Source organism: Oreochromis aureus, linkage group 3 (genome assembly GCF_013358895.1).
Source record: "Oreochromis aureus strain Israel breed Guangdong linkage group 3, ZZ_aureus, whole genome shotgun sequence".
NCBI classification, from domain to species: Eukaryota; Metazoa; Chordata; class Actinopteri; order Cichliformes; family Cichlidae; genus Oreochromis; species Oreochromis aureus.
This window is the reverse complement of record NC_052944.1, coordinates 133,997,228-134,069,316: the sequence shown is the minus strand read 5'-3', so window position 1 is coordinate 134,069,316 and position 72,089 is coordinate 133,997,228. Positions and strand designations below refer to the sequence as shown.

General features: G+C 42.1%; 2 protein-coding genes and 1 long non-coding RNA gene across 3 annotated transcripts; all 3 read left to right on the top strand.

The window, feature by feature from the left end:
- The first annotated feature begins 29,643 nt into the window (after nt 1-29,643).
- On the top strand, nt 29,644-42,972 carry LOC120438114 (E3 ubiquitin-protein ligase TRIM21-like). The gene is made up of 2 exons (XM_039608554.1): nt 29,644-29,771; nt 41,064-42,972. The coding sequence occupies exon 2, from the start codon at nt 41,073-41,075 to the stop codon at nt 42,729-42,731; it is 1,659 nt and encodes a 552-aa protein (XP_039464488.1). The 5' UTR covers nt 29,644-29,771; nt 41,064-41,072; the 3' UTR covers nt 42,732-42,972.
- Nucleotides 42,973-50,059: 7,087 nt separating this feature from the next.
- On the top strand, nt 50,060-53,403 carry LOC120435350. Its single transcript, XM_039604785.1, has 4 exons — nt 50,060-50,826; nt 51,552-51,673; nt 53,149-53,251; nt 53,337-53,403. Exons 1-4 carry the CDS (start codon nt 50,060-50,062, stop codon nt 53,401-53,403), a joined length of 1,059 nt encoding a protein of 352 aa, XP_039460719.1.
- Nucleotides 53,404-67,651: 14,248 nt separating this feature from the next.
- Nucleotides 67,652-68,728, top strand: LOC120438134. Its single transcript, XR_005611688.1, has 3 exons — nt 67,652-67,716; nt 67,801-67,902; nt 68,670-68,728. It is a non-coding gene; the product is annotated as an uncharacterized LOC120438134 (long non-coding RNA).
- Nucleotides 68,729-72,089: the final 3,361 nt, after the last annotated feature.

Here is a 72,089-nt window from a genome sequence, read left to right as displayed (position 1 = left end):
CAGTTTGGTGAGTTTCACCACTTGCTCGAGGAGCTGCGCCTGGATGACGGCCGATTTCAGCGATATCACCGTCTTTCACTCGCCCAGTTTGAGGACCTGCTGTCCCGCGTCGGTCCCAGAATCGCCCGCCTAGACACCAACTACAGGCGCTCAATCCCACCTGCAGAGCGCCTGTCCATCTGCCTGAGGTTAGTAAAAGTGTTTAATACGGTAGTCCTTTATTGATACCTGTGCTAATATATGCTAAACTATCGTTTATACACTGCTAACATGGCTGTGGTATGCTAACAGTGAATGCCGTCGGTGTTTACTGATAGCAAACTGTGGTATGGAGACGACTGTTTATAATATTTCTAGTGATACTCGAAAGGTCTCATCAAGTCCCGATTTAATTCGATTTATGCTGTTATCAGTGTTAGCAATGATAGCATGGCTGTGGTGTCTATCAGTGTATGCTCTCAGTGTTTGCTGATATCAAACTGTGGTATGAGGACTACTGTGGGTTAATCTTTGTAGTGATACTCCTTTTTTTTTTATTTAGACCTGGTTTAATTCTGGTATAGTTGAATATTTCTATATAAACCTCGCAGCTGTCAGACTCTATAACAGGGGTCAGCAGCCTTTCTTAAAACTGAGACTTAGATAAAATTGTGAACAGTTTGGTTCATCTTTAGTTATATGGTTCTATCTAGCATATTCTATCTTGATAAGCTGTCTTATCACAGGTTAATTTTTCAAAAATATTAACAATGATTTAAGCAAGGAAAGGGCTACATGTCAACATACAACTCTTTATTTCTATTAATGTCTTACTTCATTCCTACCTGACTGACATGTCTTGGAATTATGAGTGATTGGCTCACTGTAGTGGTAAAAGTTGTTACCAATCAAATTATGATATGGTAAAGTTAAAACAAAACACAACTGACTGTTTTATATTATATCTAATATATATTATGTAATTATCCTTATAATTACAAAATGTTTTATGTAAGATTTATGTTTTGTAATTTAAATCTGACATCACAAAAGTATTTTGGAATTTGAATAATGTATTTTGTAACTGCAGTACACATAATACTAATTTTGAACAATTTTGTCCAGGTTCCTTGCCACCGGGACTCCTTCAGGACCATCGCGTTCAGTTTCAGAGTCGGTGTGTCCACGGTGTGCCAGATCACCCCCAGGCAGCGACGGCCATCTGGGACTGTCTAGTGGGCGACTTCATGGCTGTGCCTTCACCTGGAGACTGGCGGTCCATCACAGAGGGATTCCAGGAACGCTGGAACTTCCTCTCTCTGCTGTGGAGCTCTGGATGGGAAGCACGTCCAGACAAAGGCACCCCATATATCACATAGGAGACACACACATTGATATACACGAAATATTTATTCCATTTCTTTTTTGTGGTGCCCAAATTTATGCACCTGCTTGATTTTGTTTAAACAATTATTGCACACTTTTTGTAAATCCAGTAAACTTCTTTTCACTTCTCAAATATCACTGTGTGTGTCTCCTGTATGATATATTTAACTGACATTTTTATTGTAACAACCAACGATTTATACAGGAAAATAATGGCTATTAACAAGGTTGCCCAAACTTTTGCATCCCACTGTATTAGTATATTCTGTCATTAGTATAATATGAAATAAATTAAATGGTATTGCCAACATTTGTTGTGTAGTAGAACTGAGACATTAGTCATTATAAAAATGTATTTGAAATAATATTAAAATTCTCAAACAGAAAAACATTAAACATAAATATATAAAATATAAGTATTTACAGAGAGACAGGAATAAAAAGGACCCAGCTGCTCTCCAGAGCAGGAACAAGGCTGAGGAGGAAATGCTCCATTGGAGACTGGCGTGGCCTCTTCAGGGACACCAGGATGGCCAGCTCCACCACCGATGGACCGTCCTGGGACCAGTCCCTCATCTGCCTCGGACCTGTCCTCCTCTCTGGGCCTGGAAAACAGCACAAAACACAAAGAAATGAGAAGGCTGCTACTAGATTTTAATTTCAACATTGAAAAACAACAACAGGATATAATCAGATTGGTTGTAGATATTTAGTAAAGGTGATCACAAGGGAATCCCACCGAGTAAAAAGTTATCAGTGCTTGCTGTACACCTGATGCTACAATTGCATACCTGTGGGTGCAGCAGCAGGAGCTGAGGGACTGGGGAGCAAGGAGAAGCAACAGGGGATGCTCTGCTGCAGAATCAGCTGGTTCTATCAAGACAATATTAAATGTTAACAGGTTTTAAACAATAATCATAGCGAAAGTATATACAGTGGTCCCTCATTTATTGCAGCAGGGGTTGTCAGAATAACTAGCCCCTCGCCACGCACTTTATACACTTTTTCCCCCCACACACATGAACATTAGTCACAGTTCTCACAAGTTGATTCTCAAAGTACAAACCTTTGTAGATTGCAAAACGTGAAAGTATTATGCCATGTTTTGTCTTCGTCTGCCTGCCACTTTTGTGCACCTTTTTCCCTCACGGTGCAGGTGTCTATTTCCGAATGAAGGTCATAGTTATGGGTGTTTTTGTGCTGTTTTATCTATTGGACGTGATGGTTATCAAAACCAAACATGATAGATTTGGCAAGTGCAGCACACACCACGGAGGAGATTTGTCAATCAGGCTGCAGAATGCAATGCTGTGCGGCGCAATAAAAAATCAGCGAAAAAGCGAGGCAGTGACGGATGAGCGGGACCACTGTTTGCTGTTTATTAATAAACAAAATATATTCCTATATGACAACATGCATAAAAGCAGAACGGTATTTGTACATCAGTGGGAAAATAGCGGTGGCTTGCTAGCTTTTGTGCGGCTTCCTGGGGTCAGTGAAAAATGTAAAAAGAGAAATGAATGAACTCACCAGGTTGCCCGATCTCTTCACATTTCTTCCTTCAAGCTCGGTCCTTTATATTCCTGTCTCGGTACACAAAGCAGCTGGTGTCGTACAGCTCTGCGTTGTTTGCTACGGCGTTGATTAGCCTTCCCTCCATTGAAGAATGAAGGGCTTTGGCTGGATCTGCCACAGCCACGTCACCAGGCTCCTGATTGGTTGTCGCGGCGCGATTTGACGCTGGAGTTCAGATTTTTCCAACTCGAGCGGTAGAGGCGAAACACGCGTATGCACAAAATGCAACACATAAACTGACGCGCGTGGGTTTTTTTTTCGCGAGTCAAACGCGCCAGACCTGGTAAACTGACGCGCGTTTCACGGGTTTTGGCGATTTCGCAACGCAAATCTGCTTCCAAATTTTCGCCGGACGCGCAATCGCGTGTCATCGAGCTTTTCCATTGACTTTACATGTAAACCTGACGCTCTGGCCGCCTCTATCGCGTTTGGTGTGAACACACCGTAACATCCAGGCATCCATGAACACAGAGTTTATTAAATTTAACGGAGTTACAAGTTAACAGGAAGTTAGCTCGCTAGCTTCCACCTAAACATGACATACCATGTTCTGACTGAGAGATTTTTGAAACTAATTAAAACGTAGAGATGGTCATGATACAGCTGGTCTCATGACCATCAACATAAAACATTTGCTGCAGATGTTAAAGTGTGTTCTCCATGTGCTGCTGATCATGTATGTTAGTACCTGTAGGATCGATGAAAAGCTCTGATTCAGTTCACTAACCAGGCTCAGGGGAATAACTGGGATATTTCCCAACAGAGACGTCCTGCTGGGATCGTTTTCCTGCTCTACACTCTGGTGTTTCTGCTCAAAAAACAACAAAATGAATTTTCATGAGCCTACAGATCGTGGACTTCTTTAAGAAACTTAAAGAAGACGCTTTTCTTTCCAAGCTGCTTAGATTGAACTTGAACAAAGGATTTGAGGAGCAGAAAAGTTTTTAAAGATAAATTAAACATATTAATACATATTCTGTTTATTTTATGTTATTTAGGTGTTTAGGTTATTTTTCTGTTTTCTGTAGCACGTCTGCTCTCGTGTCGTACGTTATCAACAGTGTATCAATGCATTCCTATGGGTGGAGACAGAAACACCCACCCAAAAAGAGCTCAGAGCAAGAATAACAGAGGAGACAGGATCAGAGTGGGACAGTGGAGCTTGTTGTTTGTGTCTCTGTGTGAAGAAACTGTAAGTTTGCTTTGTTTCCTCCTTTAACAGTTTGTTTCTGTGATGTTGGGACCTGATGTTCTCCATCACACCGACACTCTCTCTCCCTCTGTTCCATAGGGAGAGAGTCTCTCACTCAGAGAACCAAGGTTACAATGTAACCCCACGTTCAGCTCTTGTGTTTGAAATCCTCATGATTATAGATTATTGATTGGCTGGAATCAAACAGTTTGAAGAACATTTCTTCATGTGGCAGTTTCAGCTGCTGCTCACAAAAATGATAACAGGAACAAGTTAGTTGACGAGGAAGACGTTTGTCTGGGCGCGTTGGCCTCGTCGATCATGTGACCGTGTTACTGTTTGGGCTCAAACTGATACGAGTGGTTTAGCTGCAGGGCAGGTGTGACAGGACGATGCTGCACAGCCTCATTGTTCAGGTGTGAGTCAGACTCTGAGTCTTTATACAGTCCTGTTTAACATGTTCCTGTTGATGCATCACAGAGATCAGCTGTGCTAAACTCTGCTGCATGCAGTTACTAGTTTCTCTAGTTTGGTGATGGAAACATTGATGAGACCGTTTCCATCACCAAACATCATGAGGAACCCCTCTGACTCCGATTCTGACTCTGTGCATAAAAACACAAATATCCCTTCATGTCTGTTCATCTGATTCTGTAATGTGAGAAACTTTGATGTCTGAATTTTGTTCTATCATTAAAGTCCAGACTCGTAATTCTTAGAGGTTGGAGTCAGCAGACACTCCATAACACAATAGCATCACAATCCTTCACTTATGATTTCATATGATTGCAATTTTGAACATTGTTGAGTATTACAGTGATATGTTTTCATGCTGTTACAGGTCTGAGTGTCAGTGAAACCTGTCAGTTAGAACAAAGATCTTGCACCTTCATTTCTCTCAGTGCAATTCAAAACGCTAGTGTCATGGTTGCTAGGCAACCTGACTCTTTCTGATTTACATGTGCTCACTTCCTGTGTTGTGCCAAGTTAATTATCCTGAGAGCGCACTGGGCAGGGAGACTCCGCCTCCATTAAAACCAACTAGACGTGGAAGTAGTGACATTTTAGTTTAGTGCAGACATGAGTGATGAGTGTCGTTACATTACTGTTCAGTTTGTGTTACAGCGTTTATTGTTCTCACGTGTTATCAGACAGGATTATTTCAACGATCTCATGTTTATTTGTATCCTCCTGTAACTTTATGAAGAGCTAAACTTGTCACAGTCTGGCTGGGGCAGACTGTATGTGTTTGCAAGAGAGGACTCAAACGCAGACCAAAAACTGAACGTGACGTGGATTTAACAAAAAACAAGCTGTTTATTGAGGCTAGGAAACAAGCTACAAACAAAGGCCATTGGTGAAACTAAACAATAACCTAAACTGGGTAAACTAAAACTAAACATGAAAAACCGTAAACATGGTGACCTGACATGGATACCTGAAGTTGTGATGTGGATGAGCAGACAACCTGACAAGGACTGACTGAAAGCACACAGACTAAATACACACAGGAGGATAATGAGGGAAGTGGGAACACATGGAGAAACAGCTGACACACATGAACATAACGACGTCACAAGGAGAGAGTAAAACTAAAAACATTGAACATAGGAACACAGGACCCCTTCAAAATAAAACGGGAAATATAATGAGACGCAGACATGACAACATAAGACACACAGACATGAAACACATGAAGGGCAAGGGAGACTTCACAGGGGTTGAAAACACAAGGGGGAACTAATAAGCAAATGAACATAGGAGACCTAATAAGCTTAAACATACACTATAAATATCAAAAGAACTGACACTCAAAACACTGGGTCATAAGACCCAGGATCGTGACAAAACTTTAATTAGTCCTTATAAGAACTGTTTGTGAGCTAAGAATCAACAATGACAAAGACTCTGAGTCCTCAGAATTAGGCTAATTTTTAAGTTTTGTGTCAATCAAAGCTAGAAGCTGGTGTAGCGTTGAGCTTTATTGTTAATTAAATAAAAAATATATATATATGTAAAAAAAAAAAGGACTAGATGTGTTTTCTGTCTTTAGAAAAAGGTAACATTGATTATATTTTGTTGGGCTAATTCTGACCAATCATGGCAGTCCAGAACTTTTCCCTGCTGCTGTATCCTTTAACGATCGGTGTTGGGACTAACGTGTTACTAAATAACGCGTTGGTCCCAACACTGGTAACACTGGCATGATGTGAGTCTGGAGGTTTTGGTTACAGTGAACCTGCCTCATGTTGGTTATGTTTAACCACCAGAAGCTTCAGAATAAAGGAAATAATAAATATAGAAATAAATAAAATAAAAATGTCATCTGACAGTAAAACGTGTTCAGAAACAGACGACCTGTAATTAGTAAATGTGTTTTTTTACAGTACTAATATCGTCTTTATGGCAGTGTGATGATGATGTCACAAGCTCACACATGACAGCTTCATCAACATGGAGCTCTGAGTGTTCATTAAAGGATCATTGGACGCTCTGAAACAGCTGACTGCAGCCTTTAGTTGTGAGCACACAGTGTCTCACATTTACATTCACTTGACTGTCAAACACAGTCACTTTAAACAGCTGCTGTTATCAAGTGAAAATAGCAAAGCTTTCAGGGCTGAGCCCCCAGTGTTTCAGGATAATGGCCCAAGAGACCACAGTCAGATATGTGGGGAAGTATTTTAAGTTTAAAACTTCCTTTAAGCACTAACAGCAGAAACGCACAAAGTCGCAGACAGGGAACAAAGTATTTTAGGTTTGTAAGGTCAGATTATTTTATCATTATACTGAACAAATATCTGAAAAACTAAAAACCTCTATTTCATGAGGTTATCACTACATTCACATGTCACTGATGTGTTATTTCACACAGATCAGTTTTGGATGTGTGTGGCCCATACACTAAAACCATGACACAAATTCATATGATGTGACACTGCGTTCACTGTTTCTAAAATCATCTTCTCATGTTTTTATAGACAGATGATGGAAGAACCTAAAGAACAGCCAGTCAAAGCAGCTCCATCAGCAGGTAGGAGATCAGTGCTTTGTATGATGCGATGTATGGATGTATAGACTTCAGGCAGATTCTTTTTTTTTTTTTGTAATTGTGATAAGTACATAAAATTCATTAGTCCTAACATGCCCTAATCTTTGCCCTAATCTTTCTGTGGGACATTTGTATAACATGAGAACTTCCAGTCTAAGGAGTTTGGCAGAGAAACAATGGGACTTTTTTGTACTTCAAACCCACATATGAGGTTAAAACGATGCCACCTTAAAATGAAACTGAAAAATATTGAAACTGAAACAAATGTATTGAAAGTGAAAAAATGATAGTGAAAAAACATAAATATAGAAATTTAAATACAAAACTCACTCACTACCATGTTTTCACACTTACATCGATTTTTTCCACGTACAGTTATTTTTTCAGCTTCAATTAGCTGGCACTGTTTTGGCATCTAAGGGCGCGCTTGAGGGGCGGGGCTTGAGAGCCACATATATATGCGCACATTATATTGCTGAACAGTGACTGTAGAAAACATGGACGACCTAACATCTGCAGCAGCCGCAGTCATGAAGAAACTTGCGTATCTCTGAACGGCACATTGAGCGGGGACGCTGACAGGAGGTCCAGCGTTTACCGACTGTTTCAAACTGACAGACTCAGGTGTTCTTCAGTATCTACCTGACAGAAGGACCTGAGAGCCGCCACAATATTTTTGGTAAGTGAAAGGTGTTTGTAAGCTAATCTGTAGTTAACATCCATAGCTAGCTAGCTAAGATGAGCACTCGGCTGTCGGGAAAACTTGTTTTGTAAAGTTTGTTTAGCTAACCCGTGCAGGTGAATGAAATTAACAGAAACGCATCATGAGTAATACACTGTAAGAGCTGTTAAATATGGGTTCTTTCTTTTGAGGTCGGGTACAAAAACGCAGTTCACAAAAGGGTTTAGTCAAAACAATGATTTTAATGAAACACACGCGTGGGGAGGTTTACACTGCACACACCAGCTGTAAATCTCACCCCAAAAACTACACAGCCAAGGTCTTATAATCATCAGGGAGTATTTACTGACGCCCCTTCCACGTCAAAATCAGTACAATACATGGAGAAGTATCAAAACCACAAATGTTCTGTTTACAACCGTTGACACAGTTAGAAAAGAACATTTTCTTCGCCTCCAAGCCAGGTGCTTCCTGCTGCTGCCGAACTCTAACTTATCGTCCGGAACATCAGCGCACGTCCTACAACAAACTTGTCACCTACGCACAATTTAGCAGTCACAAGCAAAATATGATTAAACTTTCACCTAGACTATAAGTCTACCTACTGTGTGTGTGCGTGGGTGTGCATATATGTGTCAACCTTAAATGCACTCCATTTCACCTCTCACCTTGCCTGCTAAGGCGCACAACCAGACAAACAGAGGCCGTTCTCAAATGTGTAATAATCTGACTAAACTATGTATGTGATATATTGAATAAATGTTTTAATCAAATGCCACTACTAGAAGCTTAATTAAAAGGATATAGGTTGATAAAAGATAATAAAAAATAACATGATAAATGCAATGTGTATAAAAATGATTACACCTGCAATGAAAGATTATTATATGATTATACTAACACCTGTAAATAAAAGGTTAATATGAGATTATGACAATACCTGTAATACAAGTTGTAAAATAATGTCAACCGCTTCAATAAATGCTTTAATAAAATTATGAGTAATTCAATGATTAATGATGCTGGTTATAAATGGTAACAGTAAACAGTAAAATAATTGTTTAAATTCCTGGACTCTGCCTCTGCTCCTGTGCAGAGCTGATTATTAAATATGTTCAAACAACAGCATGTTTTCACTCTTTTGCCACATCTGTAAGGATATTAACACATATTTTAAAAAAGGCTTGCACTTTAGTAATCCCTCATTAATCATCAATTACGGATTAAATAGCAAAGCCTAATATTTATGTACTCAAACCAAATACCAAATACTTCTGCTTGGCGGAGGAGCACCTTCTACAGAGACACCATTGAGAGTATCCTCACCAGCTGCATCACTGTGTGGCAGGGGTGCTCAATCCCAGTCCTCGAGAGCTACTGTCCTGCAGCTTTTAGATGCATCCCTACTTCAACACAGGTGAATCAAATAGTTGGATTACCAATTCGGCATGCCATCAAGTCTGGCAAAGGCCTGATAACGAGCCATTCATTTGATTCAGGTGTGCTGGAACAAGGACGCATCTAAAAGCTGCAGGGCAGTAGCTCTCGAGGACTGGGATTGGGCACCCCTGCTGTGTGGTATGACTCCTGCACTAGGTCCTTCAGGAAGGAAATGACAACGGGTAGTGAGAGCAATGGAGAGGATTGTGGGGACCTCTCTTGCCTCCCTCCCCAGGAGATCTACTGTGCCTGCCTCATCCGGAAGGTCCTCTCCATTACAGGTGACTCCACTCATCCCTTCAACAGCTTCTTCAGTTTGCTGCCATCAGGAAGGATACTGAAGAGCCTCCGGGCCAGAACCCGCAGACTGAGAGACAGCTTCGTCCATCAGGCTGTCAGGATGCTGACCATCTCTGAATCGAGAAGGGGGGCCCAAGGGTACATCTTTCGCCATTTTACAATGCTGTGATTGCAGCCATTCCCCACTTTCTGTGAATGGTACTCATGGCCATTTGAAAATCTGTGTATTTGATTAGGAGTCGTGATCAATGGTCATAAGAATTTCCATGCTAACAATCATGGAACTAACCCCCCAGCACATTGTTCATTCAGTGGTGCTAGTTTCCTTCGCTGTGCAAATGTACTGTTTATAAGATTGGGGAAACCTGCAGTCAGCTGAGACTGAAGAAGTCACTTGGATGAGTGATGAAACGTTTCTCCCACTGAAAATGTCCAGATGAACAGAATCAATCTTTTGGAATTTACTTACCTGGATGATTGAGCACGCATCATTACTTTATTAATATTTTTGAAATGATAGCAGCACAAACGAAAATTTTTGCTGCACAAACCAGCACAAACGTAGCAGAAATGTTTGACATCATTTTTCTTTGATTTGGGCAATGTGGGGGGATATATGTGCATTTGTTCATAGTATACCTGCCCGTCTGCAGGTATATCTGAGTAAGTTTTTGGGAAAAAAAGTACTTTTAAAGTACCTTTTTTGCATGATACTTTTTACTTTTACTTGAGTACATTTATGAAGAAGAAACTGTACTTTTACTCCGCTACATTTTCAAAATTTGACTCGTTACTTGAAAAAAAAAAAAAATTAGTTTAACACATTAGATAACAGGCCGTCAGTGGAGTTTCCGGTAACTTTTTTACCAATGAGATGTGTCCATGCAGTCACATGACCAGTTTGAAACTGTGGCGGGCGGAGCGGCCCAAGCGTTTCAAAGTAGCGGACACACGGAAAGAAGAAATATGATGGCAGAGTCTACGCTAGAGCTAAAGAGGATGAACAGCCTTTTCCTCACATACAAAGAATGTTTTGCTTCAAAGCAGTACAAAAGAACAGCTATGTCTGCAGTGTCGGTGTCTTCAGCGAGAGCCACAACAAACCAACTTTTCAGTGTGAAACAACTCAACTCTGAGGAACGATAAATTTTCTCTAAATATCTTTTTAGCTGTGGTTAGCTGGATGTCAGTCTTATGTTACAGCAGCTGTGTCGAGCTCGAGCTGCGAGTCATATTTTTGGCGCTACGTTGTAGTGAGATAAGTTTGTGGGTGTTTTGTGCAGCTTCAGCTGTCTTTTTAACCCTTTAAAGCTGGTCAGAGCGGGCACGCTCCGTTTTGCGAAACTATTTTTAAATCCCGGTAGCACTGCAACCACGTAAGCTAGCGCAATAATTTTTTTGCATATGAAACTGGAGGAGTTGTACTTACATCTTATGCCATCAGCTTGACCCTAGGTCACAGTTTCCTTCCACATAGCTTTGCAAAAAGTGTAGGGGGGGCGTGTTTGCGGTCACGTCCAGCGGGTGTGTGGGCGGGAGCGTTACACAGTCGCTCCACCTCAAGTCACTACTGCGCAGACTCTGGCTCCAAATTTGCAAGATGGCAGCCTCCACAAGCGGGATATTTTGGCTTCATTTTTGCACAATGGCAGGAGGCGGTGTCGCGTCGTCCATGTTTTCTACAGTCAATGGTCGTGCTGCTCTGGTTGCCTAGCAACCATGATACTAACCGCGAGAAACGTTACATACAGCTTTGTTTGACAGAAATGAAGGAGAAAAAATGTTTTGTTGGTCATTCATTTTTGTCATGACATCACTTTGATTAGTTGAGTATCTGAGGCTGAGACCACAGGACTGTAAAACATGATTGTTGGGCTTCATTTCTGTATTGAACAGTCATTTCAAGATATATATCCACACACACACACACACACACACACACACACATATGTGTGTGTATATATATATATATATATATATATATATATATATATAATATTATTATTATTATTATTATTACAGCAGTAAGCTTGAACTCTGGGTCAAAAATTCAAGTTGCAGTTATTTATATTTCCTATCACCTTAAATCTTCACTCAAAGACAAGTATCTTTGACAGTGTATATATAGATGCATTATGCATAAGAGACAAATATTGTCCGTTTAATATATTGGCATTATTACATTTGGCTCAATGCTTACATACATGTGTAAAAAGAAAATGTACGAGCTGTGAAAACTGTTTCTGATAGAATGAAGATCAGAAGATATGAAATATTCCTTTATTGGGTGAGAAAATCAGACCATGTCATAACTGCTTTAAGTCATACAGAATAGATATCAGAGCCTTAAACAGGCTGACTTCTGCTAAATGGGTCAAACTGGGCAGAAAGTCTACAAACACATAACATCCTTATAGAATATGATGTAACACTATAGATCAACTTAGCTCAGAATATATAAAGCATATAAACAATTACAGCAATATGATGCAACAAACACAGCAGTGCTACTAATCCAAAATACTCAAAGCTTCATAGAACTGAAACAAACATTTATTTTTAGCTCCATTCTGCTGCTGACACATACTTTAGGTTTCTGAATATTAAACTTGTTGCTGCCTTTCATAGTGTGTAACTTGAAGGCCCTGAGTACTTTCTCCCACACTGAAAACACTGGGATGATAACATTACAGGGAGTGCAGAATTATTAGGCAAGTTGTATTTTTGAGGAATAATTTTATTATTGAACAACAACCATGTTTTTTGTTGGTTTATCGCGACTGACGACTCCTTTAATTAAGGTACCATGTCACTGTTATAAAAAAAGACACACAGCTTATCATCTTATAGTTCTAAAATCACTCTGTTGTTAATTCGTTTGCTAGATTAGCCTCTAGCATACGCACTGTGTTGGAGGCTTGTTGCTAGCTAGTTAGTGATGCTACACACCTGTTACTCTAATAGTCTGTGTTATTGAAGGATTCAGCACTTCTTATGTTTGTTTTTATCCATTTTTAGACAGCGATAAGATCATCTGCACACTCTACAGAAGCCCAGAGTTACTGTTAATATCAAAAATATAATGCTGTCCTTTGAGATTTTAACATAAGACTGTGAGTGTAATGGATCTAAAACTGTTTAAATCTTCAGAGCCCTCTACATCCTGGTAACATGGAGACTTTAAAAACATCAGCATAACGTTTCAGTAGTGTAGTCTAATTTGTTCTTTTCATTTAATAATAGAGTCCATATTATATCAACAGCTACATTCACCCTGGAGAGAAACTAGTGAGGGAGACCATCAGGACCAAGCTGGGTTTCCTGGGTCCAGAGGTTTGGAGAAACTTCTTCCTTTTCTTTCATCACAGCTGTCCTGTGCCAGAAGTTCTGTTGACCCACTGAAAGAGGCATCATTTAAGAAACACCAGGAAGACTGAAGCCCATCGCATTGATCAAGCAGGACTCATGATCTTCACCAGCAGCTCCCTCACAGGGAAATCTTCAGCACTCCTCTGTAGGCCCGCCCCAGGAGATGGATAAACCCAGCATTTCATGAACACTGTGATGGAGACCTTTGGTTTGTGTAATGTTATAAATACTCGGATACTCCCCAGAGGCTCCAGACTTTTACATTAAGATATACAAACCGGATTCCAAAAAAGTTGGGACACTAAACAAATTGTGAATAAAAACTGAATGCAATGATGTGGAGATGGCAAATGTCAATATTTTATTCAGAATAGAACATAAATCACGGAACAAAAGTTGAAACTGAGAAAATTTATCATCTGAAGGGAAAAATATGGTGATTCAAAATGTCATGGTGTCAACAAATCCCAAAAAAGTTGGGACAAGGCCATTTTCACCACTGTGTGGCATCTCCCCTTCTTCTTACAACACTCAACAGACGTCTGGGGACCGAGGAGACCAGTTTCTCAAGTTTAGCAATAGGAATGCTCTCCCATTCGTGTCTAATACAGGCCTCTAACTGTTCAATCGTCTTGGGCCTTCTTTGTCGCACCTTCCTCTTTATGATGCGCCAAATGTTCTCTATAGGTGAAAGATCTGGACTGCAGACTGGCCATTTCAGTACCCGGATCCTTCTCCTACGCAGCCATGATGTTGTGATTGATGCAGAATGTGGTCTGGCATTATCTTGTTGAAAAATGCAGGGTCTTCCCTGAAAGAGATGACGTCTGGATGGGAGCATATGTTGTTCTAGAACCTGAATATATTTTTCTGCATTGATGGTGCCTTTCCAGACATGCAAGCTGCCCATGCCACACGCACTCATGCAACCCCATACCATCAGAGATGCAGGCTTCTGAACTGAGCGTTGATAACAACTTGGGTTGTCCTTGTCCTCTTTGGTCCGGATGACATGGCGTCCCACATTTCCAAAAAGAACTTCGAATCGTGACTCGTCTGACCACAGAACAGTCTTCCATTTTGCCACACTCCATTTTACATGATCCCTGGCCCAGTGAAAACGCCTGAGCTTGTGGATCTTGCTTAGAAATGGCTTCTTCTTTGCACTGTAGAGTTTCAGCTGGCAACGGCGGATGGCACGGTGGATTGTGTTCACTGACAATGGTTTCTGGAAGTATTCCTGAGCCCATTCTGTGATTTCCTTTACAGTAGCATTCCTGTTTGTGGTGCAGTGTCGTTTAAGGGCCGGAGATCACGGGCGTCCAGTATGGGTTTACGCCTGACCCTTACGCACAGAGATTGTTCCAGATTCTCTGAATCTTCGGATGATGTTATGCACAGTTGATGATGATAACTGCAAAGTCTTTGCAATTTTTCGCTGGGTAACACCTTTCTGATATTGCTCCACTATCTTTCTGCGCAACATTGTGGGAATTGGTGATCCTCTACCCATCTTGGCTTCTGAGGGACACTGCCACTCTGAGAAGCTCTTTTTATACCCAATCATGTTGCCAATTAACCTAATTAGTGTTAATTGGTCTTCCAGCTCTTCGTTATGCTCACATTTACTTTTTCCAGCCTCTTATTGCTACTTGTCCCAACTTTTTTGGGATTTGTTGACACTGTGAAATTTTGAATCAACATATTTTTCCTTTGAAATGATACATTTTCTCGGAATAAACTTTTGATCTGTCACCTACGTTCTATTACAAATAAAATATTGACATTTGCCATCTCCACATCATTGCATTCAGTTTTTATTCACAATTTGTTTAGTGTCCCAACTTTTTTGGAATCCGGTTTGTATAACTTACAGGACTGAATATAATATTTAAAAATATATGATCCTCTCTGGTTACTCTGGTATGAATAACTCTGAATCACTTTACGGTAAATAACACACTATCTGCAAAAAACTGTGAAAGAATTCCAGATGACAAGTTTGTAGTTCAACATACAAGTGACGACCTTTGACCTTCATCAGGTTTTATTTAATTGTGAGAAAATCTCATATGCTCTTCATGCAGCTGAGTACATCAAGTGTTTAAAACGGAAGCTGTGCAGGTCTGAGATCAGCAGCTCTGTGAAACACCAAACTGACATCCTGTTAATGCTGATATATAGTGACACAGTTACATGAGTGATTAATCCTTTTGTTTTTTGTCTTTAACTTTATCAATAAAGCTGCAGCTTTCACTACAGCACGTGTGGTACTTTAACCTTTGTACTGTTTTCATCAGTTCATTTTGCAGTTAACATGTGAACATGTTGGATGATCTGTCTGCTGTCACTGGGTGGTGCTGAGGTCTGAATCTGAGGGCAGCTCCTGTAATCACAAAGAGAACAGAACCATCAAACTCAGATATAAATTTTATCCCTCAAAATTGAAATAAAGCTGATCCTTCTGTCCTCACACACTCAGGATCTGAAGTTCTTCTCTTACATTTTTTTCAGTATTACAGTACACTACAGTACTTTAATCCATAGTTCCTGATTAATGAGGAGTTACTGAAGTATAAGCTTTAAAAAAATGTTACTGTCTTTACAGATGTGGCAAGAGACTGAAAACATGCTGTTCTTTGCACATATTTAATATTCAGCTCTGCACAGGAGCTGCAGCAGGGTGCAGCCTGTTGCTTTTACAGTATAATACTTGTAATAAAAGTACAATAACAGTAATTAGTGACTGAGTAGCCCGGGGAGTTTCTCTTGATTTCTTTAGTAAGTTCATTCACCTGCACAGATTAGCTAAACGAACCCCGACAGCCGAGTGCTCATTTTAGCTAGCTAGGTCTCAGGAGCTAGCTAAGGACGGTAGTTACGGATTAGCTTACAAACACGATTAACTTACCGAAAAAGTGCAGCGGGGCCTCGGGTCCTTCTGTCAGGTAGTCCAGTTTACTGAAGAACACCTCAGGCTGTCAGGTTAAAACACTCGGTCGTGTTTTCGTAGCGTAAACGCTGGCCCTCCTCTCAGAGCCTACGCTCTAGCTGCTATTCCCGAACACAGATACGCAAGTTTCTCTGTGACTGCAGCTGCCAGTCAAAGCTGCTATGATGACGTTTCACCCCAATTTAACATCACCGCGGTAGGAATTAGAATCAAACTTATGGGAAAGGAGACCCCTTGGACATCAATCAGCATGATGAGAACTATTGATAACAAAAGAAAGAATCTTTGGAAAAAAATTATCTGAGGAGAATAAATTTATTTTAGTCTGACCCCAGTCCCATCCACTAACATGGAGGAGGCGGGGTTTATGACCTATACTGCAGCCAGACACCAGGGGGCGATAAAGACGTTTTGGCTTCATTTTTGGGGAGCTGTCGTGTCGTCCATGTTTTCTACAGTCAATGAGGACGACGAAGGCTAGACCTCCCATTTCACAAGCCTCTCACTTCCGCACTTCTCGTACTAGTACCGTACAGAGTGCGCGTACTTCAAGCGTGCGGTCTCTTAATTGGGACACAGCCTTGATGAGCTGAATCATAGCGAATCACTCACTCACTAACCCCCTCCCTCCTGGCTCACAGCTCAAACGAGTTGAACGAATCACTGACTCACTCACCCCCTCCCTTCCTGTGCTGAATCGTAGCATAGACAAATCACTCACTCACTCACTTACTCACCCCCTCCCTCCTGGCTCACAGCTTCTTCTTCTTCTTGGTTGGCAACCAATGTTAAGGCACATTACCGCCCCCTGGCTCACAGCTCAGTGGACATTTACGTAGATGAGAAAATATATATTTGATAGATTTAAGGAAAATACTAATACAATAAAAAATAAATAAATGTTCCCTTTAGAATTTTTTTTGCTCTTGTTTTGCTTTATAAAATAGTTGTTTTCTTTTAGAATCACTCATCTTAGCAGTAGGATTTACATTAAAAGAGAAACAAATTAAGTTTGAGTGAAAATATACATTTTTGCACTCTCTGGTCAACTGACTCAGTGACTCAAATGACTCAAGAAACCCGATTCACTTTGGTGAGTGACTCATTAAAACTCGATTCAGTAAAAAGAATCGAATTTACCATCACTACTCAAGATCCTATTGAGACTTTTCAAAATAAAATGTTACACATGAAAGAACATGCAGAGAGTTTATGGATGAAAAGCCAAAAAGAGCCATCAGGGGCTAAAAAATGAATGTTACAACAGGCTTTTCCCCGCAGCACGCCGTTTAATAAATACTCACAAATACTCACAAATGTATCCTTTCATGCATCGGTCAAAACACTCGACGCTCAGCTGGAAACACTTCAGGGAAGTTCATTTGCCCGAGATTCAGAAGATTCACAGAAAATGTGAAATTGTTGTAATATAGATGTTTATCAGGACGACAGGATATGAGATCATGGCCATAGCGCACAGCCCCAGTGATGTTAAACACAGAGGGTTCAAACCTGTTGTTGCTTCATCAGTGTGGACGTTTAAAGATGGATGTAACCATTTAATCTGCTGTAGAGTTTTATGGAAGTCTGAGTGTTCACTGCTTTTCTAAACATCATATAAAGTAAAACATTTACACACACATGAAACATGAACACTGTGACATCAGCAGCTGCAGCAGTGCATGAATAAACAGATTGTACATCAACAATCACAGTGATGTGGTGTCTCCTCATTCCCAGCTGTGCCTGCTCGAGCCAAATGTAATCCCAGCAGGAAAACTGAGCTGAATATATTCCCACTACATGTGAGGAACACCAGCTCCAAATGTTCTCCTGACCTCCTGTGGAGTTTGTGTGGATCACCTGGAGCAGGGTCCAGAGTCCAGGTGCAGGAGCTGGGTCAGCCACTGTGACAAAGAGTCCCTCCTCCACTGTGGGAGTCATCCAGGGGCTCCAAGAAAGATCCACAGTGGGACCAAGGCTGATACTGTAGTCACAGCAGGGACCTGCAGAGCATTCAGACCCACAATCAGCTTATTTCAGGACACGTCACTGCAAATATCTGCTCACCTTTACATCTGTGTGTTGGGTTAGAATACAACACATGCAAATACATTTCTGACTGTGTGACACAGACGTGTGCAACAGTAACAGGTAGTGCACTACATTTCCCTGCAGGCTTTGCATGCACAGAGCAGCGATCCAGCAGTAGTTGGTGCTCACAGTGTTTATGTGAGCTGAACAGTGTCTGTGCTGCTGTCCTCAGTGTTTCTAACATCAGCATTTAAATAACTACTAATGTTTCTAATCACTAAGAACCAAAGACAGCAAGTTCCATCCAAACCTTCCCCTCACACAACGTTTCCTGCTGTTCATGTAACAGGAGGTGAACACGCTGGGATTAAAGCTTCATCTCATTAATAACAAACCAAACATGAGTGTCCACAGAAAAACACTTACAGCACATCATCACTGCTTACAGTTACAACACCATCACATAAAGTCTGTGACTCCGCCCTGCTCAGCTTCATCACCTCCTCTTCACTGTTTAACACTTTGCTAGTCTGGAGGAATCATTAGTTCTGCAGTCGCTGCAGCATCAACAATCATACAGAACACTGATTTTTTTAGCCTGTTATGGTAAATGGTAAATGGCCTGTATTTGTATAGCGCTTTACTAGTCCCTAAGGACCCCAAAGCGCTTTACACAACCAGTCATCCACCCATTCACACACACATTCACACACTGGTGATGGCAAGCTACATTGTAGCCACAGCCACCCTGATTATCTGATTACTATGAAAACAGATGTATGTATGAATGTGATGTTACAACATGCGCCACTTGACCCGGTTGTGGCAGCTCCACCAGCGGCTACGTTCACCATCAAACCACCGGAACCATTCGACTTCACAAAGCCCCAGGAGTGGGAGAAGTGGATCAGACGTTTCAGAGTGGCAAGTAATCTGAACAGCTCGACAGATGCTAACCAAGTGAACACATTAGTTTACTGCATGGGAGACAAGGCTGACGACATGCTAAGGGGACTTGACCTAACAGACGGGCAGCACCAGCAGTATGATGCAGTCAGAAACGCATTTTATAGACATTTTGTCCCCAGAAAGGTGAATGCAGTGCTAGCAAAACAGCCGTTGATGCCGTGCATGTCAGAAAATCAAAGCCAAATAAATTCAGAGGCAGGGAGCAAAAGCAGTTCAAGCCACAAAAACCACAAATAACAAAACAAGAGAATAAAACATGTTCTAAATGTGGAAAAGCACCGATGCACCCCGCAGTGCAGTGCCCAGCTAAAAATGCAGAATGCCACAGCTGTGTGAAACGTGGACACTACGGGAGAGTTTGCAGGTCTACAACTGTGCATGAGGTGGCAGACAGTGCAGATGGACTTTTCCTAGGTGAATTGGATTCAGGGTAAGAGGCTTGCTAATATCTGTGTGAGAGGCAAAAGCATGATGATGATTTAAATTAGACTCAGGGGCAGATGTCACAGCCATCTCAGAAGAGACATTCAAAGACATTAAGCAGCTGAATGAACATTTGCAAAAAGCTGAAAAGCCACTGTATGGACCAGGAGGTGCAGCACTGACCGTACTTGGGTCTACAACAGAGGACATTTCCTACAGTGACTGTGTAGTCAGAAATTTGCGTGTAGCTCTCTTGGGCGATCGTGGCTCAAGAGTTGGGAGTTTGCCTTGTAATCGGAAGGTTGCCGGTTCGAGCCCCGGCTTGGACAGTCTCGGTCGTTGTGTCCTTGGGCAAGACACTTCACCCGTTACCTACTGGTGGTGGTCAGAGAGCCCGGTGGCGCAAGTGTCCTGTCAGTGCGCCCCAGGGTGGCTGTGGCTACAATGTAGCTGCCATCACCTGTGTGTGTGAATGGGTGGATGACTGGATGTTGTCCGGAGTAGTAAGATATTATTTGCTGCTATTTTTATGATCATTATTACTATTCCATTAATTATTAATATTGATATTGCATTTAGATGTTTAAACATATTGGTACCCAATTAAGCTTTTATTACAAGTCCAGTAAGAACCACTTTAAACTGTTGAGTTGAATCTATAATCTTAAATGTTTATATGCAGACTGCAGTGTGAAAGAGTAACGCTGTGCCAAAATAAGACAGGAAGTTACATGTTTTTGAAGTTACATGCTTTGCAGGAAGTGAAACCGAAAGCAGAGTCTAAGTGCAAGCTAAGAGCAGGTTATTTTATTATGCATTTATATCTTTGGATTAAGCTTTCAGTAGAGGCTCTTGATTAAAACATTTACTCAACATATTACATATATAGTTCCAATTAGGGTATTACATGTAGGGATGAGCTTCTGTTCTGGTGAAAGGTCAGAAGTGCAACGGGTGAGTTGAGAGAGCATTTAAGGATGAGACACACATACACACACATAGTTTCAGTTGTGTACGTGCTGGCCTTCTGTCTGGTGGAAAGGTTACAAGGTTTAGCTGATGAAGTGAAGAGTGAAATAAAGGGCAGCAGAAGCTGACACACACATACACATACATATAAGTAGACTCATTTAGTAGGTAAGAAGTTAAGATGTGTGATAGGTTTGTAGCTTGAACCTATTCACTGGAACGTTGAAGGCAATGTAATTACACAGCAAGCAAGACACGAAGTAGGTAAAGTTCTTTATGTTTCACGTGCACGGGAGAGAACTGGACAGGTGCCGTTCCTTCGCTTGACCCCAGTTGCTCTCGTCCGCTCTCCCGTAACACTGCTCTTTTATTGTGGTTACATGAATATGCATAGGTTCATTAACATATGACCTCTTTACATAGGTATACATGTGAACAAAGAATACCTTGTGTGTGTGTGTGTGTGTGTGTGTGTGTGTGTGTGTGTGTGTGTGTGTGTGTGTGTGTGTGTGTGTGTGTGTATATGTGTGTGTGTGTGGTCAAACTGTGACCCCAGGAAGACTCCCCAGAGCCGTCCATCTAAACAAAAGGCTCTTAGACTCAAACAGATATACGTGTGTTTGCTATACCATATATCAGGAAGAGAAGATACGACCTCTCCTAGGAGGTGTGTGATCTATGCCAGAACACTCTGAAGAGGAGTGAACGCACTCCCCTCTTCATGCTACACAGAGTTGTTACAGACCTCCTGGGATGAGACATTCTTTCAATCTACAAATGATTATATACTTCTAAGCATATATGAGTAAATATTTCTAAGCATAAATGACAATCAACAATACAAAAACCTAACAATGTGTTTTGCTGTAACTGCAAAGTTGGGGTGCGTACGTGTTAGTCTGTTCCAGGAAGTACACCAGATGTCCCAGAGATAAGCGACACCGAAGCTGGGGAAGCACCTGGGTTCGAGCCAAGACGGTGTTCTTTAAACTGTGTCAAGGGTTGACTGAACGGTTGTGGTTTTGGATTGACGTATGCTGTACTGGATCTGCCTGGCAACAGAAGGGGGGCTGTACTATTTCACCCCTATAAAGTCTTTGTTCTGACTATTGTAAGACAGTTCAACACTGAATCTGCACAGTGTTGGACTCCACATGTGTATTCATTAAAATGTCGTCTAATTGCACCCGGCAGGATCAGTGGTCATTATTTGGTCTTCCTCCTCAATTTCTGAACCCTTAACAATGTGTAAAGCACTTTGGGGTCCTTGGGGACTAGTAAATACAAATACAGGCCATTTACCATTTAAGCAGGACAGCTTCTTTGAGACTGAAACTAATTGCCAGAATGGACAATACTGACCATGAGACAGTGAAAAAAGTGTACCCGAAACTATGTGATGGGTTCGGGCTTGTTCATAAACCATACACGATTAAGCTGAAGCCCGACGCTAAACCTTATTCACTGAAAGTGCCAAGGCGTGTTCCACTGCAACTACTGGGCAAAGTCAAAGAAGAGCTGGAGAGGAATTAACAGTTGGGAGTGATTAGTCGTGTGGAAGAGCCCACAGACTGGTGTTGCAGCATGGTCGTAGCCCCCAAAAAGGACAAAGAGAAAGTCCGCATCTGTGTGGACATGACACCATTAAATAAGTCGGTTTGTCGTGAAAAATCCTCCCCCTCTGTAGACCAAACACTAGGCATGCTCACAGGTGTGCAGTATTTCTCCAAGCTCGATGCTAACATGGGCTTTTGGCAAATACCACTGTCCAAAGAATCTGCTCTCCTCACCACATTTATTACGCCATTTGGTAGATACGATTTCAATCGTTTGCCATTTGGTATTTCCAGTGCGCCAGAGCATTTCCAAAACATGATGGTGACGGAAGTGACAGCCGGCCTCCCGGGAGTCGTGTGCCACATGGACGACATCCTGGTCTGGGGATCCACGAAAGAGGAGCACGACATGAGACTCCACACTGTCCTTGACTGTGCAGAGTGGGCGGGTGTCACCCAGAACATGTCAAAATGTGAGTTTGGCAAAAGAGCAGTGAAATTCTTAGGATTCATTGTGTCATCAGAAGGTGTGAGTCCTGACCCTGACAAAACCAGTGCGGTGCAGAATATGAAATAGAATAGAATAGAATTCAACTTTATTGTCATTGCACATGCACAGGTACAGGGCAACGAAATGCAGTTTGCATCCATCCAGAAGTGCTTTAGTGATATAGATATATTACAATATATATTAGCAATAGTATAGATATGTAAGTATATTACAGAAATGGGTCTATTGTGGTATGTTATAATGTACACGGTATGAAGTATGTTGTGAATATTCTATAACTATAGGTATGTACAGGCTGTAGTGAGTACAAGCTATGTACAGGCTATGAACAGGATATAAATATGAAAAACTATACAGAATATGAAATAAATAACTTTACAGAAATATGAGATATACAGTTATACAGAAATGGGAACTATGCAAGTTGTAAACAGTTGTAAGGTTAAAAATTATTGTATGTACAGAATGATTATTTACACAGAGCTATACAGTAGTGCAGTTAAGATAAGTGAGGGTGTGGATAATTTCTACAGAGGCTGTATAAAGTGCTAGTGGTTGTGAGTGGTGGTTCAGTCCATGTTATTATGTGTGTTTGAGGGTATGGTTGTCCATTGTGGGTGTGTGTATGTTCAGTCCATGTGTTAACGTGGGTCAGATGTCAGGAGGCAGAGTTCAGGAGTCTGACAGCTGTGGGGAAGAAGCTGTTCCAGTACCTGGTGGTCTTAGTCCGGAGGCTCCTGTAGCGCCTCCCAGAGGGCAGGAGGGTGAAGAGTCCATGTGATGGGTGACTGGGGTCTCTGATGATTTTCCCAGCCCTTTTCAGACACCGCTTCCTGTAGATGTCCTTTATGGCAGGAAGTGGTGCTCCGGCGATGCGCTGGGCAGTTTTCACGACCCTCTGCAACGCCTTCCGGTCCGAGGCAGAGCAGTTCCCGTACCAGACTGTTATACAGTTGGTCAGGATGCTCTCGATGGTGCAGCGGTAAGTTCACCAGGATGTCTGAGGACAGGTGGTTCTTCCTCAGAGTCCTCAAGAAGAAGAGGCGCTGGTGAGCCTTCTTGACCAGCTTGGAGCAGTTGGTCATCCAGGTGAGATCCTCGGAGATGTGGACTCCCAGGAACTTGAAGCTGCTCACACGCTCCACAGCCGTCCCTTAATGTGGATGGGTGGATGTGGGTCAGCATTCCTCCTGTAGTCCACAATGAGCTCCTTGGTCTTCTCGGTGTTAAGCAGCAGGTTGTTTGTGTCGCACCACTCAGCCAGACGATCCACCTCCTCCTCCTGTAGGCGGCCTCATCGTTGTCACTGATGAGCCCAATCACCGTGGTGTCATCTGCAAACTTAATGATGGTGTTGGAACCATCAGCAGGTCTGCAGTCGTGGGTGAAGAGGGAGTAGAGAAAGGGCTCATCACACAGCCTTGTGGTACACGGTGTTCATTGTGATGGTAGATGAGCAGTGGTTATCCAGCCGGACATGTTGGGAAGGTTGGTCAGGAAGTCCAGTAACCATTTGCAGATGAGGGAACTGATGCCCAGGTCTGTCAGTTTCCTGATGAGTTGTGAGGGTGGATTGTATTGAACGCTGAACTGAAGTCTATAAACAGCATTCTGGCGTAGGTGTTGTTGTTGTTGTCCAGGTGTGAGAGGACAGAGTGCAGTGCGATGGAGACTGCATCCTCTGTGCTCCTGTTCTGGCGGTATGCGAATTGGTGGGGGTCCAGGGTGGGGGGGAGACAGGATTTGAAGTGTGCTAGGACCAGCTGCTCTAAGCACTTAGTGATGATGGGGGTGAGTGCTACTGGGCGGTAGTCATTGAGGCTAGATGGGTTGGAGTTTTTGGGTATCGGGACGATGGAGGTGGATTTGAAGCAGGCCGGTACCACAGCGTGGGCCAAGGACAGATTGAATATGTCTGTGAGCACTCCTGCAAGCTCCCAGAACACGCTCTGAGAACACGCCCGGGGATGCCATCAGGACCTGCAGCCTTGTGGACATTGATCCTGCTCAGCACCGCTCCTACATCGGTGGGGAGAGAGTCAGAGGTTGGTGGTCTGGCGTCACATCTGCTTTGGTTGTGGTTGTGGGGTTCCCTCGCTCAAAACGAGCGTAAAGTTGTTGAGCTCGTTGAGGAAGGAGACATCAGAGGATGCGGGGAGGGTTTGGTGGTCCTGTAGTCTGTGATGGTCTGGAGTCCTTGCCACATGCGTCGGGGTTGGAGTTGGAGAAGTGTTCTTCTACCTTCTTTTGTAATGGTGTTTGGCTTTTTGATGCCCTTCTTTAGATTAGCCCTGGCTGTACTGTAGGCGTGTGCATCTCCTGACCTAAAGGCGGTGTTGCGGGCCTTCAGGAGGAGACGAACATCCCGGTTCATCCAAGGCTTCTGGTTGGGGTACATGGTGATCCGTTTCTGGGTGGTGACACTGTCTGTGGTTTTGGAGATGTAATCCAGTACAGATGAGGCGTACTGGTCCAGGTCTGTGTTGGTGAACATATTCCAGTCTGTGTTTTAAATCTGTCCTGGAGCACTGCGTCTGTCCCCTCTGGCCACACTTTTTTAATTGTCCTCACAGCAGGTTTCACACGTTGGATGAGTGGTGAATACCGAGGTGTGAGGAACAGGGAGAGATGGTCCGATTGTCCAATGTGGAGGAGGGGTGTTGCTTTGTAGGCTCCAGCCAGGTTGGAATAAACATGGTCTAAAGTCTTGTCTCCTCTGGTGTGGCAGGAGACATGTTGGTGGAATCTGGGGAGGACTGTCTTTAAGTTGGTGTGGTTGAAGTCGCCAGCAACAATAAAAGCAGCCTCGGGGTGTTTATTCTGGTGTTTGTTAATGGCTGCAGAAAGTTCTTTCATGGCCAACCTAGCATTAGCGTCGGGGAGGATATACACGGCAGTGAGTATGATCGAAGTGAGTTCTCTGGGGAGATAATAAGGTCTGCATTTGACCATTAAAAACTCCGCATTAGGTGAGCAGTGACTCTCAGTAGTAGTGGAGTTCATGCACGAAGCATTGTTAATATAAATGCACAAACCTCCACCTCTGGTCTTGCCGGAGTCATCTGCTAGCCTGTCGGCTCGGTGTGTGTGGCGTCCTACTAACTCGATAGCATTGTCCGGGCAGCTGTTGTTCAACCATGTTTCGGTGAAAAACATGACATTTGAGTCCATAATCCGTCTGTTGTTAGTGATGGAGAGCCGTATCTCATCCATTTTGTTTGCCAGAGAACGGACATTGGCGAGGAAAATACTGGGTAAAGGCAGCCGGAAAGAGCCAAGCACCATGAGTGAGCTTTGGAGCTTCCTAGGAATGGTGAATCAGCTGGGGAAATTCATCCCAAACCTTTCAGAAAAAAGACAAACCACTGAGAGACTTGCTTTCAACTAAAAACATGTGGTTCTGGGGGCACGAGCAACAAAACACGTTTAACGGTTTAAAACAAGAACTGTCATCTGCACCAGTACTGCAGCTTAACGACCCAAACAAACCTCAAAAGATCTCAGCAGATGCCTCTTCATACAGGTTGGGGGCAGTTTTGCTACAGAAAGACGTGTGGTCACCGGTTGCTTATGCCTCACGACCATTGACACCCACATTCAATGACTTTATTTTAGGGCTACACTCTGAGCTTGAGACCGACCATAATCCACTCGTGAGCCTACTCGGAGGGCAAGCCTTGGATTTGCGTCCACCTCGGATACAGAGATTCCGCATGCGCCTAATGAGGTACTCTTACACTATAAGGCACATTCCAGGCAAAAGCCTCACCACAGCCGACACGCTCTCACGGTTACCACTGACAGACAGTGTGATGCCCAGAGACAATGATCTTATGGAGGACACTGATATTTACGTTGACACAGTGCTGGAGGGCCTTCCTACTAGCAGCAAATAGGTTGCAGATCTCCGTGAGCAGCTACAGTCTGACAGCCGCGTCTGCTACCAAGTCATGAAGTTCTGTGCAGAGGGCTGGCGGACAAGAACCAGCTGCAGGGAGTGGTAAAACACTACTGGTAAGAAAGAGCAGTTTTGAGTGTACACAATGGACTAAGACTGTGAGGCAAAAGGTTGGTCATACCTGCAAACATGCGAAATGCAGTTTTGGACAAAATACACGAGGGTCACCAAGGGGTAGTTAAGTGTCGAGAATGCGCCCGACAGGCAGTGTGGTGGCCGTTCAGCCAATGTGATTGTGCATTTAAAGTCAATATTTGCACGCCATGGAATACCTGAAACACTGATTACAGATAATGGCCCACAATTTGCATGTCAAGAAATGAAAGACTTTGCAAAGGACTACTGTTTTGAGCACGTCACCAGTAGTCCCAGGTACCCCCAGAGCAACGGTGAGGTGGAGAGAGGTGTCCAGACCATCAAGAATCTCCTCTAAAAAGCCAGCGATCCATACAAAGCGTTGCTGGCATACAGAACAACAGCACTGGGGAATGGCTACAGCCCAGCTCAACTTCTCATGGGCCGCAGACTTCGTACTACTTTGCCAATGCTTTCTGAAACTTTAGAGCCGCATCTGCCTGATTTTCAGCAGATTTGTCATTCTGAGAGAGAGAAAAGGCTGAGACAAACCGAATGTTTTAACAAAAGACATAGAACAAGAAAGCTGGATAAATTGTTGCCAGGGCAACCAGTCTGGTTCACGGATGCAAAAGCACAAGGCACAGTGACATCAGTCCACCCACCCTCAAGGGACAATCAGAAGGAACCGCAGTCATCTCATGCCGATCCCACAAACAGAGACTCAAACAGAAGCAAAGCAGATCCAGTCCACTCCTACAGAGACTGTTTCTGAGTCAAGCGCACCCCATACACCAGGTGTGGTTAGAACCAGGTCTGGTAGGGAAGTGATTAAACCAAAAAAACTTGATCTGTGAAGCTAATTGTTTGGAAAGAAAAGAGTTTTTGTATTTCAAAATGCTAAGTTTTGTTTTTGAGAATGTTTAAAAGGACAAAAAGGTTTAACTTGTGTTAAGAGTGTAAGAGAAGGTGTTTATAAAAATACCAAAGTTTATGTTTCCTCAAAAGTGGGGGTATGTCTGTATTGAAAAAAAAATATTATGCAGTTATGTTTTGTTTGAAGAGCAAGAGAATGTACCAACCTAACTTCAGTAAGGGGGATGTGGCGTAATCTATATTGATGTACATGCATGCGCCACTAGGCGGCAGTACTTACCCACAAAACAGGAAATGGGTTGTCATGTGAACAGCCAAGAGAAAAACTGTATTAAAGATTGTTATTGCTCCATGTTATCGCTTGAGCAGGAGTTTTATTCAAGAGTCCAACACAACATGAACCAGCAGCCAAAGAAGATCCAAACTACGCTTCACATAAGCATCATCATGAATTCACTCTGACGTTTGCTGTTTCGCACGATAAAAATCATACTTCATGCAGTGCTCTCTCTCGTGCTTTCTCTGTACTTCAAGAACAGTTTCCCATCTAAAAATCAGTTTTCTGCATTATTCGCTTGCTTATTACGCACAAGTCTACCGTTGTTTACAGCGCTGTCGGCAGCTGTTTTTTTCCTTTTACATTCTTCTGAAAAGAATACCTCATTTCTGCTGTTCAATACTGAACAAATTTAAACTTTAAATTATGCAAAATTGCAAAATGTTTAGCTATGTCTCTAATAAAACCTCTGTAACTTTGCTCTGCTTCACCTCAGCAGCATCAGGTAATGTTCATATGTTGATTTATGGTTTTCTTTTGTTTTTGATCTACTGCAGAATATTTTTATAAAATCCAGGCCAGGAAAGTCGCCTTCATGTTTTTCTGTTTTATCCTCAGTTACTTTGACACAAAGTGTTATGGAACGGCTGTGTGCAGGCAGGAAAGAGACCCAAAGTGCAGACTCCGGAGACAGACGTGAACTCAAAAAACAGCTTTAATGCTGAACTCAAAGTAACAAACTTCCAAAGTACAAACATTAACACAGGCCGGAAAACAAAACACACAGCATGAGTGAGGGTAGATAAGAGCAGATCGCGACAATGACAAACTGAAACACAGGGCTTAAATACATAGAGGGAGCAATCAGGGAATGGGCAACAGGAGGGAAACACAGCTGGGGCAAATCAGGACTAACGAGACAAGGGAAGCAAAACCAGATACACTAACATGAAACACGGACTTTCAAAGTAAAACAGGAAACATAACACAGAGACTTAACAAGGGGATACAGCTGACAGGGGAGACAGAGCAACTATAGAACACAGAGACATAAACCATAAGACGGAACTCTAAGAAAGAAACCAAAGACTAGAAAAGATAAATAATATAATAAACTCAAAAGCCCTGGGTCAACGACCCAGGCATCCTAACACAAAGGCATCTGCTCTGATGCTCACACCTTTGATAAAGTCTCGCAAGTGTCAGCTTTCTTTTTATAGATATAAAAATATGGAAATGTACTGATACGTGATCTGAATTATAATATTTCTGACTGTCTGAGGCAAAATTTCCCCGAATCGATTCTAGAAATCAGTGATGATACCCAGCCCTAGTGATCACTGCCTTTTTTCAGGGGCTTGTTCAGGTTAAATACAACAAAATACAAACACTGTTAAAAACACAACAGCCTTAATAAATGCAGAATAGTTTGGATCCGGAAGCAGGGTTCATACATCATCACTTACAGATTGGATATTTCCCCTGCTGTGAATGTTTTAATGCAGTACAGTTGTTATTATTATCACTTGTCACATCATGTTCATGACAGTTTAAATAAATAAGATTCATATAAGAAATAAAATTGTAAACTGTATGTGGTGTTAAATAGGCCCATACTACTGTACTTTAATGTGGGTCATAAGGGTGCTACTTCAAGAGCCATATATTTTATCAGGTGGTACTCACTGTGAAAACTTTGAGAACCACTGATCTAGACAGTTGAATTAGTACTTCAACTTTTACTGGAGTATTTTTAACAGTAGTACTTCTACTTAAGTACAGACTGTGTGTACTTTTACCACCTGTGTCTGAGACCTCCTTCAGTGTTCACCTGAAGCTCTCAGGCTGCTGTGGAAAAAGGAAATCGAGGTGAGTTTCTCCTGATCACCTGAGGCCATCATTACTGTGTGAACTTTACCCACACACCACTCCTTACTCCTCCCACCCACTGCACACAGTCACTGAGTACAGACTGGCTGGTTCCTGTAAAGGGAGAGGCAGCAAAACCAGACAAACAGGTGCAGGAACAGGCGGAGAAACACCTGAAAAACAAGAAGTTCAACGTCATTTTCCAGAAGTGAAAGTGTGAGAGAGCAGCAGCAGAGCTGCAGTTGAGTCCTGTTTGTCTCGTTGAGTCCTGTTTGTCTCTAAAAGAAGATTCACCGGAGTCCATCAGGTTTCTCTCAGCAACAGTGGTGAGTGCAGCTGATCGCACTTCCTGTTTCTACACAAATCATCACTCTGTTCACTTCATCAGGGCTCTAGAGTACCACCTCATTTCTCCATGGTGTGACTAAACAAATGCTCGGTCACACCGACCAGCCATTAGAGTAAAAACAACAAAAGTCTCTGCAACTCTGAAAGTCTCTGCGTGGTCAACGACAGACACTTTTTATGCCCATATCGAGGTCTAAACCAATCAGAGAGAGGGCGGGACCTCTCTGATTGGCCGTGGTCCAGATGTTCCTGCAGGCCTACGTGTTGAAAGTGCAGGCAGATAGAGAGAGGTGAGCAGCCTAGGCCTGATAGGAGTGGATGTAGCTGTGGGTAATTACAAAAGATGAAAAGAACCATTGATAACGTTGTCGTTATGACCTGATCCGTCTGAAATTCATAGCCAGCGCTCTGACACGGAGCCATAAACCTCTCAGTGTCTAACACTGGTCGGCATCAGATAATGAGCCACATACGATGGACTCTGAGCCCACTGACAGTGAAAGGGGGAAGTGTGAACATGTGGAAGAGAGCAGCCTGACCAGTTTCTCTGGCTAAGATACAGTAAAGCTGACAACATGATGCATTTACTGTGGTGAGTGTGCCAAGGTAGGGATCCCCAACAGGATCTGTTTGTGTCGGGAACATTCGCTGGGCAGGGAGAGCGGATCCAACTGACTCCGCCTCTGTGACGACCAACCAGATGTGGAAGCAGTGAAGTGTTTTAGTGACAACGTGAAAAATGAGTGTGACCGTTCAGTTTGTGGGTTATGACAGAAAATACATTTATTGTTCTCACGTATTATTTCAATAAACCGACAACATTTTCCTGGCAATTATATGTATCCTTGTCAAAAGATTTCAGGATTTTGGCATTCTTATTATTATTTTATTTTATTACTTTATCTTTTGCTCTTTATGTTTATGTTTGCTCTTTCAGTAAGTCACACTTTGTGCAGACTCTTAAATGGGGAAGTTACACTCTGTACTCCAGTCTGCACGCAGCAGCTATTTTATCTCTTCCTGTATCACTTCCTGTATGTGCTTTCAATAAAAGACTACTTCTTTATGCTGCAAAGGAGAGTCTCTCTGAGTCTCCCCGTGTACACGGTAACCTGTCTGAGCGTTTTATTCCGACCTGGGTTGCAATACAGGAAAACTCCTGACATTTCTTGGTCCTTCGAGCCGGATGGGACACAGCACTTTTGTGTGACCCCACAGGAAAACCTCATCGAGTCCTGACGTCGTGAGAAGCCCACGCTGAAGTCTGTCGACAGCTCCTGTCCAGGTACAGGATAAAGTCCAGAGACGTGAATTCGGGTTCTGGCCAGCGTTCTTATAAGTGGTCCACGGCGGTGGGGGTCGATGAGGTAGACCTGAGAGACCGGCAGCAACCAGGTGAATATTAACACTCAGACACCTCGCCTAAAACGTCTAGGCCCGGCTCGCCCAGAGGGGTTGGTAGCATTCCTAAATGTAAACGCTCGCCTGAAAAAGGGCTGGAAGCATTTTTAGGTGGATTTCTAAAAGTAAACGCTCGCCTGAAAAAGGGCTGGAAGCATTTTTAGAAGGGTTTCTAAAAGTAAACGCTCGCCTGAAAGAGGGCTGGAAGCATTTTTAGATAAACCGTATGACGTAGAACGCGTTGAAAAGGTGTTGTTGTTGTTTTGTTTTTGTTGGTGGAATAAGTTGATTTTACAGCACAATAAGGAGGCTGAACTATTCCACTGTTTTGTTTGCTGTTGGCCACCCAAGTACTGGTGAAAAGAGACAGGTCGTGTTTCATCACGTAAAGGTGACACCGCTTTCAAGAATAGCTTGAAAGTAGAAGGCCGTGTCAACTACCTCTCTCGATTCTCGTGCCAGAGACGGTGCCGCAGTTGTGTAGTTGTAAAGTATTAAAATTAAAAGGTTTAAAATGAGTAATGAAGCTTCAAAACTCACTGCTGACGAGCAGTGGTTAGAGAAAAAATGTCCAGGAGCTGGACAAATTAGTGCATATAGATGGAGAAATCCAAAGAAAACCTAAATGTCCCACGTGGGAGGGAAAATGCATTGACTAAATTATAAGAAACCCTCCAAGCAGAAATAAATACTGCTTGGAGGGTGTTTGGTGTTGGAAACAAATTTGGTGTTGGAAACAAATTTGGTGTTGGATCTTCTTTCATCAGCTGGTTAAAAATATTATATAATTCCCCAACAGCTTGTGTCAGAACAAATGACCAGACATCCTCCAGCTTCTGTCTCCTGAGGGGCACCAGGCAGGGATGCCCACTCTCCCTTCACTGTTTGCAATTTTATCGAACCACTAGCAGCAGCAATTAGACAGAATTCAGTAATTAAGGGCATAAAATGCAAGAACATGGAACATAAAATCAGCCTTTATGCGGATGATGTGTTACTCTTTCTCCAAAATTCACAAACCAATATCTCTGGGGTGATTGAACTGATAAACTCTTTTGCAAGAATATCAGATTACTCAATTAACTGGTCAAAATCTACAGTCCTTCCGATTAATTGCTCCTTCCATAATTCCTCTTCTACTCCACTGCAATCGGAAATATAAAATATTTAGGTATTAATGTTTCTCCCAAGCTTGCAGATCTAACTAAATTAAACCATATCCCACTTTTAAAGAAAGTAGAAGGTGATCTGGCTAGGTGGAAATGTCTACCCATATCACTCATGGGAAGGGTTGCCGCTATAAAAATGATGGTATTACCAAAAATAAATTATTTATTCTCAATGATCCCAACTAAACCGCCGCAAAGATTGGTTCAGATCTCTAGATTCATATATGTCCAAATTCCTTTGGAAAAATAAGCCCCACGTATAAGCTTAAAAACATTACAAAAGACCAAGGATAAAGGAGGATTAGAACTACCTAACTTTCAGCACTACTTCTTAGCCAACAGGCTTCAGTTTATCTCAGGATGGCAAAACATACCCTCTTAGATGAACCTTGGCTAGATGTAGAACAAGCACTTTGCAATAATCTAGAGATTTCAAATCTACCATTTATTAGCTCAAACATCCAACGACATGAATGCTTCAAAAGCATCAACATCAGCTCTTCTCTGACAGCATGGTGGGAGTTTCTGAAGTTGACAGAGTCTTCATTAATCCCATGCAAACGTACACCTATCTGGAACAACCCTGACATATTACAAAACAATAATATGATAAACTTTTCAGATTGGAGTGGTAAAGGAATCAAATATTTAGAACATATACTAGAAGGAACAGAATTTATTTCATTTGACAGACTAGTTACACAATACGGGATCAGCAAGAAAAGATTTTTAGAATATCAGCAAATTAAATCCATAGTAAAAAAGAGATTTAAACCAGGTCAAGTTGAACTACAAACACCACCAAGTGTGGTTCAATTTCTTACTCTTAAAACCCCCAAATTACTATCCAAAATATACAGAATGCTTTCTAAAATAGATGAATCAATATCACTTCCTATTGCAAAATGGGAAGCGGATTTATCAGTTAACTTAGACCAAAACTTCTGGTCTCAGATTTGCTCAAAACCTTTCATCTAATTAGAAATCCCAGTCTTCAATTAATTCAATACAAAATACTACATAGAGTGCACTATACAGGTCATCGGATGTTCAAGATGGGCTTTACATCTACCAACAACTGCTCACACTGCCAAACCAACTCACCGGACAATTATATCCACGCTCTTTGGTTCTGTCCACCAGTTCAGAAGTTTTGGCGCGAGATATGTGAAGACTTATCAAAGTGTCTGAAATGTAACATTCCAACTTCCCTTTAGTGTGTTTGTTGGGCAGCTTAGATAATGTCACTACAGAAAAGAATATAGCCCATATGGTTTTCACTGCACTATGCATAGCCAAGAAAACAGTCCTCATGAACTGGAAAAATAAAAATAATCTTAATTTTAACCAATATAGAAATTATCTATTAGATTATATTAGTCTTGATACAGCCTCTGCCACCACATCAGATCAATTGCTCTGGGCTCCTTTGATCAGCTCCATCACCTAGTGGGGTGGGGGTCATAGTTTGGTCCCGCCTTCACTGTTGTGATAGGTGTGGGGGTAGGGACAGGCTTAGGGCATCGGGGTTCCCAGGAGCATCTTCCTTGGGGGCTCAACCCGGGTAGCGGTCATGGCCAATTAAGGGCTCTGTTGGCTCTTGGGTGACGGTTTCCTCGTGGCTGCGTGCAGCGGGGGCTAGGGAGGGTCTGTGCTGACGGACGTGGGTTACTGACCTGGTAGCCTGGCTGCCCCTGGGTGGGTCCGGGATGGGCGTGAGGTTCTGGGGGCGTTCCGTCTCTGGGCTGGGGCCCTGGCCGGGCCTCAGGGGCCTGGGTCCTGGTTGGTGTGTTGCCGGGGTTGTGGGCGGGTGGGTGTATGGGGGCCCAGCCCTGGCGCGGGGTGCCGCCGGTGCATCGAGCCACCTGGGGGCTCTTCAACTGGTGGGGAGGTTGTCACATCTTGCAGGAGCTTTCCTCTCTTGGGAACTCTCTCTGCAGGAGGGGAGATACAGGAGAGGTGGAGGAAGCTCTCAGCCTGGGCGTCTATTGTCTTGTGTAGTCTGGAAGATGAGTGGATGATGGGGTGGGTGTAGTTTTCTCTGTGGTGGGGTCGGGTGGACTGTCCCGGGCTCTGTGGGGCTGGGCGGTGCTGCTGCACTGGGCCCCGGTCCGGATGGGCCTGGGCCCCCTTTCCCTGGCGGGTTGCAGAGTATGGGGTGCCTACTGGGGTCAGCGGGGAGCTGGCCCCAGGAGGGGTCACTGCCCTCCCTTCCTTCCCTCCCCATCTCCAGCTGCCTCCTCTTCTCGCCCACCACAGTCACCCACACATGCAGGGCCTTGGGGTAGGGGTGTGTCACCAGGGTGCAGGGAGGCATCCCCCCTCTGTCCCCTTCTGGCTGCCTCTGCCTCAATTTTATCCCACAACTTAGACACTCACATTACTCACACTCTCATTACACATACATATAGGATCTTGGGGGTGGGCACGCCACACAGAATCCAAATTACCATCAGGGTGTACACCTCACCCCTGGCGTCGTAGCCCACCTCTCAATTTTAAATACACGTAGACATTGAGGGCTAGCAGGAGGGGCTATGCGCCTACCTGCTGCTCTGGCAGGTGGCTCCATGCCCTCCTGGGTTTTAAATGCACCTTAGAACACACATACATCAACACTACATATGAGCGGGTGGAGGGAGGTTTGAGTCTTCACACACCCCGTTCTCTGCGGCCTGCTGGAGCGGGGGCTAGGAGGAGGAGTTGGCCGTCCGACTGGGGTCTGAATGTGGGGGCCTCCCTGCTGCTGCGGAGTCGGGCGGTCTGCTTCTCCCACCGCAGGGAAAAGGGTAACACCACCTGGGTCTGGGTGCAGTTTCCCCCTCCAGGGGCAAGGGTACCCGGACCCGGTTCTTAGAGTACGCTTGGGGAGAGTGATTGTGTGTACAGCGTCTCTTTATGTCTGTCTCCGCGTTGGTTGAGTGTGGAATAATTGCCTATGAGAGCATGAGGGTGGGAATGGATGTCTGTATCTGTGTGTGCCTGTATGTCTGTGTCTATATGTCAGGTTGGGTATCAGACGCCACCTCTCTGGGGACATCTCAGGCCCTCCAAGGTTTGGAGGCCTATCTCCCCCCAGCACTTCCCCTGCCGGTGGTGGACGCCCTCAGACATCGGTGCGTTGGTGGTTCTCTGTGTCCGAGGGTGGGCGCCCAGGTACACACCGGCTCACTCCTTGGCGGCTGCTTATCGGGGCCTGGAGCCTGGGGCTCGCTCGGGCCACTTCGAGGCGGGTGCCCTCGGCCTCGGGCCGGGCTCGGTCACTCAGGCACAGCTGGCTGCCGGCGGAGCTCACGGGCACGTCACTGCAACCCCCTGGCTTCTGCTCCGCGGCTGCTGAGTGACCCCTCATCTGGGACTCCCTCAGCTCTTTCTGGGATAGTGGCGCGGCTGCCCTCTGTTGGTCTTCCTTGGTCTCTTGTGTTCTGGGGGCCTCTGGATGTCTGGAGTTTTGATCTCCTCCATACCTGCTTCATGCCCTGGAGGACGGGGTGGTGGCCCCCACACCTCTAGCAGATCATTACATGAAGGAACCTTTTAAAAACAAGCGCTCATGCTCACAGGTGTACACACAGGTGATCACACACAAACTACACCCTTTTTGGCTCTTACCTCAAAGCACACTGTGCGCTGTCGATCTTACGTGCTGCACAATAATGTTTAATATTTAGTATTTACTGTCATATTCCATAGATCATTGTGATGTTGTTTATTACTCTCGTTTTCTTCTGCTTGCTTTCTTTTTCTCAACAGGTGATCCAGGTGATCGATATATGTATTTTTTTTGTCTGCTTATTCTGTTGGTTTTGTTTTTTGCCCTTTTCCCCGTCCCTCTTCCCCGCTGTTTTTCTTTCCTCTTTCTTTCTCCCTTTCTTTCCCCAGTTAAGTCTGTCCCGTATTCAGCAAGTGAAAATAAAATAAACAATAAAGGTGAATCAAATGGACCATTACGGCAAGGCTGGGATGGTCAATTTGGTAAAAGTAAATCCGTTGGGCATCTTTCTTCGCCTTTAGACAATAATTCTGATGGCAAAAGAACCAAACGGGACAGGTTAAAAAAAAAAAAAAAAAAAAAATAAATACTGAAAAGGATGCTAAAAAGAAATCAAAGCATACACAAGAGTTGTAATGCTTTAAAGCATGGAAAGAGGAATGAAGTGGAATAAACAAAAAGGTTAAATCAAGGTTGACTTAAATTAAAGTAGAACTTATCTAGTGTATTTAACATGATAATGCGACGGATAACAACCTGTAAATTGGTACTAACAAATGAAACAAAATTGGGAAGACAACCAAGCTGAACGAATAGAATAAATGAAACCAGATAATTCACACGAAAATATATCAAATAGAAAGAGAGATGCATAGGGTATATTAAGGCTGTGTCATTGTTCAGCCAAGGAAAATGTCTCCAGCTTGGGAAGGTGTGAAGCTGCAGATTCGCACAGACCCGTGATGGATACATAATAAAATATAAACTAATATACTATTGTATATTAGTAGTAAAGTAGTGTATTGGAATATACTATTGCTGTTATAAAAAAGGAAAAACAATACAATGATAACATTAATAATGACATACTATTAATAAGAAGAGGCACCTCAGTCAGTTATGATGTGAGGTGGAGGATTGTTAAAAGTAGTCTGATTCAAGCTTAAGGTTTGCTCAAACACAGTACAATGATATATGAGATGAAGAAAATAAGGAATTAACTACACTAATCAGGTGCATAGAGACACTTGACCTGCTTGTAAACCTGTCATCTTAGATGAGACTTTGTTAAGATGAAGACCTATACTAACAACTAATGAGAAGCTGAATTAAATATGTGGACACTACCAAGCTAATGAGGAGCGGTGACGCGCATGGAGATGCTGGTTTTGCTCACTACAATTGTATAAATAGAGTTTGAATTCATTACTGTGGATGTACAGTGAGTGACCTCTATATATCTTGAAAAGCATGTCTCAAATACTCGTATGAAAGCATATTTTGAGTGATTCTAACTGTGTAAATGCTGTGAGTAGTAGGTTTTGAGTGATTGGGTGTGATTTGTACAAAAAATAATAAAACATAAGTAATAATAACACTACTAAGGTTCATAGTGGAGTGAGTGAACAAGTGGAATTTTTGAGAGAAAAGGCAGTGTGTGTGATAATACCTGATGTCTGAAAGGGCTCTATTCAGGAGTGTGAGCGTGACATAAAGGTGTTGGTTTTAGATCAAGATTTAGCAGAATTAAAGAGGGTTTATAGACTATGAATACAAAGAAAAACAAAAGAGTTCGATTAGTCTGCAGAAACACGAAATATGTGTGCCTGTGGTGTGTCAAGACAGCCCACAGAGAGAAACAGAACTCTATGAATAGACTCTATGAATAGAATGAATAGACAACACATACTCAAATTGTTATATGTGATATGATGCATGAATTAAACCTTATGGCAATAAACACTTGCAATGAAGAAAGCAGCTTACACTCAATTAACATGAACGCGAGGCCTTGATGCCATGGGCAATTTGTTTTTGTTTTTGTTTGTTTGTTTTGTAAGTTTGGAAAACAAATTTGTGATCATACTTGTGGATCACGGTGACATATAATGATTAGGCACATGATTTAACAATGACGAGTTTTAGAGCTGTGAGCTTTAAGCAATGCAAAGTTTGTCCTAACTTAAAAGTTTGAAATATGTAAGATGTAGGAATTCTTTGAGAAATAGGAATTGCCTAAAATGCCTTAAGTCAAAATGTAGTGTTGCATCTACAAAGAAGAAAGCGGAAGAAGCATTCAGTAACTTGAAGCTGGTTTCAGTGATGTTTTTGTAGACGGTTCAGCGTCCAAAAATAGCCTAGGACGAAACTGTGTAGGCTATGCAGTAACCACAGCAGATAGAGTTGTAGAAGCGAAACCGTTGACATCCTCACACACGCAGGCCAAGATATAAATATATACACTGACAGACAGTATGTTTTTTCAACACTTTGAGATCTTCTAAGGACAGTGTTGGAAGTGTTTATATTGCCAAAACAGTTCAGAGGTCACTGAAGGCAATAACTTGCAGATCAAAGCCGCAAAAGCAGCGGCACAACAAATTGTAGACACATTAATGTCTGACTCCTCAATGCAAATACCACTTGATGTGCTTATAAACGAACAGAAAGCCGCACCAACTAGAGAACAAAAGAGGTGGTTAAAAGGTGGAGCACAGCCAGAAAATGATTTGATGACTTGTAATGGCAAACCAATACTACCAAAGTCCCTACACAAATCAGCAGCATTATTGTCAACAGGAGGGGGGGTAGGAGTGGTAGATAAAATTTCGGAAATTTGTCGGAACATGCATGATTTGCCAAAAACATAATGCACATAATGCACATAATGCACACCACCTCATCCTTTTCATACAATCCACATGAGTTTTATTGAGCTAAATGAATGCCAAGGCTCAGAATACGCTCTAGTGATCATAGACGTGATCTCAAAATGGCCAGAAATCTATCCAGTAAAGAAGCAGATGCCATCTCAGTAGCACAATGTTTGTGCAACCATTTTATTTCAATATATGGCATCCCCACTCTGATAAGATCAGACAATGGGACACATATTGTTAATGAAGTAATCAGTAAGGTCTCTGAAGCACTAGGAAATAAAACAGAGACTGAGAAAATGCATGGAAGAAACAGGGAGACCATGGCCTGAGTGTATAGGCCTGGTAAAAATGTGGATGAGACTGACACAAAGTTCTCAGAAACTCACAACTTGAAATTATTTGAAAATGAAGAGATTGTTCTAAACAACTCTCCAGTATCTTGCAGGTTGAAACCAGGTGATTGGATCCTGATCAAAGTACTCCAAAGGAAAAATTAGAGTTCACCAAGGTGGGAAGGTCCTTATCAAGTGCTACTCACCACACCTACTGCCTGCAAAATAGCAGAAAGACCGTCCTGGATCCATCAAAGCCACTGCAAAAGAGTGAGTGACAACCTAAACGTTTAGACGCCGACACCCCTAACTCCTGTATGGTGATCTATTGGTGGAGGGAGGGCTGATCGGGTACACCCCGCCTTCTTCTTGCCAGTAGTCTACTCATCAGAGGTCACAGGTGTGTCTGGTCATCATGAAGACACTCGTCCTCCTAGTGGCTAATGTTGCACTCCTGGTGAGTTTCTTAACACTCACCTGAAAGAAAGAAGATGAACAACGCATGGTATCGATATATACACATGATAGCACACCCAGAAAAGACTGCTATGTTTGCTCCTATATGCCCCCAGCGACACAGTACGCCACCTTGTATGCGAAGGGAATGGACATGATTCAAGCAAAGTGTGCCGCAAGCTACGCCAGCCGTGGAATCGTGGTCAACCATGAGGAACCTCTCCAGATAGGACTACGAAACGGCACATGTGACGAATGGTTCTGGGTTGACCTGAAAGTGAAGCACAGAAGTAAGGCTAAATCATTCCCAGTCTTTCTTGAAAACAATGGGAATTAGAGCCACAGCCTATGCTACCGCCAAGAGAACGGATCCACGCCAATGGGAAACACCACCACCAACTGCAAAGCAGTACAGACACACGCTCCTGGAGGGCCCGTGAAGAGCAGCAACATCTCAAATGGCACCTTCTGGGTGCAAGGGATTGCCTGGGATATCCTTCCTGGGAACTGGACAGGTCAGTGCGCTCCCATTTTCATATCTGACCACACTTTCAAGATAACCATGGACGCCACGTCAACTTCAACGTCAACAACAAGGAAAAGACGAAGCACCCCAGACCTCAAGCAGCATGATTCCATATGGGGTTCCGATGTCCCAGAGGAATTTAAACTTTGGACTGAAAGACATAAGGTTCTGAATGCTTCATGTAAATTCAACGACGAACGGGATCAGGAGATTGACGCTCTGTGCATTGCAGTAATGCAACACAGGGTAGCATTGGACATGATTCTCGCCGAGAAAGGAGGACTATGTGTCCTTTTTAACAACACATGTTGTACATACATTCCAGATAATGTGCACTCACCGAACATGACTGATGCTCTGAAAACACTCAGACAACTTCGGGATGCACAACAACGAGACTATGCCGCAAACACAGAAGACTGGCTTACGTGGCTTTTAAGCGGCTCTTGGAAGTCCCTGCTGATTAAAGGACTTGTTTTTGTTGGTGTTGTAATACTGTTATTGTGTCTTTTCACTTCATGTGTCATACCTTGTTTGAAGTACATGGTATCGAAAATGGTAACTGCTTCAATTCATGCTTACATCACCCTATCACAGAATGATCAGAATGATGAAGATGATAATGAGATAGATTATGCAAATTTGCATAATTAAGATGAAGGAACTGACCTCCCAGCCCATTGTTCCTTCAGTGGGCTGGTTTCAGTCATTATGCAAATGTACTGTTTATAAGATTGGGGAAACCTGCAGTCAGCTGAGACTGGAGGAGTCACTTGGATGAGTGACGAAACATTTCTCCCACAAAACGCTACGTCCAGATGAATAGAATCAACTTTTGGAGATTTACTTACCTGGATGATTGAGAATGCATCAAGACGTCTTCAAGAAACTTAAAGAAGTGCGGACACTTTTCTTTCCAAGCTCCTTAGACTACTGATGCTTGTTTCTCTCTTTTTAAAAATGAAATTTAAAGTGAATTTTGAATCAAATGTGTTTCTTTTCTTTCTCCCTCAGAGTGCAGACATGTCTGCTTCCAGCAATCTGCGATCTGAAGATCAGTTTCTGTGCTCCATCTGTCTGGATGTGTTCACTGATCCAGTCTCTACACCATGTGGACACAACTTCTGCCAAACCTGCATCAGTCAGCACTGGGACATGAATCAGAGGTGTCAGTGTCCCATGTGTAAAGAGACTTTCTACACTAGACCTCAGCTGAAGATCAACACGTTGTTCTCTGAGATGGTTGCTCAGTTCAGACGTGAAGCTCAGCAGAAAGCCAGCAGCAGCAGCTCAGAGCAACAAGCTGCCAAACCAGGAGAAGTTCCCTGTGACGTCTGCACTGGAACCAGACTGAAGGCCCTGAAGTCCTGCCTGGTGTGTCAGACCTCCTACTGTCAGACTCACCTGGAGCCTCATCTGACAATGAAAGGTCTGAAAAGACACCAGCTGATTGATGCTGTGGAGAACCTGGAAGCCAGGATGTGTAGGAAGCACGATAAACTCCTGGAGCTGTTCTGTAAGACCGACCAGACATGTGTCTGCATGCTCTGCTCTGTTTTAGACCACAAGAACCATGAGTTTGTTCCTCTGAGAGATGAATATGAAGGAAAGAAGGCAGAGCTGGGGAAGACAGAGGCTGAGATTCAGCAGATGATCCAGAAGAGACGACTGAAGATTCAGGAGGTCACAGAGTCGGTGAAGATGAGTAAAGATGCTGCAGACAGACAGAAAGCACAAGGTGTTCAGGTCTTCACTGCTCTGAAGGAGTCTGTTGAGAGACGCCTGAAGGAGCTCATGAAGGAGATCGAAGACAAACAGGAAACTACAGAGAAACAGGCTGAAGGTCTCATCAAAGATCTGGAACAGGAAATCTCTGAGCTCATGGAGAGAAGCTCTGAGGTGGAGCAGCTCTCACGCTCTGAAGACCACCTCCACCTCCTCCAAAGCTTCTCCTCCCTGAATGTTGCTCCACCTACCAAGGACTGGACAGAGGTCAGAGTCCGTCCACCATCATATGAGGGGACTGTGGGGAGTGCTGTGGCTCAGCTGGAGGAGACACTCAGGAAACTCATGAAGAAGAAGCTGTTTGAGGCTGAGCTGCAGAGGGTCCAGCAGGATGAGGTGGATGTGACTCTGGATCCTGATACAGCAAATCCTAATCTCATTCTGTCTGATGATGGAAAACAAGTGCACTGTGGTGATGTGAGGAAGAAACTTCCAGACAACCCTGAGAGATTTTCTGACTGTGTTTGTGTTTTAGGAGAGCAGAGTTTCTCTTCAGGCAGGTTTTACTTTGAGGTTCAGGTTAAAGGAAAGACTGAGTGGGCATTAGGAGTGGCCACAGAGTCAATCAACAGGAAGGGAGAAATCCCACTGAGTCCTGAGGATGGTTTCTGGACTGTGTGGCTGAGAAATGAAAATGAGTACGAAGCTCTTGCTGACCCTTCAGTCCCCCTCTGTCTTCAGCCTGGTCCTGAGAAGGTGGGGGTGTTTGTGGATTATGAGGAGGGTCTGGTCTCCTTCTATGATGTAGGTGCTGCAGCTCTGATCTACACCTTTACTGGCTGCTCCTTCACTCACAAACTCCACCCATACTTCAGTCCCAGTCCTAATTATGGTGGTAAAAACTCTGCACCTCTGATCATCTGTCCTGTCAATCAAACTGAGTCGATCAACGACTGATTTTATTGGATGAACTGATTCTGATTGAAGGGAACAAATGAACATATTGAGTGTAAATCCTCTACAGTCTCCATGTTTCTATAGAATCTGATTATCAGGACTCTGATTCACACTTTGATTCTCATGGAGTTTGATTTGAACAGAAGAAAAGTTGAATCAGGAAATGTTCCCACTGATGGAGACTCGAGCTGAAGAGCAAATATCAGAGAATAAATGTCCAAAAGCTTCATTTACAATAAAGTTTGTTAAATGCTTTGAGTGAATCCAGACTCATGTGTGGCTGTTATATGGAGCATTCAGAGTCCAGCTGAGTTATGTTGGATACAAACTGCTTATTTTGGCTCTGCGAGGACTTTTGTTCACTGAAAACTGATAAGACGGATAATATTCAAAGAACTCTGTAGAGATTCATGCATCCATGTTCTCCACCTGCAGGTGTGGAGGAGAAAGGTGGAGCACAGACTGCTGCATCCTTCCAGTCACATCATTTTGATGATTATATTTCCATGTTGTGATGATTTGGGTTAAAGATAAACAGAGTTGAACGGCTGCAGTCACAACATGAATAAGATGCTGAAGCTGAGCTGTCAGTAAACATGTTTCACTGTGATTTGATTTGAAGAATATAAAGTGTGTGTGCTAGTATGTGTGTGTGTGTGTGTGTGTGGGGGGGGGGGGTCAGAGTGTGACCCCATAAAGACTTTCCTAAACCTGCTGGTCTGGAAGTCCAGCAGTTCATCTAAACAAAAGGCACTTAGACTAAAACAGACATAGATACGTTTATCCTACCGCAAAACAACCTCTCCCATGCTCCCAGGATGTGGGTGTGAATGCCAGAACACTCTGGAATGCACACAAAGTCTTTGCAGACTATTAAGGATCAAACCTCTACCAACATGACATTGATTATACAACTCTAAGCATATATGTGCAGTGTTGGGCAAATTACTTTGAAAAAGTAATTAATTATAGTTACTAGTTACTTCTTCAAAAAAGTAACTGAGTTAGTAACTGAGTTACAATATTCTAAAAGTAATTAATTACTTGAAAAGTAACTATTGAGTTACTTTAAAAAAACGTTTAACCCTCTGGGGTCCAGAGCATAATTGGCCATTTTTTACTACTTTTGATGTTTCCTCCTCATTTTACCTTTAAAAACTATTTACTTTGCCTTGTTTGGTTTCATCCTTTTCAGCACAACCTCACGTGTCTGAATTTACAGTCATGTTTTCATTTTGACATACTGTATTAACACAATTGATCTAAAATCAGACAAAAAACATAAAATCAGAGTTGAAAAAGTTATATTTTTTACCATAACAACCAGTAGCGGTTTTAGATACGGGCAACGCGGGCGGTTGCCCGGGCGGCATCGTGGTGGGGGGCATCACGGGCATCGGCAAAAAAAAAAAAAAGTTGCTGCCCCAACATCATGCCAGCGCATATTAGGGATGGCATAGGCACCGATCGGTTTTCTAGCGCCATTTGCTGGGAGTAAGGGCGCCCTCCGTTTGCAGGGTGCGCCTGCTGCTTGCGGCACAGAAGGAGAGGGCGTGGCAGCGGGGGATTCTCTGGCTGACTGGAGCAGCATCTAATAACCAACTCGCAAGATAAAACAAAATAAAAACAAACCAACAACACAAAAACACCAGACATTATGATACAGACTTATAATTTGCACCGATGTTTTTCTATAAACGAAAAGTGAGCGCGAGAGCCCTCGGTGCGCCTGCTCGCTAGTAAAATAATCAATTAAAGTTTATTGTCATCTCTGCTACATACAGTCCAGTACATAGAGAGACGAGATGACGAGCCTCCAGTTACAGCAGTGCAAGTAAACGAACAATAAATATTTAAGAGTAAAAACATTAATATACACTTTAGGACATCCTGATAATAATGAATTACAGTAGTCCAGCCTGGAAGTAATAAATGCATGAACTAGTTTTTCAGCATCACTCTGAGACAGGATATTTCTAACTTTAGAGATGTTGCGCAAATGGAAGAAAGCAGTCTTACATATTTGTTTAATATGTGCATTGAAGGACATGTCCTGGTCAAAAATGACTCCAGGGTTCCTCACAGTATTACTGGAGGCCAAGGTAATGCCATCCAGAGTAAGAATCTGCTTAGATACCATATTTCTAAGATTTTCAGGGCCGAGTACAATAACCTCAGTTTTATCTGAATTAAGAAGCAGAAAGTTAGCGGCCATCCAGGTCTTTATGTCTTTAAGACATTCCTGCAGTTTAACCTAAACTTGGTTTATATCTGACCCAGATAGACTGCAGGTCATAACTTCTTACTTGTAGTTCAGTTCACCTGACACTCAGACCGGCGGCCACCTCGGGTCTCTCCTCCTCCTGCCTCCCCTTCCCTCATCCACCTGCTGGCCTCTATGGAAGCTCCGCCATAGCCACCACCAAACAACTGAGCTATTTTTACACATCGGCCAGCATCCTGACAATCTTGACCCCAGTGTTCTTTCAAATTATAGACCGATTTCTAAGCTTCCCTTTATGTCAAAGATCCTGGAAAAGGTGGTCTGTAAACAACTTCAGACCTTCTTAGACTCCAATGGTATTTCTGAAAAATTCCACTCGGGCTTCAAGCCTCGACATAGTACTGAGACAGCTTTGCTAAGAGTTTTTAATGATCTCCTTTTAACCACAGACTCAGGTTGCTCTGTGGTTCTAGTCTTACTGGATTTGACTTCTGCGTTTGACACAGTAGATCATAACATTTTATTATCAAGGTTAGAGCAAGTAGTTGGCCTTAAGGGCACAGCCTTATCATGGTTTAAATCTTATCTTTCAGAGAGGTCATTCTCTATCACAATGGGGCAATACTCCTCCTCCTCTGCTCCTTTCCTCTGTGGGGTGCCCCAGGGGTCTGTTTTGGGCCCTATGCTATTCTCTCTGTACATGTTGCCCTTGGGATCTATCTTCCAAAGATATAATATTTCTTTCCATTGTTATGCCGATGACATTCAAATTTATTTCCCTTTGGGTTTGAATATCAGAGATCCATTGCATACATTGTTTAACTGTCTTCATGATGTGAGAACCTGGCTATCTCAAAACTCTCTAACCTTGAATGACAGTAAAACTGAAGTTATTGTCTTTGACAGCCATATTCCATTGAACCAACTAACTGTTACCCTTGGCCCACTTGCCAGCTACCTCTCCAGCGTTGTAAGAGACCTTGGGGTACTCCTGGATAGCTCCTTCAAATTAGAGAAACAAGTATCTACTGTGGTTAAATCCAGCTTCTATCAGCTACGTCAGATTTCTAAAGCTAAGCCTTTCCTCTCCCTCAAGGACCTTGAAAAGCTTATTGATGCATTCATTACCTCTAGAATGGACTATTGTAACTCCCTCTATTTAGGCCTCCCTCACTCCTCTCTTTACCGGTTGCAATTAGTACAGAACGCTGCTGCATGCCTTTTATCGGGTGCCAGAATGCATGATCATATGACTCCAGTTTTCGCCAAGTTACACTGGCTTCCTGTGAAATTTTGCATTGATTTTAAAATTCTTTTATTCACTTATAAAATCTTAAATAACTCTGCCCCTAGCTATTTAACAGAACTTCTTCATTTGTATAATCCTATAAAAGCACTAAGATCTTCTAACCAGATGTTTTTAATGCAACCTAAGTCTAGGTTGAAAACCAGAGGCGACCGTGCCTTTGCTATTGTAGCTCCTAGACTGTGGAACAACCTCTCTATTGCCATTCGCTCTGCTGAGACTGTTCAGTCTTTTAAATCTCGTTTAAAGACCCATCTTTTTACTCTGGCTTTGATGTAAGATAGTTTGATTATCATTTGGTTGGTTTCTATGTTTGTCTCGTCTTGCGTTGTATTTGTCTTATTTTATTTATTTTCATAATTTGTGAAGCACTTTGATCAAAACTGTTGTTTTTAAATGTGCTATATAAATAAATTTTGATTGATTGATTGATCCACCACCTTTCATTGTTCATGCTGTTAAAAAACAAAAACCCATCGGCCCATAAAAACAAAAAATCACCATCGGCCTACCGGTATGCCCTATGGCCAGTCCAGCTATGGTCGTGCCATCAGTTAACCCTTCGCAAGCCAGCTGTTGCATGCGTTCCCAGGGTTGCCGACCCCTGCTTTAAACAGTCGTGGCAGATGGCCGCCCCTCCCTGAGCATTATTCTGATGAAGGTTTCTTCCTGTTAAAACAGAGTTTTTCCTTCACACTGTCACCAAGTACTTCCTCATAGGGGTTGTCTGATTGCTGAGCCTTTCCCCACAACACTGTAAGGTCTTTACAGTATAAAACACAGTAGATGATTTGGTGATATATTAATAAACCTGAATTGCATTGATTTATTTTTTTTTGGGGGGGGTGTCTGCTTGGATTTATTTTCTCTCATATTTTTTTCCCAGGTGCCATCACTTCCTTTTGATCCTCACAGCTCATTATGTGAGTACCATTAACATAAAAAGTAACTTAAGAAAGTGAACTAATCATGAGATATACTCTAAACAAAATGGGGGACAGGGGAATGTGTTACTTACTTACTGCTGTGTGTTACTTATGTCTGTGAAGGTTCTCAGTCATCCAGGTCATCGTAGTCAAAGGAGTTTGCAAAGAAAAGCGTCTGGACTTCTTTGAGTTGCTTGAAGACGTTTCACCTCTCATCCGAGAAGCTTCTTCAGTTCTAAGGTCAAATGGCCGAGAGTCCCAGATTTAAACCCAGTGGGAGTATACCCCCAAAGAGGGACAAAGGACCCCCTGGTGATCCTCTAATCACATGCGACAAGGTGTGAAAGCGGGTGTGGTACCTAATCAGCCAGAGTTTGGGTGAGCTCATTGTGAAACCTGGCCCCACCCTATCATGTGATTTCCTGAGGTCAGATGGCCCAGGATGTGAGTGGGCGTTAAAGCGTCTGGGAGGGAACTCAAAACTGGATTATAGATGGCAGACAGTTGGTGTCGTAAACCACCGCCTCTGTTCAAAGATGGTCGCTCACAGTGGACATAGATGGCCTCTTTCACTCCTCTTTCAAACCATCTGTCCTCTCTGTCCAATATGTGAACATTGGCATCCTCGAAAGAGTGACCTTTATCCTTAAGATGCAGGTGGACTGCTGAGTCTTGTCCTGTGGAGGTGGCTCTTCTATGTTGTGCCATGCGCTTGTGAAGTGGCTGTTTGGTCTCTCAATGTAGAGGTCCGGGCATTCCTCACTGCACTGTACAGCATACACCAAACAGCCACTTCACAAGCGCATGGCACAACATAGAAGAGCCACCTCCACAGGACAAGACTCAGCAGTCCATCTGCATCTTAAGGATAAAGGTCACTCTTTCGAGGATGCCAATGTTCACATATTGGACAGAGAGGACAGATGGTTTGAAAGAGGAGTGAAAGAGGCCATCTATGTCCACTGTGAGCGACCATCTTTGAACAGAGGCGGTGGTTTACGACACCAACTGTCTGCCATCTATAATCCAGTTTTGAGTTCCTCCCAGACGCCTTAACGCCCACTCACATCCTGGGCCATCTGACCTCAGGAAATCACATGATAGGGTGGGGCCAGGTTTCACAATGAGCTCACCCGAAACTCTGGCTGATTAGGTACCACACCCGCCACACCTTGTCGCATGTGATTAGAGGATCACCAGGGGTCCTTTGTCCTCTTTGGGGTATATACTCCCACTGGGTTTAAATCTGGGACTCTCGGCCATTTGACCTTAGAACTGAAGAAGCTTCTCGGATGAGAGGTGAAACGTCTTCAAGCAACTCAAAGAAGTCCAGACGCTTTTCTTTGCAAACTCCTTTGACTGTGTGTTACTTAGTACTTACTTAGGTGTAAATGCTACATGATTTATTTTATTTTTTAGCAAAAAAAAGTCCTTTCCTCAGCAAGAGAAATGTATAGGACTATAAAACAGTAAATCAATCATTCAAATTGTTATTTTAAACATGTAAGTACCAAGTGTTATGACATAAACAAAACCTCACAAAATCAGTGAAAGCCTATTCAGAAAGAAAAAAAAACCAGATTGACCATTTTGTGTTGGAAAAGGATGATGTAAATGTTTATCAGTTCCCACACATGTCCAGCTCAACCCCACCAAACCCAAATCCAAAGAGTCTCTGATTCACTGCTGTAGTTTTTTACCTTTATAAAAGTCAGAAGACATTCACAGATACTAGTCTCCAACTGTTTTCTTGTTTCAGCTGCTGACAATGTGCAACATGTAAATGATAGCTATGTATTAACTGGACCAAATATAATGCATTCATATTGGTAGCACAATTACAGTTGGATTTCATGTATTGGTAACATACACTACGGTGAGTGTGTCATGGCCCCTGCCATTTTGACCCATTGTTTTGATTTTCGTGCATTGTTTGATCATTCTGTATTATTTTTGACTTCACTTGTATTCTGTGGCTCCTTCTGTTCAGTTTGCTTTATTAGATTTCCCTTTGTGTCTTTGCCCTCGGTCTGCCTCTGTGTCTGTGTTTAAATAGTTATGTGAGTCCTTGTGCCTTGTTTCTCCTCCTTCCATTTTATTCCAAGTTTCCCCAGCCCGTCATGTCGGTGCTCTCCTTCATGCCCCTCCTTGCTCTCTCTCCCCTTCCAGTCTGCATCTCTGTGTACTTCCTGTTTTACTTTTATAGTTTCCTGTATGTCATCTTGTGTTTGGTCCTGCCCTGTCTCGTTATGATTATTTGTGTCAGCTGTGTTCCCCGTGTGCTCCCACGTCCCTCGTTATCTTTTCTGTGTAGTTATGTCTGGGTCTCCCTCAGTTCCATGTCGCATCCTCCCTCATAGCTATGTGACTCTCCACGTGTTTCCTTCTGAGTGTTTTCATCAGTATTTCCCAGATTACTTTTGTATTGCCTTTTTGCCGTTCAGCAAATAAAGCTGCATTTTGAGTTTAAGTTTTGTTGCCGTGATTTTTGCATTTGCGTCCTCACCTACCTGCACACAGCCAGTTTACGACAGAGTGTTCATACATAAACACACTGACACAGCAGACTAGTAGACTGAACAGCAGCATGAGCTGAGACTTTAACTGATGTTATGAGGAAGAAAATGAAAAACCATTCTCCATGTTTCAGAACAAACCTTCAAAGCCAGTAAAGTCTGAACAGTCATTCGCAACGTACTGACAGAATAGAAAACAGTTACTGCAGTTACACAAATGATGTCATTGTGTATTAAAATGGTCTCTGCTTTCTCTGCAGGATATATGAGAGCATCATCTCCAAGAGTGATTGGAAATCTAATGGACCTCCTGCTGTCTACCACAAAAAAAACAGAAGACTGGAACTCTGACAAGAATGACTGTTGGAGAAAAAAATATTAACAAGATAAATAAAACCATCTTACTTGTGGGTGAAAGAGGAGCAGGAAAATCTACTCTGATCAATGCTCTGCTCAGCTACACCATGGGGGTAAAGCGGGAGGATGAAGTCTGGTTTCAGATCGTAAGTGAGGAAAAAAGTCAGACATCAGATGTGATCGTGTACGAGATCTTTGGGTTTGAAGATGAAACCCTGCCCTACTCTCTGACCATCATTGATACTCCTGGATATGGAGACACCAGAGGACTGGAACATGATGACATCATCAGTGAAAGATTATTGGACTTGTTTCGATCAGATGACGGAGTTCATGAAGTTCATGCAGTGGGTCTGGTGATGAAGGCCAGTGTGAATCGACTGAGTGACCGACTGATGTATGTCTTTGATTCAATGACGTCTCTGTTTGGAAAAGACATGGAGAAAAACATCACAGCTCTCATCACACACTCAGATGGAAACAGGCCTGATAATCCTTTAAAAGCTCTTGAAGTTGGGAATATTAAATGTGCCAAAAATGAGAAGAACGAGCCTGTTCACTTCTTGTTTGATAACTGCCAGTGTGAAAAGCGAGCAGAGGAAAACACAATTTCAGAAAATTTATGGGATCTTACACAGAAAAACATGGATCAATTGACAGACTTCTTAGAAAAATCTAGTCCTCAAAAAGTGATGAAAATAGCTGAAGTGTTAAATGAACGAATCAGACTGAAAGCCTGCATCCAAAACCTGAAAGAGAGAATCGAGTATATTCAACTAAAACAAAGAGAAATCAGATCGATGCAAGAAGCTCTGAAAAAACAGGAAGATAAAAAAATGGAAGCAGAAAAACAGATTCAAGAAGCAAGAAAGAAGCAAGAAACTTTAAATAGAGATGGAGAAGAAGCTCTGAAGCTCCAAAAAATGATAAATAAACTTAAGGAAGAGATGAAGAACAATGAGAAGTTCACTGTAGAAGTTGATGAGGTCTACAAAGAGAAAGAACCCACTGATAGTGGGATGTGGGGTTTATTTTCTTTGACGCAGCTGTCTGCTGTACAGTCTGTGAGGAGAACTATCCTGGATGCACAATGGCATGGAAACCTGAACACTGTGAGGTCATGAAGAAAGGCAGCTGCACTGTTTGTCCCAAGAAGTGTCCTGCATCAAAACATGTGAAAGACAATTGGAGATATGTGACCAAAACAAAGAGAGTGAAGAAGACCAATGAAGAAATGAAAAAGAAGTATGAAAAGAATAAGTTAGAATGTAAGGAGAAGGCAGAGCTTTTGGAAGGAAAACAGAGTGAAATTAATAAACTAACAGGAGGCAATCCAACACTGAATAATCCAGAAATACAACAGAACTATGAAAAGTATCAAAAAGAAAGTGAGAAGATGTCAGTCATGTTAAAAAATCTTGAAAAGGAAATGATCCAAGTGACAGCAGAGAAAGAAAAGTGGCTAAATGAGTCCTACCAACATGTTGTCAGCCTGGAGCAGATCGCTCTGAAAGCTGCTTCAGTGTCCACTATTGTCCCCTTGGAGCTCCTGATTGAGAAGATGGAGGAGAAAGAAGACACAGAGAAGGCCCAGAAACTGAAGGAGATGAGAAGCAGATTGGATATTAGAACCAAAGCAGTTTAAACAATTACCATCAGCTATCAAAAACTTTGGGAGATTCTTGGCCTTGCATAAATAAAGCATGTAAAGAAGCATTAGGCAGTTGTCTATATGGCTTTTTTCCTGATACTGCGCTATGCTACATCTTCAGATGTACACCACGGCTTGTTTTGTTTTTGTTGACAGACGGCATATTACTTTTAACAAAGCCTATTAGAAATAAATGACTTATTGATTGTTGATGAGCACCGACATCTCGACTTAGCGCACAGTCAGTTTGTTTAGCAGTTTTTTGGTGCAATGTTTGTGTAAGGTAGAGCAGTTTAATGCATCTGACATCAAATCTGTGCCAATCACAACATGTAGATCCATCTGCTTTGGTGATCCCTGCAGAAAAAAAGGGAATTACTTCCAAAATGATTTTTGTCTCAAGAATAAATTGTTGCATAAAAAATTCCCAAAACATGTCAGAAATGTCATTGAATTTATATCATTTAAACATAAAATGAAAAAGTATATTATATAAAGTATTATATTATTTTGTAATTTTATGGCAACTGATAGTCAATTGAATGCAAGGAATTGATTTTTGATGTGGACATCAGGGCCTGCTAAGGCGGGAACATCATGTATGCTTTCATATTTTATCCAATTATTTCAAAAAATGTCTCGTTTATAAAAAAAATACTTTGAATTAGTGCTTTTTCTTTATTAATATACATGTATTTCACACAGATATTTGTACTTATGTAACAGCACATGTCAAATATTACTACAGAAACTCCACAGCGAGTTATTATGCAGAGCAGAGCAGGTGTGAGCTGCCAGCTGTGCTCTGAATGCAGTGAGGACGCCCCCTGCTGTTTAATGATCAGTACTACAGTGTGTGTGAACAGCTCCCTGCCTCTCTGATGTCACAAACTAAACTCTGTGTTCTCCACAAATACATGTGTTTCTGTCACGTTGTTCTAATGTTGTCAGTGTGAGCTTTACTCTACTGCTTCTCTCATGGTGACTCAGTAAAGTGGTTCATGGCACTAATATGATCCAGAGACAGTCCAACGTGTTGTCTTTCTAATCAGTAAGTACAAAGGATGTTGGAGACACTGAACTCAGGCACAGTGTAGAAATATCCAATCCAACTTTGACTCTTCAGTGTTTCTGAGTCCAGTTCTGAAATCTGATCATCTTCCATCTGATTGATGCTTTGGATTCTTCATGTGTTCATGATAGAAATATTTCTGAGGAGTCAGGCCGAGTGGAAACATTTGGAACCTTTCATGTTTGACTTGATCTGTTCAAATTCTCTATATTCTGTTCTTCCACATCAAATCATCTCCTGCTCGATGCAGTTTTCTGTCAATCCTCAATAAAATATCTGCTTCACTGAGTCAATTTGGTCAGAGTGTCTTTACAGGATAATCAGCTGAATTTTTCTGTTTCTCTTTGTTCCTCAAACACTTCCAGTTTATTGGGAGCTGGAGTTGGCCAAGCCTGGTCTAGATGGTGCTCTGTCTATCCCTCGGCTCCTCGGCACAATACCCTCCTCCATACTAGATCATGGGGTCCTGTAAGCAGCCTCTGAATAAAGTGAAAGCCAAAAGCAGCCCCTCTACTGGCCAAATGGACCAGACCTTGTCCTCCTTCCTCTCTAGGGAGAAAAAGGACACTCTGAGGAATCCAGTGCAACTTACCCCCAAAAAGTTCACCAGGATCCTTTGAATGTTAGACAAGAGGGTAAGTGGCGGATCAACACAAGTCAACCGGTGCCACAAAGCAGAAGAAACCAGATTATTGATAACAAGAACCCGACCTCTGTATGACATGTTAGGTAAAACCCACCTCCATTTTAAAATCCGACCGTTGACTCTATCCAACACATTTTCCCAATTCTTCCGCAAAAAAGTGTCATTGCCTAAAAACACCCCTTAATGCTTAAGCCCACCGATTCTCCAGATCAAACCTCCAGGCAGACTGAGCTGATCCCCCAGCTGACCTGTCACAGTTCCAGCCTCACTCTTTTCCCAGTTTATTTTGGCAGAAGAAATACAACCAAAAAGAGAAACTGTGTTCTCTAAAACCTCGATATCTTTCTGTGAGTTGGTCAGGACAATTAAATCATCGGCATAAGCTGACAACTTTAAAGAAACATTGCACCCAGGGATATAAACACCACACAAGTCCTGTCTTAACTTGTGAAGCAAAGGTTCAATTGCCAGGGAATACAGCATCCCTGACAAAGAACAGCCCTGCCTCACCCCCCTTAGAACACTGAAGGGACCACTCAAGACCCCATTTATTTCCAGGACACTCGTAATGTCACGGTACAGAACCTGAATCATGGCTACAAAACCTGGGCTGAAGCCAAAAGCAGCTAAAGTGTGCCACAGATATTGGTGTTCAACCCGGTCAAAAGCTTTTTCTTGGTCTAGAGAAATGAGACCAACATCTATACCCAAAGACCTAGAGAGGTCCAGAACATCTCTAATCAAAGTGACATTATCACTTATCAGCATGTACGCCAATACGTTTGGTCCCCATGAACAACAGAAGCCATCACGTCTTGAAGCTTGGTGGCCAGGACTTTGGAGAAAATGTTATAGTCCGTACAGAGCAACGAGACTGCTCTCCAGTTCTTCAAACTGCGTAGATCTCCCTTCTTTGGCAGCAGAGTGATTACCGGCCTTCTACAGCTCAGAGGCAGCAAGCCTCTCTGCAGACTATCCGTGACAACCTCCAGCAAATCCTCACCAACCAAAAGGCTTTGTAGAACTCAACAGGAAGACCATCCATGCCAGGAGCCCTACCATTCTGAAAACTCATCAGAGCAGTATGAAGTTCATGCAAAGTTGGCTGAACCTCCAGTTTTCGATTGGTTTCAGCCGCCACCTGAGGGAGTCCCCTGAAGAATCTATTGCACAAACTAGGATTTTCTGAGAAATCACTCTTAAAAAGGTCCTCATAAAAGCTGATAGCGAACTTTCTGATCTCAGAAGGATCTGAGATTATTGAGCCACTGTCAGACATTAGAGAGTGAATAATTTTTTTTTGCCCATTCTTCTTTTCCAGTCCAAAGAAAAAGTCAGATGGGGCATCCATCTCCGTAACACTGAGGAAACGTGACCTGACCAAAGCCCCTTTGGCTGTCCTAAAAGTTTTGTCATGTAACAGGGCCGTATTGAAATGCCAGTAGGCACTCCGTACACGAACATTTTTAATGAAAACAGAACAATGAACCAGACAATGATCAGAGAAACCAACAGGGGTTATCTGACAGTCCTTAAAAATACTCAAATGCTGTTTAAATGAGTATATGCGATCCAGTCTCGCCAAAGATAAATGATTGTCCTTAGAGTGACTCCATGTGTACTGTCTCTGATGTCCATTGAAAAACCTCCACACATCTGACAGGTGCACAGCTGCAGCCAGCTGCCTAAGCCTGCGAGAGGATGCTGGATGAAGTTCTGTGTGGTTCCTATCCAAAGGTGGGTTAGCAGTACAATTGAAATCCCCACACAAAAACAAATACTCATCATCGCTAGAAACCTTAACAGTATCACACAGGACATCTAAACAACCCATTCTGTCCACTCCTTTAGTTGGTGCATATACATTGAGAAAAACAATATTCACATTTTCATATTCGACTTTAACTTTCAGCAAACACCCCTTGATTATTTCCTCTGCTTCGCAAGAAACTGGTAAAATATTCTTAGAGAACACAATCCCCACACCTCCACTACAACTGGACTTATGACTAAAAAAACATTTCCCCCACAGCACTTCCTCCAGTCACTCTCATTGTCACCAGTACTATGAGTTTCTTGACCAACATAATATCTAATTTCTTTAAGTCCATGAGCTCGAAAAAAGCAGGTCTTTTCACCTCATCTCTAGCACCATTCAAATTTAATGTGCCTATTTTGAATTCAGACGTGAGGGCAGTGTTACGAAATCAGTTTTTACCCCGGTTCTTTTATTCGTCGAGGGATCCAGAGATGGCACCGGAACTCAGTAGTTATTTTTACAAAACCTTTATTCATCTTTATTCATCTTCATTTAAGGATGCACTCCTAGAAGGGAAGACGAGGCCGGTGTTCCTCTGAAACAATCTTCACCCCTTTGTTAGTCACATCCAGCTTTATAGGAGCGACCCCATCATAAAACCCCCACAGTGTGCTGCAGACTCTGTGTCTGTGTCTATGTGCACAAGCACGTGAGTGCCTGTGTGTGCGCATACCCGTATGTCTACGTGAGTGCACGTGAATGACTGTGTGCGCGTACCTCTGTGTATGTCTGTTGAAGCGAGATCATTCAACTGTAGACCAGACAACAAACGACGGAGGCCCAGAAAAGTGCAATCAAACGATGAGTTTATTGACAACGGAGAACAACCGTCAGCATATGGCTTATTTGCTCTGACAAAAATACACTGAGTTCTGGTTTTATAGCATAGAGGATCACACCCCCACATACACGTCAAATACAGGTCAAAAATACATTATGTCCAGTCATTGTTTACAGACAAGGGTACATCTTGTACATCTCTAATAACTATGAACAGACATATAACTTCTCTTTTTGATAACACCTTCCTTTTAAGGTAATAACTTCAAGCTTCAGGGCCTCTAAGGGCTAATAATGGACCCTCGTCCTCAATCACTAAGTAGACTGAATTGGCGCAAGTCTCAAATAAGAAGCAGAAGACACTTGGGCCTTCGCTCAGGCCTGCTACTAGATTTATGTGTATTGTAAGCATGCATGCAATTAACCTGCTATGTTCTCATCCTCCCTCAACATGTATCACCTGGACACTCTCACCAGTGAAGCTTAAAACCCTCTTGGATAGAACATCAACTCTAAACAAGCACAGTTATGCATTGTGTATAGAATGAACTCAACCTGTGAATAGAATGAATGTGACGACAAACATATTCAATCCAATATGAACCCTGTAAACAATATTACTGATAAAATAATACTGTAGAACATGTTATTAATGCATTTATCATAAGGCAGATTATACGGCAGCAATAAAAGAATCTCTAAATCCCAACACTGTGCACGTGAGTGAATGTGCATGTGGATGTGTGAGTGTAACAGTTGAAGCACTGTTTGTGTGTCTCTATATACGTGACTTCCTGGGGGTCATGTTGAGACTCCCACACAGATATCCTCTGGGGAATTTCCACTCAGCATTAACTCTTCTTTGTCACAGTTTAACTGGGGAGGATCTCCTAGAATCTACTCCTAAGTTCATGACACAGTCAGGCCTTTATTTATATCCAGGGCAGTGTCAGTGTCTCTACCATAATTCTACATTCTATCTTAACACATTTCTAAACTCTAAAACAAACTAAACATTCCTACATATCCAAACTCTAAAATAAGCTAAACATTTCTACAGAAGCGAGACAGAGGAAAAAAGACAGGGACCTATAGAGTGTGTTCCTAAACATCATCGTCATCATCATCAGTAAGTGCTTGAGCTCTCACTTTCAAAATCAGTTTCTTTAAACGATAAATCTCTTGGTCTGTCAACACAACATCAATAAAATTTCCAGATTTCACTTTAACCATCCTGAGGCCTTTGGTTTTCTGTAAGAAGTTCCTGATCTTAGCAGGAGAGTACAGATGCTGGTGTTCCTGGCTTAGGGACAAATCACTTTCAGACTCCATACTGCTCTCTCCTGTTTTGTTTCCTCTCTTAGCTTTCAACGTTTTTGTACTACAGTGGGCAGGTTCAGAGCTCTTCCTCTTTTGAGACAACTTCAGCAAATCCTCATCAAGCATGTTGTCATCCTCACAAAGATCATCACACACAGACTCAAGAGTCGTGTCAGCTTTCTGACTGGTGTCAGAAACACCAGCAGACTGGTCATTAGTCAGATCCGTTTCTACACCATCAACACTTTTCACAATGCCAGTTTCATCAGACCCATTACTGCTCGGAAAAAAACGTTTTTCTACCAGTGACGAGTTATGAAAATTCAAAGTCAGGCTTCCAAAGGACGTCAGAATTGGTGTCTCTATCTGTGACTGTCCCAGAGGAACCTACCTGAGGGATTATTAAAGATCTGTCTATCTAGAAAGACTTGCATTGATTCACAGTGTACAATTCTTTCTAATCTATTAACATCTTCTTCCAAATCCTGTTTCTGCTGCATCAGAAGGGCTCAAACCTCCTGCTGTTGTCTGCTGGACCATCAATTCTACTTTATGATGATCTTCAAAGATAAAAACGTGAGTTTATTTGTGAACTCTGTGAAATGCATCTGATGTTTAGTTTGAACCAATCCTGTGTCAGCTGCAGCCACATCATTGCCACGCATACAAATGGCTGCGTTCCTGTTTAGACCTGCTGGCTGTCAATGGGCTTCATTCCATTTCAGACTGCCGGTGGTCGCTGTGATCTAAACTCAACATGGCTCCTGTGTTAGAAGAGCCTCTGATTTTAAATTTGCACATTGAATAGTTTCTTTGCAACACTATGGAGCTACCAGCCCAGTATATGTAGCCCACAGTAGATGGAGTTATCAAGCTGCACTGACAAACATCAGGACTCATGTGATCCCTACATGTGGACCTTTCACACATGGATCCAAGTGCAGATTCAACTCTGCATTACATTTGACTTCAGCTGTTACACACTTTCATTTTCTAGCTGTGTCACTTCCTGCTTTTTGGATCAGATAGTTTATCCATGTCCACAAATGTTTGGCTGCATATTTGTATCATCTATATTTTCCAGTCTTCATACAGCCGATATTTCATGTGGACTCCAATCTGCCACCTGCCATCACGTTTTCAGGGTTCATTCAGTGTTGAAATGTAGGACAAACAGCAGCACATGTTCTCTAAATGTTTGCAGTCATTTTTAAATTAAGCTTCATTCATTTATTTTAATGTTAATGTCGCCTTTTTTACTCTGTGTGAGGATTTTAATGACAGACATTAAAGGAGCTTCTTTGATTAGAACCAAATTCATGTTGATTTTCAGCCAGAAATGATAAAAACTTTAATATTTCTGTTTATAATCATCAACCTGGAGACTAATACAAGTATAATAGTAATAAAAAGCCTTTATTATTTGAGTAATGCCTGAATCTGCTCAGAGACAGAGACAACACTGAGTTGTTGATGACAGTTAACATTAACTGAATTAAAAACAAAGTGCTTTTATTGTGAAAATCTGCCTCCTGCTTCTTTAAATAATTTTTTATGTATTTTTTAATCTCACAGTGAAACATTGAGACATTAATCTGACACAGTTTCATCAGCAGCTGTGTTTTCACAGACGTTTCACTTTGATTTGTTCAGATTGAGCAGAGAGAAGTGGCTCTCTGTGTGCACACTGCTGAGAAACAGAAGCTCATTTCTGCTCTGCTTCATGAAAACAGTGTTATGGAGGAACAAGAAGTTCAGCCTCTAAACTCTCAGCGTGAGGACTGAGGGAAGAGTTTCAGAGTTTTGCCTCACAGCTTTTAGCGTCTACACAAAGAGACGATTACGCACTAGTTCTGAGAACATCTCCACCTCCTAAAAACAAACTCTCCTACTAGCAGCTGTCACAACCACAACAGGCAGAAGACTGGATTTCTTCAGGCTCAGATTTACTGCAGTTTGCAGTAAACTGTGTGTCACAGACTTTGTAGTTCACATTTATGTGACTCCTTTAAATCTTCTCCTGAAAGTGAAACTCTTACAAACACATCAGGCCACAACCTGCTGCAGGTTAATGATCTAAAGACAGCTGACCTTTGAACAGGAACTTGTGAGTCTTTTGTTGTGTTTAATGCTCACAGTGCTGAAGCCTGCAGACACACCCACATCATATTATTTGTTCTCAGGGTCGTTCGGCGTGGCAGAGTCGGAACAGAAACTTTCTGCAGGTTAATTATTGATCAAACTAAAGTCATATTAAGGAGCTACTGGCATGGAGTCAGAGCAGAGCTCAGAAATCTGAAATATATCAAAGTATATTAAAGTTAAAGAGTTTAGAGAACACTGTTTGGTTAGCTGCCTCAAAGGCAGATGACTCTCAATATCACAAGATCAGGTGAGATTACAGACCAAGGGAAAATCACTGGGATTATCTGTGAACAGGCAGAAAAGCATAGACGTGGTTATACCTTATAGCCATTTTGAAAAGGTAAGAGTGAATCTGTCTTCGTTCATCTACATGGAAACATAAAACCAAAAAACAAACCAATACAACCAAATCACTCCCAGTTTATTCACAACATTTGACACATACAGTGTAGCTCAGTCAAAACAGCCCAAGGCCAAGTGAAAGTGTTGAGAGGGAAAGGTAATGATTAATGATTTATTTAAACTCATAACTGGGTGCAGCAGCTGAACTTTGACCTGTGAGCTGCAGCTTAAGCCTCTTTTATGGTTTAGTGTTTAATGTGTAAACTGTTTATCACTGCAGAGATGCCTACAGGCTATCTACTGTTCAAAAGTGAATTGTTATATACAGTGTGGCAGCTGACCTTTGACCTGCGAACTTCAGCCTCTTTGCTGGTGTGACGTGTTTAATGCTCATCTATTGCAGCCTGCAGACACACCCACATTATCTGATTTTCAGGGCTGTTTTCCGTTTGTTGGAGTTGGAGCAGAAACCTGCTGCAAGTTAATTATTTATCAAATTAATATCACACAAGGTGCAGCAGCTGACCTTTGACCTGTGAGCTTCAGACTCTGGTGTGAAGTGTTTAATGTGACTTCAGCCTGCAGACACAGAGGACTGGTGACGGAGAAGAAGCAGAAGATTTTCTCTGTTTCTACACAGACCTGGTCCAGATGTTCACGTTCATGGGAAGAAGCTGAGTAAGTGCAACGTCCTCTTTGAATCCTGGATCAGGAAGCCGGTGAATATTTGGTGTTTAAATAAGGTTTCTGTCTTTGACTCAGTCTGCTGTCACTTTGTTTTAGAGAGAAAAACAGGTTTCAGATTAACTGGTGTTCCTGCTGCTCCAGCACTAAAGGACAGTATAGGTGACCGCGCTGATGCCTGTTTATAATTTCACCAAAGCTAATAAACTGTTGGCTAAATTTTCTTGTTGTCAGAGGTAAAGGAGTTGAGAAGAGCAGATAATAAGGATTAAATATTGTTCTTAATACAGGGTTCGTACGGGGGCTTGAAATCCTTGAAAATGCTTGAATTTTAATGTCGTCTTTTCAAGGTTTGAATAGTGCTTGAATTTCAGATGTGGTGCTTAAAAGTGCTTGAAAATGTAACTGTATTTCATTCACAATAAATAACTATCTGATTGAATAGTTTTCTTATCAGATAGAGAAATAAAATGAGTCACAAAATGTAAAAGCAAAATTTCCCCGCCTGGGCTGCCTTGCGTCTGTTTCAACGTGTGACCCCGCCCCTCCCCCGGACAGTCGGGGATGAGTGCGCTAACATACCTGTACGTTGCCGTATTAATGAGAGTTTGCGCTCTCCAGTCGCATGATAGGTGAGTCCTAGTAAATAATTTTCCAGTACGTGTACGTTACACATGCTATTTTTTAAAATTCTGATTATTATTTTGCTAGCTATCAAACTCGCTGGAGAAATGATTGAAATGCACTGAGTGTGATGCAGTATGGCAGCGCTGTTATGGAATATGCTGTGAACTTAGCTAACATTACTTAGCAGTAATATGAGTTAATTTACTCAAGTGAAAGCTTTAAACATTAGCCCGATACATAACTAGCTAACTTAAGGCTTTCTGATTAACCCCCATTTAAACTTGGGTCGAACGTGCGGACTTCAAGCTATATACCAGTTTTTAAATTGTGTTGGTAAAACAGCGTTTTTTATGGAAAGCGCTAGCAAACACGCTTTGCTTGTGAGTGAAAAAAGAAAAAACACTCCTTCCCTATTGGTGGAAAAATGTACCATGTCGACCAATCAAAAAATGATGTGGCAACATGTGCAATTTGGTTGTTTGGGAAGAGGGGGAAGTTTTAGGAGTGACCGGCGAGAGAGAGCAAGTGAGCGAAAGAGAGAGAGAGAGAGAGTTTTGATACGTGAGAGATTTGTGACGTTTACCGTGTTTGGAGTCTCAAGTTAGTGTGTTATCTTGTGTAGTTAGTGTGTAGTGTAGTCGTTTTGTTTTGTGTGTCAGTTCTACTAGTGAACGTCACAGTTGCTGCCTTAAAGCCACCAACGGCAGATTGCAGTGTAAACGCTGAGCGACACACCTGCTGTCAGACCTGCAGGTTTATCCCTGTGCTGTTCTCATCTGTGTTATAGTGACACAAACTATTTTTTGGAGTTGCATAAATAATTTGTGTGCCTTCTTATTTGATGCAGAACACCTGATTGTTCTGTAAATAGTTTTGAATGGTTATATAAAAAACGTCTGAGCCTTGGCTGCATTTTTAGGTAAATAGTACCAGATAACTTTTGTTGTTTGCAAAACTTCTGCATATTTTTTAAAAATGTACAATTTCTATTTGCATTTCAAGTTATGAAAATGATTTGTTAAACATGCTTGTGGGTTTTACAGTCAAAAATATCACTTTCTACTTGTATTTTAAATTTTGTCTGAATTTAGATAAATTCTGTCAAAATGAGTAAATAGCAGATTATCAAGATAAACAGTTTTTTTTTTTTTTTTTTTTTTTTTTATATATTTTATTTTTAATAAACTTTCTTGGATTCACTTTGCTTACCAAAGCTGAATGAAAACCAGAATATAACCTTAATTAAGGACATATCTGAAATTGAAATTAAAAAAGCTATTTCAAAATTAAAACCTAATAAATCCCCAGGCCCGGATGGATTCCCATCAGATTGGTATAAGGAAATGAAAGAGTTATTGATTCCCTTGATGAGAACATCATTCAATTATATTTTAAAGACGGGAGTAATTCCCCCATCTTGGAATGAGGCTTCTATTTCCTTAATAGCTAAAGAAGGAAAGGACAGGCTTGATTGTGGAAATTACCGCCCTATTAGTGTTCTTAACCAGGACTATAAGATATTCACATATATCCTTGCCAAAAGAATTGAAAATATTCTTGCTCAGATAATTAGCTTGGATCAGACTGGTTTTATTAAGCAGAGACAAACGCAAGATAATGTTCGCCGAACATTACATGTTATTGATTATGTTGGAAAAAATAAAATCCCGATGGTTCTTATGAGCTTAGATGCTGAAAAGGCTTTCGATCGGGTTAATTGGGAATTTTTATATAAAGTCATGGGCAAGTTTGGATTTCATCAATCGTTTATCAGGATTATTCAAGCACTATATAAATCACCAAGGGCAAGAATTAAAGTTAATGGGGCACTTTCTAATGTTTTTAATTTACAGAGAGGGACACGTCAGGGTTGTCCCTTAAGTCCCTCACTCTTTGCTCTTTTTATAGAGGCCCTGAGTCAAAGTGTTATACAAAGTAATAATATTACTGGTGTCAAGATCATGGGTCGAGAGCATAAGATATCCTTGTTTGCTGATGATATTTTGATTTACTTGACAAATCCGAACATTACTTTCCCCAAGCTGCTATCACTTCTGGAAACCTTTAGCTCACTATCAGGTTATAAATTAAATATACCGAAGACTCAGATATTAACTTTTAATTATAAGCCAAATCAGGAAATTAAGTCTAAGGTCAATTTGAACTGGGAGTCGGAGTGGATGAAGTATCTTGGAGTAAATATTACTAAAGATCTCTCTAAGTTATATAATGCAAATTTTAATCCTTTGTGTTATAAAATAAATGAGGATATTAAAAGATGGAACTTATTACCATTTTAAATTTTGAATCACGTATTGATACAGTTAAAATGAATATCTTGCCCAGGATGCTTTATCTGTTCCAAACACTCCCAGTTGAAATAACTGATAAACAATTTCAGGAATGGGACAAAATAATCTCTAGGTTCATATGGCAGGGGAAAAAACCACGGATTAAGTACCAAACTATCCAGTTGGCTAAAGATAAAGGGGGGTTGGGGTTCCCATGTTTGAAAGATTATTATATTTCAGCTCAATTTAGGATATTAGTGTGTTGGTGTAATGTAGACTACCAAGCGAGATGGAAAGAAATAGAAATAGAAACAGAGGCCTTAAAAGATTTTCCAATTCAGGCAAGCTTAGGAGATGTGAGACTTATTAAAAAACAAATTAATCAAGGAAACCAATGGATTAACTTGCCTTTAAAACTTTGGTCACAATTTCTTAATAAGAACGATTGGAATGAAGAGGCCAGGATTTTAAGATGGTGCGCTTATGATCTTGACTTTTACCCAATAAGTTAGATGTAAGATATAAAAATGGGCAGGACAAGGCTTAATGGCATATTGTATGTTTCATGATAAGGGAATTCTTAGGGACTTCCAATCACTAAAAGATCAATACCAGTTAAGCAAAACGGATTTTTTTAGGTTTCTCCAAATTAGGCATCACATACATAACTTTATACCTAAAAGAACAGATCTTTTCTCTCTTCCTGTTTTGAATATATTTGTCAAGGCTTACCAGGCAGATCCTGGCCTCAAGGTGATTTCTAGATTGTATAAGGGTATACAAGAGGTTAAGAAGTGGAATACTGCCTACATTAAAAAAAAATGGGAAAGGGAAACAAATACTGCAATTTTAAATGATATTTGGTATCAGCAGTGTGTTTTTCAGTGGAGAATTTCTAGTTCTAATATATGGAGATGTTTTGGTTGGAAGAGTCTCTGTAGGTTTTTTATTACCCCTGCACAAAGTAAACATTATTCTATTCACTCTAGCTGTTGGAGAAAATGTGGGGCCCAAGGAATAAAACATTTCCACTTGTTTTGGTCATGCCCATTGATCAACACTTTTTGGGTATCGATTCATTCTGAGTTACAGATCATTTTTAGTATGCAACTTCCCTTTAATTGGGATGAACTTTTGTTTGGATATTTATACTCAGTGAATGTAGATAAAACGTCCAAGCTGTTGTATGGTATTCTAAGTCTGGCTGCCCGTAAGACTATTACCAAGAAATGGCTTAGTGTGAAAATTCCATCACTTAATGACTGGTATGAGATTGTTTATGGGATGTTTAAAATGGAAAGAATTACTTTCATTAATAGACTCCAATATGACATATTTAATGATATTTGGGATAAATGGAAACATTACATTTTGTCAAGGAGACCCGATTTTGTTTGAATCTTTGTAATTATGTATGCCATATTTCTGAATGGTTATGTGTATATATGTATATGTCAGTATGTATGAGTGTATAGGCGAATACATATGTACGTAGGTATGTGTATGTATGACTAAGTATAGTGTGTGTATACACACTAGATGGTACACCCGTTTGTTTATTTTTGATTATTTGATTATTTTGGGTTATAAGATAAACAGTTTTTAATGGTGAAATATAGAGGCCATATCAAAAGTAGTCAAAAGCAGCCAATAATACCCTGGACACCAGAGGGTTAAAGGCTAAAAGCAAAGTTGTCACCAAGTACTGTTTATATTTGTGTGTATTGCTGCAGCTTTTTTTGAGTATTAATTTGGTGCCTTTGGGTGAAATAATGGTAATATGAGTGACCGATCCATATGGTCACAAAGAATAGCCACTTGTTTCTGTGCTACCAAAGTTCCCCGGCTTTCATTCAAAATGTGTTTATGGCCACCTACACATTAAACTACTTAAACAGTCAGTGCCGTTCTCCATGCCTGTCTGACTTTATGTTATTAGCACAAACACTTTAAAGGTGATCATTTAGGACTTCAGCAATAATACAGACAGCAATGTAGTTAGCAATAAAACTGTTTTATTGGGAATTAACTTAAAAAACAAACAACAAACATCTGTCTCCTATTTTTTTGTCACACAGGAAAGAAGCATCATTATCTGATGAGAAGACTTATTTCTTTATTTTTCGTTTTTCTTTTTTTTTTTTTGCAACAGGAGAAGAATATCTCTAACAAGTTGATTTGTTCACATTTTCACATCGTAATTTGTAAGTGAAATGTGCATTTTGAGTTTATACACTATGTATATAAGGCGACCGTTCCTTTTGCAGTATTTTTGTGTGGTGCGTTTTTCTATGTCTTAACAAAAGGGGAGCTAAGGTGTCTTTTCACATGGTCTTACTGAGGTGATGCGAATTGAAACATGCATTCTTTTTTTTTTTTTGGGGGGGGGGGGTGCTGGAAAGGCTTGAAAAGGGACCTTGAAAGTGCTTAAAAAGTGCTTGAATTTGAATTTGACCCTGAAAAAGGCGTATGAACCCTGTTAATAACTAAATTCTGCTAGTCCGTGATGTAACTCCCAGCAGCATCACCTCATTTCTTTGACTTTTAACATGAGTTAGCTTAGCTAGCAGAGCAGCTGGCAGAGCAGCTAGCTCTGCTGCCTGTCATGTGACTGAGTCACGTGCAGGCAGTGGACTTGTTAGTGTAGCTAGCAGGCTGAAAGAGGCTAGCAAACTGTGTGAACACTTTGTCAGAGGTGAGCAGTAAAGAGAAGAATAAGCCCAATGCACTTAACCTGATTTTACTGCTTGTTACATTATATGTGATGTTCAGTCAAAAACAATTACTTAAGTTAACATTATTATTATTATTATTATTGTTATTGTTATTATTATTATTATTATTATTATTATTAGTAGTAGTAGTAGTAGTATGTGTTTATTATTCATAACTGTAGTGGTTTGAACAATTGATCTGAGGTTATTATGTCCCTGCAAATTCAACAATGCGCCTCAATGCAAAGCGTGGAACAAATATTTTTACTATCAAGTCATTCGACCTACTGGATGAATCACCGTAGCTCTGACAGTAATGCACACTCATTTGTATTGATAGTCACCATGTAAGTGCTTTTAACTCTCATTGATGAGTAAAACCTTCAGTAGAAACATCTGGGAGCAGTGAGTGAATAACAGGTCTGACAGCAGCAGCAGGGACGATGCTGTCATAGTTTAATGTGGAGTCTGTTTGCACTCAAACAGTGAAGATCAAAGAAAAGTACTGTGATGGTTCTGGGTCCTTTTGACCCAACACTGTGAGTTTCTTGTGTTTTGGTGATATTTTGTATTATGGTTTATGTTCTGGTTTATTTACAGTCTTAGTTATGCTGCTTTGAGTTTCTTATACTTATTTAGTTCCTTGATCATTAGATTCCCCCTGTGTCCCTGTGTGTGTCTGTGTTTGTGTGTGTCTCTGTGTGTGTCTGTGTTTGTGTGAGTCCTTGTGCTCCATTCTATATTTCCTCAGCCTGTCATGTCTCTCTTGTCTCCTCTTTCCCTTGCTCACTCTCGTCTGCCTTTCCTCCACTCCTCTGACAAGCTCACGTGTCAGTGTTGCGTTCCTTTGTTTGCTGTTTTATTGTGAAAGTCTTGCATTCTTTGTTCAGTGTGTTTCGTTTTTCCTGTGAAGGTTCTCAGTCATCCAGGTCATCGTAGTCTAAGGAGCTTGGAAAGAAAAGCATCTGGACTTCTGTAAGTTGCTTGAAGATGTTTCACCGTTATATTCGAGTCCTGCCCTGTCTGCATTACGCAGCCAGTTCAAGACTAACATTTTTCTAGTTTCCCAGACAGTGAATCATTGTGTCTGCAGTTCTCTGCAAACTCAGCAGGAATAATTAGTGTGAAGCTTTAACTCTGCTGATCCTCTTTCAATCATGGATCAACTGAAATGATTAAAATGTTGTTCATACGTGAAGCTTCCAGTCACAGTGACTCAGTGTGTGTCAGTGAATGCCTCGTGTGTGCTTCACGGCTCCATCTAGTGGACTGATAGCAGAGCAGCTGATGGCAGCTTCCTCTGCCTCACACTGCTGTCTGACTGCATTCAGCTGACACTGAGATGAAGCAGGAAAGAAGCAGCTGATATTTGGACAGCACACATGATGGAAAGGAGGATTTCAGTTGATGTGCACATGAATGATTTGTGTTTCCTCTGCAGGTAGAAAGTGTGTGAGCTGATGTGAATTGAGCAGCATGGATCAGTGTGAGGACAGAGAGGAGGGAGTCCCTCCCTCTAAAAGCACTCTGTGTGGGGAACATGAGAGCCAGACCAAAGCTCAGAGGTGAGATGACCATCTCTAACTGTCCATGACTCTTCTCCATGTCACAGCTCAGCACTCACATCACTGCTCCATCATTATTCACAGGAACCAGCCTAGACCTCCACCCAGCTGTGTGTCCTGTAAGAGTGACTGGTCTAAAGGTCAACCCATTGATTTTAAAGTCCAGCCTGTGTCTGCTGCAGAGAGGTGAGCTGTTAGTAACATGAAGTCTTTGATTTAAATGATTTTGATGTTTCCTGGTTTCTAAAATGCATCTCTGTAGGAGAGCAGTGTCTCCAAGGACACACAGACTCAGGTGTAACAGTCACTTTATCTGGACAGAATTGGCTGTTTTTAACTCTTTATTTTAATCACAGGTGTAAATTTAGACCTCACACATCTGGATCCTAAACTATGATAGAAACAGCTGCTAGCAGTGGATAGTTTGACTTTACCCTGGTGGCTAAGCTAACAGAAACAAGCGTGTCAGCTGTGCTCTGTGAGGATGAGACGCTGCTCTAGAAAGCAAACAAAGGTTTGTGCAGCTCCTCTTCAGAAAAGTGTTCAGAGAGCAGCTGTTTTATTAGACAAAAGCTCGTCGTGTGAGCGCAGATGTGTGTAACAGCTGGATGAAGTAGAATCATCACAGTCACGTCTCCATCCCGCCTTTATTAATGAACTTCCTGTTGCTTGCAGATGACAGGAACACAAAGTGTTTGTGCCACGTGATGCTGCAGGATTTTTTAACATCTCCATGATGGTAACATCTCCTCGTCTAACTGCAACCACGTGAACGCTCTAATGGCAGCTATCACAGCCACACAGGCAGAGTGTTTCTCACTGTTGCATTCAGGGACATTTGTTTTCCTGTAAACAGCTGAACTCTAATCTAAGAGGATGTTACTGACAGGAAACAGCTGCATCATCTGCAGTCTGTGTGATCACAGCTGCTTCAATCATGTTTGTGTCTGCAGAGGTCAGAGGTCACAGTCTGCAGGGTCCAGCTGTCCGTCTGTGAGGAGTGACCGGTCCAAAGATCGACCTCCACACTTCAGTGGTGAACCTGGACCAACGAGGTCAAAGAGCTGTGATGACTCCTTTACATGTTTGTGTTTCCTGGATAAATCTGACCTGAAACATCCTCAGATTGTTACAAAGATTCATTAAAAAGAAAACAATGAAAGAGAAAAGATCCAAATGTTAGACTTGGTCATTTGCTGTTTGAGGACAGTGATGCTCATATCTGTGGGGAACGTGTGACCTGAGTGGGTTCATGTTTGTCTTTAAAGAGCTGCTCTGATTCTCTTTGTGTCTGATCTGTTAAACAGTCTGAGAGGTCACACAGAGACCCAGCAGCTAAAGCCTGGATCATACTGGCTGCTGTTACTCCATCAGGACAACACTGAACCACAGTGGTGTGGATGTAGTGGATAAATCCCACCATACTGATGCTCAGAGTTAATCACAGGGAACAAAACCAGATGTTACCTTCAGATTGTGACCTTTGGAGTGGACGATGCAGATTTCAATAGAGAATAAATGTTGTTGTTTTTCAGCTGTGAAAAAAGAATAATTTTCTGAACTTAAGAATTTATGATGCTGGAAAAAACATGGAGACAATAACACAACATTTCACTGTATTCATAGAATGAATGTAAAACTGTCAGACATTCATTAAATATGCAAAATGTCCACAGAAACATCAGAGGCTCAGATGTGAAGCACTCAGTGATTTTGATCAAATGACTCATCAGTTATTGATCTGTACTACACTGATCTACCACGTTAGTAAAGCTGGTGTTCTGCTGGTGGAGGGAGACCTCGGATCATGTTCTGGTTTTGGAGCAGTGATCTGCTGATGGTTCAGTTTAATGAGCTTCTTCAAAATCATCCCTGACATCACCACTGAAAGGACGTCCATTAAAACAGACTGAAAATTACTGATATGTTCACAATCTGAGAGTTTAAAACTTGACAAACTTGATTCAGATGAAGTTATTTGAGCTGAAAACAACTGGATCTTTATCCCGTGTTGAACTAATTCTTCATGGTTCCTCCACAGAGTGGACCAGCAGAGCTCAGAGGTTCCCAGTGGTCAGTCTGCCCAGCAGCATCAAACACAGCTGGACTCCATATTTATGGTCTGTACATGTACAACAACTACTGTTACATCTATTCTGTTCACAGTCATCTCCATGCTGCTCTTTGTAGACCAGTGGATTGTCAGTGTGTCCAACATGGAGCTGATGTTTGGCTCCATGATTTCAGTCTGATTGGCTCATTCATAAAGTATTCTGTTCCAGCTGCTGGAGGACAACATCATCACTTTTGTGAAGGATGAGCTGAAGAAGATCCAGAAGGTTCTGAGTCCAGATTACCCAGAATGCTTAGAGAGTCAGAGGAGCAGCAACAGAGAGGCTTTTGTGAAGATCACAGTGGACTTCCTGAGGAGAATGAAGCAGGAAGAGCTGGCTGACCGTCTGCAGAGCAGTAAGAGGATTTATCTAAAAATTTAAGCTGCTGGATGAATGAATATTTTCCAAGATGGAAGCAACATGGTTTAAAGATTCATTCTTTTTGGAATTAAGTCTTTATTTCCACTTTGAAATTATGTTCTACATATTTCTTCTCATTCAGAACTTCAAGCTGCAGTTTGTCAGCGTAACCTTAAATCCACCCTGAAGAAGAAGTTCGAGTGTGTGTTTGAGGGCATCGCTAAAGCAGGAAACCCAACCCTTCTGAATCAGATCTACACAGAGCTCTACATCACAGAGGGAGGGGCTGCAGAGGTCAATGATGAACATGAGGTCAGACAGATTGAAACAGCATCCAGGAAACCAGACAGACCAGAAACAACAATCAGACAAGAAGACATCTTTAAAGCCTCACCTGGAAGAGATGAACCAATCAGAACAGTGCTGACAAAGGGAGTGGCTGGCATTGGGAAAACAGTCTTAACACAGAAATACAGCCTGGACTGGGCTGAAGACAAAGCCAACCAGGACATCCAGTTCATATTTCCATTCACTTTCAGAGAGCTGAATGTGCTGAAAGAGGAAAAGTTCAGCTTGGTGGAACTTGTTCATCACTTCTTTACTGAAACCAAAGAAGCAGGAATCTGCAGCTTTGAAGACTTCCAGGTTGTGTTCATCTTTGATGGTCTGGATGAGTGTCGACTTCCTCTGGACTTCCACAAAACTACAATCCTGACTGACCCTAGAAAGTCCACCTCAGTGGATGTGCTGCTGATAAACCTCATCAGGGGGAAACTGCTTCCCTCTGCTCGCCTCTGGATAACCACACGACCTGCAGCAGCCAATCAGATCCCTCCTGACTGTGTTGGCATGGTGACAGAGGTCAGAGGGTTCACTGACCCACAGAAGGAGGAGTACTTCAGGAAGATATTCAGAGATGAGGAGCAGGCCAGCAGGATCATCTCCCACATCAAGACATCACGAAGCCTCCACATCATGTGCCACATCCCAGTCTTCTGCTGGATCACTGCTACAGTTCTGGAGGATGTGCTGAAAACCAGAGAGGAAGGACAGCTGCCCAAGACCCTGACTGAGATGTACATCCACTTCCTGGTGGTTCAGGCCAAAGTGAAGAAGGTCAAGTATGATGGAGGAGCTGAGACAGATCCACACTGGAGTCCAGAGAGCAGGAAGATGATGGAGTCTCTGGGAAAACTGGCTTTTGATCAGCTGCAGAAAGGAAACCTGATCTTCTATGAATCAGACCTGACAGAGTGTGGCATCGATATCAGAGCAGCCTCAGTGTACTCAGGAGTGTTCACACAGATCTTTAAAGAGGAGAGAGGACTGTACCAGGACAAGGTGTTCTGCTTCATCCATCTGAGTGTTCAGGAGTTTCTGGCTGCTCTTCATGTCCATCTGACCTTCATCAACTCTGGACTCAATCTGCTGGAAGAACAACAAACAAGAGGCTTTTGGTGGCCTTTCCAGTTTATGCTGTGGTTTAAACCATTTCCAGAGAAAATAAATCTTTACCAGAGTGCTGTGAACAAGGCCTTACAGAGTCCAAATGGACACCTGGACTTGTTCCTCCGCTTCCTCCTGGGTCTTTCACTGCAGACCAATCAGACTTTCCTACGAGGTCTGCTGACACAGACAGGAAGTAGCTCACAGACCAATCAGGAAACAGTCCAGTACATCAAGGAGAAGCTCAGTGAGAATCTGTCTGCAGAGAAAAGCATCAATCTGTTCCACTGTCTGAATGAACTGAATGATCGTTCTCTAGTGGAGGAGATCCAACAGTCCCTGAGATCAGGACGTCTCTCCACAGATAAACTGTCTCCTGCTCAGTGGTCAGCTCTGGTCTTCATCTTACTGTCATCAGAAAAAGATCTGGATGTGTTTGACCTGAAGAAATAC

Coding starts and splice junctions, on each gene's coding strand:
- LOC120438114 (XM_039608554.1), top strand. CDS start 41,073: ATGTCTGCTTCCAGCAATCTGCGATCTGAAGATCAGTTTCTGTGCTCC.
- LOC120435350 (XM_039604785.1), top strand. CDS start 50,060: ATGACTGTTGGAGAAAAAAATATTAACAAGATAAATAAAACCATCTTA. Junction 50,827..51,551: donor AACCTGAAAGAGAGAATCGA/GTATATTCAACT, acceptor ACATGTTGTCAG/CCTGGAGCAGATCGCTCTGA. Junction 51,674..53,148: donor GAAACTGAAGGAGATGAGAA/GCAGATTGGATA, acceptor AAACACTTCCAG/TTTATTGGGAGCTGGAGTTG.